This window comes from Talpa europaea, assembly GCF_964194135.1.
Source record: "Talpa europaea genome assembly, chromosome: 3".
Taxonomy (NCBI): domain Eukaryota; kingdom Metazoa; phylum Chordata; class Mammalia; order Eulipotyphla; family Talpidae; genus Talpa; species Talpa europaea.
In genome coordinates, this window is record NC_140069.1 from 40566061 (window position 1) to 40638149 (window position 72089).

Below are 72089 nucleotides of genomic sequence, written 5' to 3' on the forward strand. Positions count from 1 at the left end.
TGAATCCTCTCACTTGCACACCTCTGGCCTGTACCCCAGTTCTTGTATGCATAAATAAATAAATCTTGAAAAAAACTTTAAAAAAAGTTAAAATTTTAAAGGATAGGTGTGGATATCATAGGTATTTATCAGGAGTAAATAATCTAATTTTACTCTGGATTTATTCCATAAGCATTCACAATAGACCTGTTTGAATGTATGCATATTTTGTGAAAGAGAAAAATAAAGATTGGGAATAACAACTGACATAGGATAATATATATATATGCATGTTTTTATTATAATTTTATACTATGTATTTCTGATATTTATATTAGCTAAGAAAAAAACAATGTCAATTCCATCTGCTAAAATACAGACAACTGTGAGACACTTACAGAAAACATTACATAGATGACCCTCCTACTTTTGGAAAGTAAAAACCATTAATTCATGTTCCTTCTGGGAAGAAGACATCTGATAGCCTCACACAAAGATATGTTAATTTATTAGCACATAACAATGCAAAGATAATGACTTGTTTGATTTTAAAATGCCATTTAAATGTGCCTTTGCATCTGAAATTTCTGCTCAAAATTTATATATCAATGTTGAGTAATAAAGTGTTAAAGAATAACTTACATTTCATGATATAAGAAATAATGTCCCCCAAATGAAGTTTTGAAACATTTTAGTACATGGAAACTTTGGACAAAATATTTTCTTAGGGAAAAAATAAAATTAAAAAAATGGGCAATTAAAGGTTTAGAAGTCTCTTCATTGGGCCAACGTTTTTTTTAATATTGTATAAATTAGTCAGATAAATTACTTTCCTTTTCAAGTGTGGGATAATTAGGGGTTCTATATTTGGTAGACTGTGTTAATGTGTTTAAAATTAAGCATATCTATCAACATAACTGCTAGGACATAGTATGAAGTGAACCAAGTTTGTCTTTCTCTTTTTAATTTTTTATGTTTATTTTCCCCCCTTTTTGGAATGTTTGTTTCAGGAAAAGCTATAAGTATGTGTATGAAATCACTGTTACTTATAGAGGAATGACCTTTTTTACACTTAAGGAATAATAACTGAACCTGTGTAATCAGAGACATCATGGTATAGTACAAAGATCATGGGCTTTGAAAAGAGACAATGTAAATTTCTGCCTTAGTATGCAAACTTTTTTGTTGTTTTTTCTGTTTTTATTTTATTTTCTATATTTTTACATCATTTGTTATTTTTGCACAATGTATGCATTTTCATCTTGATTATAGTCCCTATATAATTCCCATCCCCCTTATTTTAGCCCTAATTCCTCCCCCCCCACTCCCTATAGTGTATCTCTGGTTTATAGTTGCTTGGTGATTTTGTTTTTCACTTTATTATAATTAGTCTTTCCCCTAGTCCCTTATTTAGGTTTTCTAAATTCCTGCTATGAGTGAGACCATCCAATCTTTTTCTTTTTCTTTCTGGCTTATTTCGCTGAACATGATCCCTTCCAGCTCCATCCATGTTGCTGAAAATTACATGAGTTTCTCTTTTTTGATTGCTGAGTAATAGTCCATTGTGTATATGTACCACATCTTCTTGATCCAATCATCTATTTTTGGGCATTTGGATTGTTTCCATAGCTTAGCTATTGTAAATAGTGCTGTAATAAACATAGGGGTACAAGTGCCCTTTTGAATTAATGATTCTGTGCCCTTTGGGTAAATACCTAGGAGTGGAATTGCTGGATCATATGGAAGCTCCATCTTTAGCAGGTTGAAGAATCTCCACACAGCTTTCCATAGTGGTTGGACCAGTTTGCACTCCTACCAGCAGTGCAGGAGAGTATCTCATCACCCAAAACAGTGATAGTGAAGGCAAAGATAAACAGCTGGGACTACATCAAATTAAAGAGCTTCTGTACAGCAAAAGAGACAGAAACCAAAACAAAGAGACACGCCACAGTCTGGGAGAAAATTTTTTGCACACAACACTAATGATAAAGTAACTCCTTTTGATAAAGGGCTGATCACAAAAATCTACAAAGAGCTGATGAGACTCAACAAAAACAAAGAAAATAATCCAGTCAAAAAATGGGCAGAAGAGCTAAAAAGAAACTTCTCCAAAGAGGAAATGCAAATGGCCAACAGGCATATGAAAAATGTTCAACATCACTTGTAATCAGGGAAATGCAAATCAAAACTACAATGAGATACCATCTTACACCAGTGAGAATGGCACATATTTAAAAAACTAGCTACAACAAATGTTGGCGAGGATGTGGAGAAATAGTATACAAAAAGCAAGATATTTAACTTCACTGAACCATAATTCCCTACTATGTAACAGGGATTATTATATCATTCTTTTAGCATCATAGAAAAGATTAATTGAGGAAAAAAGCACTTAGTATAGAACCAAGCACACAGTTGGTGACAGCGGCATAGCTAGTGATAAATGTACCATAAAGATGTGCATAGATATAGTAAGCAGTAAAAGGACTTACCTTCATTTTCTCTCTCCTCCTCGCTTCCCTATCCTTGCCCCACTTTCCTCATTTCTGCAACAGGTGAAGCAATATGATCCATACAGAGAAAGGCATTGTGTGTAAGTAACTTCTTTTCTGCCATAAATGATAGGAGAGCTGGGTTTTGAAGAGCCATGGCCTCAGAACTAACTTTACTCTCCAGGACGATAAACATATTTTCTGTTACTAACATCTGATCTTCCTCAGTGCTTCACTAAAATGGATTTGGGGGAAAACAAAAGAAAGAAATTGAGTTTGGGCAAGGATGGAATTAAGAAGTGGAATTCCAAATGACACCAGGATTCAGTTCCTTGGAATGCCATTCCCAAAGGGAATTCTAGAGTACTGTATAATGATTGATTGGGATATTTTGCAGTGAAAGATCTTAGAAGAAGACTTCTTTGAGGGATGCCATTAAAAAGCCTAGAATGCATATTGGTTCCATAGAACTGTTGCAGCTGACCATTTCATAAATCATTTAAGTGTGAACACTTGGTAGCCACACAGGGATATAACTGCCAACTCAATCCATGAATAGGAACATTTGCCTGACTTTATGCAAAGTATCTTCCATCATCAGCCCATTAGCCATACAACAAATATGAGACTCCTCATCTTAAATCATTCAGCCACACAATGAAGACATCTCCCAGCAACACTGCAATGCTCAAAATTTTTAAAAGCCCCAAATAAGTTGACAAAACTTCCAACTGAGTTCAGAGAAGAAACATCTGATTTTATATGTGGGCACAGGACAGGGGACACTAGGACACCCTAGAATGGACACTCATTTTAATACATAGTTTTAAATTGTTAACATCTATTCAGTTCTGCACTAATTACTTTATGTGTATTAATTTTTTTTTCTTTTCCATAGGATTCCAGCTTCCTTGCCATCTTTATGCATTGATTTCTCACAGCAAATATATGCAGCAGGCAATATCCTCTTTTCCATTTTACAGATGACAAGATAAAAGTTCAGTAAAACGCAAATGTCTCCATCTGTCCATAATGAGGGAGTCAAAACCCTATTCCAAGTATGTGTGACACCAAGGTCATGCTTTTAAAAATTATAAATGGAATAAAAAAGAATGCTACTGTAGAACGCCAAGAGTGGGGATGCAATTGAAGTATGCAGAGGTGGGAAAATGATACCTTCCTATCCCGAATTCAAGCCAGTTAGATCATTGCTGATGGGAAGTTAATGCTCGTATATTAAATGTGTATGTAAGTGCCTTGTCAAGAGTTAAGACTGGGCATATACACCTTTGCCGATAGTTGGTTTGAGTGTGTTACTGTCCTAAATGCACCCTTTTTATTTAGTTGTCTTTTAAAGATTTATTTATGCAGACAAGAACTGGGGTACAAGGCCAGACATATGGAGGATGAGAGGATTCACCAGACAGAGTGGGGAGCAGAACATGCAGATCTAATGAAATACACTGCTGAGGGGAGCAGCAGGTGAGACAGGAGAGGTGTGCTGTGCCATGTGGGTTGCTCCTTGACCAGCTGGGGATCTAACTCCTGCTGCAGTGGCTGCCAATAGCTTGATAGCAATGTCTTTAACCCCCGCACCACCAGGGAGGTACCTTTTTATTTAGTTGTTTGCCAGTAGCTCTGCCCCATCTCCTGTGTTCTTCAAACCACAGATACACATATCTGGATTTCCATGAGATTTTCATGCATTACTTTTTTTTTTAATTTTTTTTTTATTTTTTACATCATTTTTCATTTTTGCACAATGTATGCATTTCACCTTGGCTATAGTCCCCATACAATTCCCACCCTCCTTATTTTGACCTTGCATTACTTCTTAAGAGAGATGAAATGAGTATAAACAACCCATCATTCCAATGCTACCCCTACATACAAACACCTCCACATTAGGGAAGAGAAAAATCACAGAGCACACCAATTCTGAAGAAATCTATCTCTCATCGCCAAGTCTCTCAAGCTTTGAATGGGTGAGGGAAAAATGTTTCCAAAAAATAATGTTCTAAGTCATGTCTTGGTAATCTTTTTCACTCTGTTGTGTGTGGGGAAGTAAAGAGAATCTGTTTCCTTAGAGATTTGATCAAACCTGAGACCATAAGAATTTATGCTAGCCTTAGTTGCTCCACACCCCTCTTCGAGGAAAAGAAACTATGAACCCTTTCATTCAACAAAAAATGTATCTTCTTATCTTTACCCTCTTCGTAGACTTCACTTTTTCATTGCTGGTTATACAACAGTAGATCAGTGATGAGGGTAATGACTTTCATTGTAAAACTATGCAAATGAATTCCAAGTGTGCTGTCAGATGATGAAAGGAAAAATGATGACAATTTTATTCTACTTGTTCTAGAGTAAACATTGGTAAACTAATTATATGATACACCTCCACTGAATATCTATGAATGGAAGAAGTGTCTCTGATTACTGGTTTTGTCTTTATTTCTATTTGATAAATTACTTTTAATTACACCGTAATTAGATAACACCTTTAGCATTAAAAAAATAAGCATGTAATAAGGTATAATTTCTGAGAACACCATAAATTCTAATGATTATAAATAAAGAAACCACATGATAACTCTGTGAATTCATCAGAACAGTTTGGTTTATAATTTTTTAAAAGACTGCTTTGCATAATATGGAACTTTATTCAAAGTGTCAATTTTAGAATTCTTTATGAAAAAGCAATTGAAGAAATCAGTTTTACATGCAAATGCATTTTATAATAGATAAAATTTATGTACTAAATGAACTCTTAGAAATTTCAAAAATTACCTATCATAATTCTCGTCTAAGTGAAGTTACTACTAATTAAATAAAATGTTTAACTAGTTAATCATAATTAAACAGCAAATTTTAAAGCCTCTCCCAATTAACATTTAGCAAGGAATCGCCTAAGTCTTTTTCTTCAGCCCCTCACAGCACCTACCGCTTTCCTGTATTTCACATCCAAGTGAGCAGCATCAAAAGGGAAACTTCTTTCAGCAAAGTCCATTGATCCAAGGATACTTCAGTATGACTTTTGGGTCAAAATACTAAATCATAACAATCACTTCTATTCATAACTCACTTCAATATTTGCTACATGAAATGCCAACAAAAGAGCAGGCCTAGCTGGCACAGTGGTGACTACAAATCTTGCTATGCTACTAGATTAGAAGCAAAGAGAGAAAGGAAGAACATTTGGGCACCTTTCACCCAACTGCTTGTCTAGACTTTATCTACTGAAAAGTGAATAAAATATTTATTCATGCCATAGTACTATTTGGGAATCAGTGACACAAATTCCAGAATACATCAGAAACTACAATATCTTTAGCAAGTCGTGGGATGATAATTCTAACATCAAATAGAACAGTGTTCTATTTGTTATAAATTATTTTTTGCATTCCACCTCTAAAAGAAGCATCTATGCTATGAAAAAAGGATAAATCTTGTTATTTGTGACCATAGGGGTGGACCTCGAGGGGACTATGCTAAGAGAAATAAGTCAGAAGGAAAAAGACAAATACCAGAACATTTCACTCATATGTGAAATATGGAGAAACAAAGCAAAGGAACTGACAAAACTAAACTGAAACAAGCCCCAGAACCTGTGTGCAGAACTGGAGTTACAGAAGGGGAAGGGGAAGGTGGTGAGGAAAGTGGGGAGAGGGCCTAATGGACTATGGTGAGGGAGTTAGGACTATGGGTTCCTTTGTGTTGGGTGTGATAACACACATATGAAGAGGTATGAATCTATACCTCTGAAACATGTACAATTTTGTATACCTATGTCACCTCAATAAGATATACCTACATTGTTGTACACCTGTGTTACCTCAATAAAAATATTAAAACAAAAAATATAATTTTTCATACTTATTTTTAAAGTAATTATAACACAAGCATATTAATTTCAACAATTATATAAGCCAAACTAATTACATCCTGATTTTTTCCCTAATTTTTTAAATCATTTCTTTTCCTTCTGTTCTAGTCATACTTAAGCATTTCTGCTGTAAGAACTAGTTTATCTCAATATCTCTAGGATTTACATCTGGATTCATAAATATTTCAAGTCAAAATTGAAAATCTGGAATGGCCTCTATATAAAGGGGTTATTTGCTTTCCAATACAGATATGCTGTCAGCTTCTTGTGGGTTATATCCATGGATTATGTTAAAAGGAATATCCCATTTTGGCTACCAAAATGTTTTTTATGAAATAACTGAAATGATTATCATGATTTGATTAACTTAATAAAAATTTACTATTTTATTCTACCTTAGGACTAAAAATCTATCATTTCTTAAACTGTTCACGAAATTCTGTACAGATGATCTATTAGAGAAATGAGATTGGAAGAAGGAAGGAATAAGGGAATTTAACAACTTAATAGAAGTTTTACAACTTCTATTAGTTCTAATACTTTTATCTCATTCTAGATAAGTATTTCGAACTATGGTTAGCAATTTAAGGAAGAATTTATACAGCTGATTCTCTCCTATACATCTGATTCTATTGATTTCACATATCCTGGAAGTGGAATATATCTATAAGAAATGAACACGGTGAATTAATCACAACAAATCCCAGAAATGCATACTAAGATGTCAAACATCTATATTAAATCCTTAATGTTATTCTTGCCATTAAATATAACTATTTCCATCCACACAACTCTGTTTCTGGATGTCAAAAAGAAAAAGAAAATTGAACGTAATGGTTTTAAGAGATGTAACTTTGAAAGCAGCATCACTTTTTGAGCAATCTAGCTCTCAATTTGAAACAACGCTGATTTTTCTAAATGTGCTTATTTTATAACATGTTGAAACATTTCTAAAACCTGGTAACAATATTTATTACAGTATATTCTTGATTTTAGAAAGTGTTAGGCAGATGTTTTGATCTTGAACAAGGTCACATATTTTAAAAGCTGCTGTACAGAGAATAATTAAGAAGCATAACCACAGTTTCTTTGAATGTTAGTCATATTGATAAATAACTTAATGCTTCAATAATTTAAAATGCTTTTCTCTTACTACTATTTTTTGTCATATGTTACCACCAAAAAAACACATATAAGTTCTGAAAACTTCCCTTTCTACATGAAGATTATAAAGATACTTGGATGATTTTCCAAAAAGATAAACCCAGGTCTCAGTTTTTGAAGTCTATATTAACTGAGCAAGTGTCTGCTCTGAGAACTGGATTCACAACTCTGGTTTGTATAAAAAGAAAGTTTGGTTTGAATTAGAGAAAGCATATGGTATTATTTTCTGTTGACTTGATTAATCATCATCGCTGCATACCTCCACCTGACTCATCTAGCTTATACACTTTATCTCAATTAAGTTCTTCTGCTTTATTTCTATTAGTAAAGATTTCAGAGGAGCACAGTTATAATCCCAGACTGAAATCTGACATAATTCTCTTTTGTAAAAATGTTGGATTTGAATATATCTTTTGTGCTTTGTATCCAATCCTAAGAACTGACGTTTCACTAGGAAATCTCTTAATATGTAAAAAATTACATCCAATTACACAAACATAAAATGTTGGCCTTGTTAAATTTTGAATTACTTTTTTCTGATTAAAACCTAACCTATTCAGAAATAAAACTTTTTTATGACTTTTACTATAACTTCTCACATGGAAAATAAAAATCAGATCTCTAAAATTTCTGGTATTTAAAAGATGCTTGAAACTACTGATAAAACAATATATTTTTATTTACTAGAAATCTAATAGATAATATCAGTTGTTTCTCTTGGGTGTGTGTGTGTTTTTTTTTATAGAGGCATGTTTTTATTTATTTTATTTATTTGATTGTTTGTTTTGTTTATACATGCACTGGGTACAGTCAGAAGCGCGGGAGGGTGAGAGAATTCACCAGAGCCAGAGCAGGGAACAGAACAGGCAGAAGGACCAAAGTGCACTGCTGAGGGGAGCAGCGGGCGGCAGGAGAGGTCTGCGCGCCATGTGGGACCCTCCTCTGGTGGCCGGGGAGCAGCGGAGGATGGAACAGGTGCCCCAGTGGCTGCAGGCAGCTTTGCAACCCAGCGCTCAACCGCTGCGCCACCGGGGAGGCCCCTCTTGGGTGTGTCTTGAACTATCTTTGACCAAAACAAAATTCTCACTTTTTTCTTAAACCTCAATTTAAAAAATATGTGTGGGGACTCCCCTGGTGGTGTAGTGGTTGAGCGCTGGGCTGTGAGGCTGCCAGGGGCCTCTGCAGCGCTGGTTCCTTCCCCTGCTGCCAGCGAGGGTCCCACAAAAAAAAAAAAAAAAAAAAGTGTGTGCGTGTGTGTGTGTGTGTGTGTGTGTGAAGTAATTAAGTGGATGTGTTATCCTACCAAATGCATAGTGTAATACAAATCACATTTTAAAAATTATGTGATAACAAAAACAAAGTAAAGAATCCAGTCAAAAAATGGGCAGAAGAGCTAAAAAGAAACTTCTCCAAAGAGGAAATGCAAATGGCTAACAGGTATATGAAAAAATGTTCAAAATCACTTGTAATCAGGGAAATGCAAATCAAAACTACAATGAGATACCATCTTACACCAGTGAAAATGGCACATATTAAAAAAGCTAACAACAACAAATGTTGGCAAGGATGTGAAGAAAAAGGAACTCTCCTGCACTGCTGGTAGGAGGGCAAACTGGTCCAACCAGTATGGAAAGCTGTGTGGAGAATCCTCAACCTGCTAAAGATGGAGCTTCCATATGATCCAACAATTCCACTCCTAGATATTTACCCAAAGGACACAGAAACATTAATTCAAAAGAGCACCTGCACCTCTATGTTCATAGCAGCACTATTTATAATAGCTAATCTATGGAAACAACCCAAATGCCCCCAAATAGATGACTGGATCAAGAAGATGTGGTACAGGGCGTCCCCTGGTGGCACAGCCATTGAGCGCTGGGCTGCGAAGCTGCCCGCAGCCTCTGCAGTGCCAGTTTGATCCCTGGCCACTGGCGAGGGCCCCACATGGTGCGAAAGAACTCTCCTGCTGCGCCTGCTGCTCCCCTCTGCAGTGTATTTTGTCGGTCTGCCTATTCTGTTCCCCACTCTGGTCTGGTTTATTCTCTCACCCTCCTGCGCTTCGGACTGTACCCATTGCTTGTATAAATAAATGAATAAATCTTTAAAAAAAAAAAAGGGAGTGGTACACATACACAATGGAATATTACTCAGCAATCAAAAAGGATAAACTCATGCAATTTGGGGCAACAAGGATGGAACTGGAAGGGATCATGCTCAGAGAAATAAGCCAGAAAGAAAAAGAAAAAGATTGGATCGTCTCACTCATAGCAGGAATTTAGAAAACCTAAATAAGGGACCAGGAGAAAGACTAATTATAATAAAGTAAAAATCAAAATCAACAAGCAACTATAAACCAGAGACATATTACAGGGGTGCAAGGGAAGGAGGAAGTAGGATCAAAACAAGGGAGGGTGGGAATTGTATAGGGACTATAACCAAGATGAAAATGCATACATTGTGGAAAAATAAAAAATAATGTAAAAAATATACAAAATTAAAAAAAAATAAAAAAGCAACATACCAAATAATGTTTATCTGTAAAAAAAAAAAAAGACAGAGCTCACTGAAAAAAAAAAAATTATGTGATACCAGTAAATGAATAGTATAAAAAGCATATTAAAAAACCAAAGAACTTTCCCATCTCTGTAACCTTTGCATGTAAGAATGTAAGGCTTCATGATGAAAATAATAATGATGAAGAATGGGAGTAAAAAGAGAGAGAAAAGAAATAACATCAATTAAGTTTGTATTTATGAGATGAACATTCTGTTGAACATTTTACATTTCTCATTATATTCCATTTTCTAGCATTATACATAACAGAAAACAAATAATTTTTAAAGATTTATTTATCTATTTATACAAGCACTGGGTACAGTCAGAAGCACGGGAGGGTGAGAAAATTCACCAGAGCCAGAGCAGGGAGCAGAACAGGCAGACTGATGAAGTACACTGCTGAGGGGAGTAGCGGGCGGCAGGAGAGGTCTGCGTGCCATGTGGGACCCTCACCAGTGGCCTGGGACCGAACTGGTGCTGCAGAGGCTGCAGACAGCTTTGTAGCCCAGCGCTCAACCTCTGCGCCACCGGGGAGGCCCAGAAAACAAATATTAATGTAGCAATATGAAATAAGTTTTAAGTCATTTATAAAGAATTGGAGTTTGACCCCAAATTTCAAAAATGTGGACCCTCTCTCAACATCATTTCCATCATTGGTGACATACTTTGATATTGCTTTTAGAATCATGTAATGTAAGTCATCTTTTTTTCTTTTCCTTAGTAATACTGAATTGTACATATTTTAAATTAATTCTATTACAATTAATTTTGATTTGCAGCTTCTTTCAAACATTTAGAAAATTAATTAACTTGAAGACAATATCCAAAAACAGGATTATGTAAAAGGTCCATATCTAAAAACACATGAGAAATAAAATGCCATCTGTCATTTTAATTTATTGTACCTTATCACTTGACTATCAAATGAAATAGTTCTGACATTTAGAAGAAAGGCGATGCAGATAAAAATGTCATGGCTTTTTCCCCCCTCCAAATACAACTTTATTTTCAGAAAACATAACAACAATAATGCAGGTGTCATACAATTTGTTCTTCTTTTCACACTATAAGCTTTGCCTAGAAACATGCATCAGCCAAACTGGATATCTGTTGCCTAGCAACTATCTGACAATTGTATGACTTAGATGACCTGGATATATTTCTGACTGTTAACCCTTGGACAACTGAGTTAAACAGTTAGAAATTCTTAGTGTTCCTACATAATAAAACATGGAAGTGGAATTTAATTTGAACAATTTAATTAGGTATTTTTTCTATTAAAAGAATTAGGAATGAAATAAACATGGTAAAGTGTTTTTAAAATTATAGTATTTTAAAAACAGAATGACTTTATTTTTTTCAAATAGTAGGCTTAAGAATAAAGTAGACTGAGTCATTCTTGCAATTAAAGCTTCAGTTTCTTCCTTTATCAGCTAATTTCATAATTTCAATGTCACAAAAAAATGTGAAAAAAATAAGACCATTAACATTAGCTCAGTTTTGTCAATGACAGACTTCTCCAGTGCTTGAAACAAAAACGGTAAAACTAAGCAGAAATGTTAATCTGCCAAGCATACCGACAAATATATTAATCACCAGTGTAAATATGGAGCAATAAAATTGAGGATTACATCTGTTAAAAATGGTAATGCTTCCCAAAAATACACTTCCTGGATATATTATGCAAGCATTCACGAATGAAGGATAAAGAGACAAAGAAGAGTGAGGATGAGAATCTTTACAAAAGAGTGACATTTAAATAAGTAGTTTTCCAAATTTTGGAGATTAAAAAAAATCAAATACTTTGCTGAACTCTCTTACAACACTGCGTCCTTAAAACTGTTAATTTCCACTTGTAGAAACCAAGCTGTCAATCAATGTTCTTCAAAAAATTTAAATTGATAGAATAGCTTTCTTCAACACATTATTCAAACTACTATTAAATTTTATATAGGTTGAAGTAGGTAAAATACAAAAAGTATCTGTGTCTGTATATGTATAATAATTAAGAAGAAGGGCTTATTCTAAGCAAAGTGTGCCAGAAAGAGAAAGCTAAATACTGGAGGGTTTCACTTACATGAGGAATCTAGAGAAACCAAAAGAAGGATCAGACAGAGACAAACTGTAAGACTGACCCTTAAAAGCAGCCCTTAAATCTGAGATGGTCCAGAGAGCAAGAAGGCCAGGGAGAAGAGGAAAGTTGAGGGGGGTGGGAAGAGGAGGGCAAGGTGGATTGTGGTAGATGGGGGGAAGGCACTTTGGTGATAGAAAATGGAAAAACTGTAGAGATTTTCACCTTAGAGGAGAAATCTTACATTGTGAAAAAAATTAAAAATAAAGTCTATTTTTAAAAATTGCATGCCTGGGCCTCCTCGGTGGCGCAGCAGTTGAGCGCTCGTTTGCGAAGCTGCTCACAGTCTGCAGTGCTGGTTCAATCCCTGGCCACCCGGTATGGGTCCCACATGGCGCGCAGACCTCTCCTGCTGCCCGCTGCTCCCCTCAGCAGTGTATTTCATCAGTCTGTCTATTCTGCTCCCTGCTCTGGCTCTGGCAAATTCTCTCACCCTCCAGCGCTTCTGACTGTACCCAGTGCTTGTATAAATAAATTAATTAAAAAAATAAAATAAAAATTGCATACCTACTATGGAATGAATATGCTATAAAAATATCACCACAAAAATGCTCAAGTGAATCATAAGACTCTTTTCCCTGGCTTACAGTAATATGTATACACATAGAAAAATAGGTGATATAGTTGTCCCCCAAAGTAATGTAAGCACTCATACCAAATTCTTTATACTTCTCCCCTGGAATTAATCTCCTTGTGGAGAAGAAAAAATGTCTTATTCATCTAATTCCCCCAAAAGTCTAGTTTAACACCTAGCAAATAGTAGATATTTAAAAAATATTTATTAAATTTTTAAAAGGTACCTAAATTAAATACTTACATATTTACAAATTTTTAATTATTAACATTTATCATTGAGGATAGTTTCCTATTATAATTAAATAAATTTATAATAAAATCAATTTTTCAAACCTTGAGTAAGAAAGCAGATGCAAATAGGTTAAGTGTATGCAATATTGAAAGATGGTTGAAACTAATCACAGGGAAAAACTGATTCTCCAGGGATAGAATATAATACAGTTGATTGTAGATGTTTTATTGAGTATCTGAAGTATCAGTTTAAAAATAATAAAATCAATTTATATCCTTCTTTTAATTTATAAAGTTAAAATGTAATTGTAATGTAAATGTAATTCAGTGGTTGGCTTTTAACTCAATAAAATTTTATCTGAGCTCTAACAAAATTTAAACTGTAGAACTTGGAAGGTAATAACAGAAAAAGATAAGCATATGATCTAGAATTTTGCACCAAATGGGAAAAAAAAATGGTAACTAAAAGAAAAATCAGATTCAATTCAAGATATTTATTATTTTTGTCATAGAAGGATGAAAGAATATTCTCAAAAGTAGAGGAAAAATAGCAATAAAAACAGTGAGGGAAAAAACACTGTGGACAGAATGGGAGACTGTTTATTGCGGAAATAAATCAGAAGAAAAAGAGAAAGAAAAGGTTCCAAAATACAGGTGGAAGAACATCTATTAGGGAGTGACAGGTAATGTAATACTGAACATTGGGAAGGGAAAAGTACAAAGTGCAAAGAAAGTTTTATCTCTGCATTTCCCTTTAAGTGGACATAGTCAGCTTGGTTTGTTCTAACCTTTTCAAAGATCTAGGAAAGAAAAAACCATCTTTTGCATGTGTAGTGTGACCCAGGTCTGTTCAGGCAAGACCTCCTTTTGCATGTGGGTGGGAGAGGAGCTCATTATAGCAGGGAAGGAGCCAAGGGCAAATGATTTGGTGGTGAACCCTTTAAAACGTCTCTGCCAAATTTCCCTAAACATCAAACTCTCTGTGATGGTACAAATTCAGCGGAAACAGAACAATGGAGGATCCTCCAGATGAAGAAAGAAATTAATTTTTAAAGGACAAAGACTTTATCCAGATGTTTTAAAATTGAAAAAAAAAAAAAGCTATGGCCAATAAATTTTTCCAGTTCAGGCTTTACAACTAGAGTTATGCGAACAGAGGCAAGTTATTACATATTTAGGAAATGAGATTTTCTTTGTCAGTTGAGAAGAGCAAAACCTTATTAAATTAAATGAAATTACATATGTAAAATATTTGGGATAGTGTCTGGCACAAAGTACATATTTAAAAAACAAAGGCGAAAAGGATGTGACTGGGGACTGCAGCTGGAACAACTATTTTGCGCTTATAAACACATTCACTCATTCACTGATATTCTGATGCATGTAAATCAAAAGCACAAGAGACTTGTTTTGCATTAACTCTGTACTCAATTTGAGTATATTAACTCACTTATAGACTCAAAAAACTTTGTGAAATAAATATAAAACCGTCACTTACTATACTAAATGACAACCCTGTAACTAAAATGATTTCTGAAACTTATCAAAGTTGACTCATCTAGTAATTTTTAGAGCTTTTTTTTTGTGCCACCTTTCTACATGCTCAGTATAGAGTGTCAATAACTAAGAATGAAGGCAAGCTGTACCAGTCTACTAATCTGGATATTTTTTTTAAATTCAAAAAGCCTCTCTTTCTCTCATATATTACTTTCTAATTTGAAATAGCTAAATTGAATGCCCTTTTTCCCTAGTGGTGAGAAACAAAGAGAATTCTAACAAGGTAACCACAGCTTTAATCAGCATAAAATATCTAAACCACAGATAGAGTGGGTTTAGTGTATAAATCCCAAAGGAAAGTTAATGAAACCAGAATGTTGAATATTGTTACATATATATTCAACCATAATTGGCAAGGAGTAATTGTTGGCTTTATATAAGCATTCAAACTAAAATAATTTTACTGTTTTAATGTAAGTAAGGATTCAAGTTAAAGGTTAATAGAATAGCTCATTCACTTAATGAATATTTATTGAAAAATCCCTAAATGCCAAAGTGTATCCCTAACTTCTGGTCTAGGAACTGGAAAGTTAAGGATGATCAAAACAGTCTTATGTAGGATATAAGTAAGCAGCAATGAGTATAAAGAATGGTAGAAACTATGATGGGAATAAAAAGTTTGTTGTAGAAGCAAGTAAGAGAATAAGAATGCAATCTTTTAACATGTATTTTTATTAAGGTAACATTGGTTTATAACACTGTGTAAGATTCAGAAATATAGGATCCCACCTATTCGGGTAGATACCAATCACACCTACCACCACACCTTTCACCACAGTCCCTAGGGCTGCCTCCCTTCCTCTTCTTTACCATCTGTCTCCTAGTTAATTTTGACTAACCCTGTGTTTCATTTCTTTATATTCTATATAGAAGAAAAACCATATGATGTCTGCCTTTCTCCTTTTAACTTATTTTGGTTAGTATTATCTCTATCAATTCTATCTGTGAGTTCACATATAGCAAGAGTTCATATTTTTTAGTAAGAGTTCATTTTTTATTGCTGAATAGTATTCTACTGTACACATATCACATCTTCTTAATCCACTTATTTATCCTGGTCATTTAGGTTGTTTCTATAAGTTGGCAATCATAAGTAGAGCTACAATGAACATAGCAAGTCATAAATACCTTCAAATTAGTGTTTTTGCATTCTTCACATGCTAGACATGTAAGAGTAGAATTCTTGGATTGCATGGTAGATTCACTTTTTGTATTTTGAGAAATCTGTACTGTACACATAAGTGTAGGTTTATTTCTGGATTTTCAGAAGAACAGGATCTTATCAGGAGTTTGGAATGATAAATTTTTTCTTTTTTTTTTTAATTGAGGTAACCTTTATTCTACAGCACTGTACATGACTTTGGGGAATATGTTCATACCTCCTTAGATGTATGCCACCACATAGAACACACCACCAAAGCATCCACAGTCCTTTACCATAGACCAATGAGTTTCCTCCCACTTTGTGTTCACCCCCACTCTCCCTCACTCTTTGTAGCCTTAATTCCATAGCCATATTTCTAGGGTCTGTTTTGAATTAGTTTTGTCAGTTCCTTTATTTTATTTTTCTATATTCTACACATGATTGAAATCATTTGGTATTTTCTTTTCTCATTTGACTTATATTACTTAGCATAATCCCCTCAAGTTCCATCTATATTGTCACAAATGCAATAGTTAATTTTTAAAGCTGAGTAGTATTCCAGCATGTGCATATATATGTGTGTGTGTGTGTGTGTGTGTGTGTGTGTGTGTGTGTGTGTGTGTGCATATATAGGGTATATAATTTATATATCATAGTCTCTTACTCTACTCCTCTGTCATTGTATAATTAAGTTCTTTCTATAATTTGGCTATTGTAAATAGTAATGCAATGACCATAAGAGTCCATATTTTCCCAGAATGAAACTAGAAAGCAGTGTTCACTAATTTTCTGTGTCAATGTGAATAGGCCATGATGTACCAAGATATTTGGCTAAATATAAATATGAGCATGTCTGTGAGGGTAAACTGGTAGACTGAATAAAGCAAATTATTATCCTCAATGTTAGTGAGCCTTACCCAACCCAGTGAGGACCCGAATGGAACAAAAGGATGGAATACAGAAGTTTTACTCTCTCTGTATTGCTTTGAGCTAGACCCACTGGTTTTCTCAGATTCCAATTGGAAATTAGACCATCAGCTGGCTCTCTTTGTTTTATATATGTAGAAAGAGATAGAGATAGATAGATAGATAGACAGACAAATATAGGTAGTCCCTCCATATCTTATTGGTTCTGTTTCCCTAGAGAGTCCTAATTAAAACACAAAATAGAGAAAGTATCTCAGGTAATGAAAATGGGAAGGATAAATCTCTGAAATAGCACAGTAAATAAGTTATTCTAGCAATGAGAGGAGGTTTATTCAGCGGAGCTGTAACAGGGCATGCTGGCAAGGAAGAATAGAGAGATAAAGCTAGATCATTCACTTTGTTTCACCAAATCAACAAAAAGGAATATAAAAATCACCTCACCATTTCCATAGATGCTGAAAAAAGCATTCAACAAGATTCATACACTTTTATGACAAAAACTCTCAATAAAATGTGGGGAAATGGAATATATCTCAATAATAAAGTCCACATATGACACGCCCACAGCCAAAATCAGACTCAATGTTAAAAAGTAAAAGCATGTCCCCTAATATCAGGAAGAAAAACAGATTATCTACTTTCACCACCACTGTTTATCATAGAATGCAAAGTCCTAGCCAGAACAATTAGGCAAAAAAAAAAAAAGGCTTAAAAGAAATCAAAATTGAAGAGTGAAATATCACTATTTGCAGATGACATGATACTATACATAGAAAATCCAAAAGTACCACTACTAGAAATAGTAAATGAATACAGTAAAGTACCAGGATACAAAATCAGTTAAAACAATCAGTTGCATTTCTGTATGTAAACAATGAATTAGAAGAAAGAGAAAGTAAAACAAAATTCTATTTACAGTCACACCAAAAAGGATAAAATACCTTGGATTATTCATTCTACATAATGAAATGATGTTCACCTTAGCTTTTACTTGAAATGTTTTAATGCATTCTCAATTCATTTCCCATCAGTTAGTTCAAATGCCTATAGTTTTACTGGCTTTTAAAAAATCTCTCTTGACATTGTGCCTTTGACAGGATAACAGTGCACACACCCACATACACAAAAAAAATGTGAAAGAACATGACATGATAAAATCAAACAAAATTTAATTTCCTTTTGATAATCTTGAAATTTCAGACTCCATAAAATTTGCTGTACCTATGACAGATTAACCTCATGAACTACAGCATGTTCTTTGGTAATTATGAAAACTTTAAAATATAAACAAATGTGAGAAAATAGTATAATGAATATACATTTTCTATATTACTCTTAACAATTATCAACTTTTAACAATCTCAACATCCTTTAAAGTTATGTATACTTATAAAGGAAAACTCCAAACCAGAATGTAATAAACCCATTACTACATTTTACCTCTTGAATGGATCCTTAAACCCATGAGTTTAACATATTTTCTTTACATTATTAGGTTTATGAAATCCATTTTAAACCTAATCATATATGCATATGATATATAATAAATACCATATATTTTACATCTAAATATTTATATATTATCTATAAATATGTATGTGTACATATATACATAATTTAAGAATGAACTATAGAGTGGATGCTGACTTCTATTGGAAACATATGAAAGTCATTTAGGTTTTACATGTCCTAGCATCAGTTTTCTCCTTTTCAGAGATTTAAAAGTTAAAATCACCTCCAACTCTAAGATCTTGTTTCTAAGTAAAGACATTACTGTTGCACATATACCAAAATTATCCTTTAAGATCTTATTCTCTCTTTACCTCAACATTTTTATCTTTCTTTTGTTAAAAGATGTAAATTTAATAGCTGAAATACAGAATAGATGTGAAACTAAAGAAAAATGTAACTGATACCCCAGAAATATGTTATAACCCCTCTGAAATAAAAAAAAAGTATATCAAAAAGAGAATTCATCAAAAATGTGCTAGACTGACTGCAAAAATAATACATAAATGAGTGACATTGAATATATAAATGAGTAAAATGAAATGAAATACTGAATGAGAGTTCCCAAATACAAGGACAAGTAAAGAACATTTGTCCCAGATTAAAAGACGATGTTAATTTTGAATATACCATTACAGTTCAGAACTGGATAAGAATATGTGTTAGTTTTATATACTGCAGTAATGACAGATTTAATGACTTAAAAACAACACAAAATTATTATCTTACCGTTCTGTAGGTCAGAAGAGTGCCACAGATATTCCAGACGGGTGCTCTACAGTGATGCCTGATGAGGAATCCTAATGTTACTGCAAAATAAGAAATAAATACATTCATAAAACTAAATAAAATTTTAAAAACCAAGAATGATTTAGTTAGATATTGAAATTTTATTTAAATAAAAGTTTATATTAAATTCTAAAAATAAAACAAATACAATGATGTGAACCAACTTTACCTCAATTAAATAAAACACATCAGGATGAAAAAATGGTCACAATTGACTGATTCCTCATTTTAAAGAAAAGTTTCGTATTTATGTGTGAGTAATATTTCATTGTGTAATACCACAACTTAATCCACTGCTCTGGTGATAGGCATTTAGGTTGTTTCCATAGCTTGGCTATCATAAATAGTGCTGCAATGAATAGGAGTATATATAGCCTGTCAAATTAGTGATTTTTTTATTCTCTGGTTTGATATCTAGAGTGGAACTGATGGATCCTATCCTAGTCTATTTTTAATATTTTGAGGAACCTCCATTCTATTTTCCATAAAAGATGAACTTTTGCAATTGCGACAGCTTAAATGGAATGGGAGGAGATTATGCCAAATAAAATAAGTCAGAGGAGAAAGACAAATATTTGGATGATTTCACTCATATGTGGAATATAGAGATAACAAACAAATAAAATAAAACCAAAGAAAATGAAAAACTAAACCAAAATAAACCTTAGAAATGTGACTACAGAACTGGGCTATGAGAAAGGGAAGGAAGGTGAAGAAGGTACAAAGTTGGGAAGGAGCAGTCTGGTCTGTGGTAAAGGATTATGGTGTTTGGATGACTAGGGTGGAATATCAACATACAAGTGAAGAGATGGGGACCCATTCCCCTAAATCATATAAACCTCAATAAAGAAAAAAATTAAAAGTTAAGGAAAGTTTCTAATATATTATTAAGTTTGTCATAGGTTTGGGTGAAATCCCACTCACAGTCTACACCCATCATAAAGAATATTCAGACCACTGTAGCCATAAATCATGTTTTCCTCTTTGAGTGCCTTTGGTAAATATTTTCTGTCTCCTCAATGTAAAGATAATAATCTTTTGTATTCTAATATTGTTTAAACCTATAAAATTTTCAGAGAGCAAAGTAAATGCCCATAAGACTTGCCAGAGCTCGTTCACTTTTAAATATCTACACCTATCATTTAGCATGTAGCACCAGACATACATAAAACAAGATTTGAGAAGATATATTTTGAGTATCTTTTATGACTGATCTAATTTCTCTGATTATGCTAATTGTAGGTAGGAACTTTATTTATTTGTATTTCCACAAAGTTTCAACACAAATCCTCAAAAAATATTAATCAAATAATGTAATATAGTCCTCAAGGGCTTATATTATCACTACCACACCAGTTTTTTTAAGTTGTCTCATCACTTCTCCCGTGTCTCTATGAGACTTATGTTATTTTCAAAGGTGAGGGATTGTTAATAGTTCATTAGATTAATCAGGGAGTCTGGGATGAGAGACTCTGTTGGACTTATCAGTTAGTACTACTCCAAAGTTAACAGCAAAACAGTCTTGGTGTTAGGGGCCTGCATTATACCAGCCCTACTGGAAATAAAATAAGTCCTTGTTTTCCTTTAATTTTGACTATCTTATTCTAATGATGAACTGCTTCAGCTTCAATTTTGTGCAACCACACAACCAAAGCAATTTTAAGAAACTATTCTTGAGGTAATTTAGGCCTATACTTCTCATTTTGAAGGTGAACAAAGAGAAGACCAAATCATCCATTCAGTTCTTATAGTGAATTGATATTAGTATTATAGTCAAACCTTCCCAATTATGTTCTTTTGTCTGGGCAACTAAACAACAATGTATCTGCTAGCATTGCTGTCCCTTTCTCACACAAGACTTTTCACTTAATGAGCTAATTCAGGAGATTTGAACTGTTGCCACTTCTTGGGATGCTGAATTTAAAATATCCAGGCTTTATCAATAAGACTTATAGAGCTAGAGATTTTCAAGTCTGCCAGTATCACCATAAAAAATATGAATAACATCTTTAGATCAAATAGTACATAAAAGAAACCTTAGCAATAAAAATTAATAGTGTATCCATTTACTGCCTCATGGTCTGCTGCTTATTGAATTAGTCCAGTTACTGAGGATAAAATCTTAAAGCTTACTAAAGAAAAATAACATAAACATGAATTTGTTTATGATCTCTTAATGCCAAGAGAGGAGCAAATCTGTGATGTGAAAACGGTTTTCAAAAATATAACAGAATACAGAACACAAAGCAATTTACCTTTACTCAGTAGGGTATGTTAAGACAGCAGGAACAAAGCTAAGAAACTCTCCACTATGAACAGTTTTCAAGGTGAAAGAAAATCCTTGTCAAATCCCAGCAGTGAAAGAAAATGAGGAAGGATGATTAATAATGATGTTGGCAAGACAATATAAACCCTGAAATCTAAACAATCTTCCATCATACAGAAAGCACATGAATCTACATTATCTCTCTGTATTTTAATTGTTGCTTTGTTATTTTTAAAGTGCTATGGAACTTCAAAGGTACACAAATATTTTTCAGCATTAAAGCAGAATTATGAAAATTGCTAGTGAGCCAGATAAATATAAGGTAACTCTTACTGCTCTTAAGTACATATAAATCCTTTAGCTTCTCCAGTAGCTATTTAGCAATTCCTTAATCAACACTGGTCACACACTGTGTCTTACACAGTTATAAATGTGAGTAAAGTTCCCAGTTATACAAACTAAATATCACTGATATTTGAAATGGACTGTTATGTAGCATTACTTGGATTACTATGTGTATCATTAAACAAAAGTCCAAAACTCAATCACAATTATTCTTCCCTGATTAACAAACTTTTTAAAATTATTTTTCTTTCTTACTTTGATTTATAAATCTTGTGCTTGATAAAAATCTGTCCTCTCTGAAAAAGATACTTCTGATACTTCTGGGATTGTTCAAATTTAAATATTAATTTTTCCTAATGCAAGAGTTATAGTAATATTAGGAGAGACCATTCACTTTACCTAATTCCACAAATTAGAATAACACTAGCTATTGTTAATATATGTATCCCCAAATATTCCAAGCACATAGATTATTTGTTATACACACTTGTTCAGATGAGTGTGTTGGCAGGACAACTCTCATCCATGCAATTTAATTCAGGGACCAGACTCATCGCAGCTCTGCAATATTTAAGGTCATCATTGATGGTCTATCTCAGAGAACATGAAAGGGAATGAAAACAAGGTCTTTAAATAAGAGGTCTTAAGGAACCAGGACTGGAAGTGACATGCAATATCTCTTTAGTGTTATGCTGACCAGAATTCAGTCACAGAATCAAAAATATCTGCAGAGAGAATGAGAAATTAAGCCTTGCTTTATATTCCAAAAGTAGGGATATATTTTGATAAACAACTAGTTGTTTTGCTCATAGTTATGTAACTTAAACCCTCGATATCTTTTTTAATTTGATGAGTTATTTATGAGTGTTAAATTCCACAAAAGTCTACCCAACTAGTCATTTCTAAATTAGGCATAAATTCAGAATTCTGTACCTGATGTAAAAGATTTCGTATTGCAGTATGTCCATTTTTAGGTAAGAAAATTTAGGCTCAAAGGAATTGTGCAACTTAATGTAAAGTCACAAGTTTATCTCATCTTTACCTAGCTTTTCTTCCAGAAGTTTTCACTGTCTTGAGTGAAATATCAAGAATATTAACAAAGCAGTACCTATTCTACATCAACCCTACCAATTGATCTTTCTGCCCATCTTCATGTTAACCTAAGCTGAATCTTGCAGAAGAGATAATATGTTATAGAAATTGAGAAAATGTATGGAAAAAGTCTTTCAGACTTTTTCAGACTTTCAGATATATATTAGATACTCAATTACATCCTTAAACATTATTCTGACATATTAACAAAGACAAATCCATGGGTAGAAGAAATAATAATTACACATAGTAGCTTCCACATAGTTAAGGTGATAAGATAGAAATATTTCCACCTAACTGTGAGGTCAACATTACATCAATACAAGAAGTAAAGACATTACAAGAAAAGACAACTAAAAACCAGTATCCCTCATTGAACACAGACTCAAAAGTTATGAACACAATATAACAAATATAATACAGCAATATACAAAAAAGTGTCCATGTTAGAACCAAGCGCGTGTATTCTGGAAATACAAAGCTAGTTCAACAATCAAAAACTGATAATATAATTCATCATATAAGCAGACTAAAGAAAAAGGACAAGATATTTTCAAAAGATGCAAAAGAAGACACTTCATAAAATTCCAAATCAATTTATAGTACCAAAAAATCTATCTGCAAACTAGAAATATACAGAAATATCCTGATAATTAGCATTTTAAAAATTTAGAGCAAACCTCCTATTTAATGGTAAAAGACTGGATCTCCACACCAAATGTGATTAAAGAAAAGACATACCTATGCCATTTCTATTCAAAATATACTAATAGGAAAATAAAAGGATAGGTAGACATATTAGAAGGGAAGAAATAGAACTACCACTACCCCAAAACTACATGATTATCTACTTAAAAAATCATTATGGAAGCTAAAAAAAGAATGAAAGAAAAATAGAGGAGTTACTCCTAGAACTCAAAGTCATGTTCTCAAAAGTCATGGCTTTAGAGTCAAAACACAAAATTTGATTGTTTTTCTGTATACTAGTGAAAAGCAATTGAAAATGAAAATTTTAAGATGAAATAATTTATAATAGTGATAATAAAATATATAGCTAGAAAACTTAAAAAAATATGCAAGATATATATGTTGAAAACACAATATACTAATGAAGGAAATCAAAGAAAAACTAAAAATTATAAGCTATATTATATTAAAAGTTTATATTTTAAATATATCAATTCAATCCCAATAGATATACAGATTTCATGTAACCCCAACTAAAAGCCCAGCAGGAACATTTTTTGTTCTAAGAAAGCTAATTCTAAAATTTACATGAATGACAAAGTAATTGGAAATGGCATAACAATTTTTAAAAGAAATGGCACAAAGTTGGAACAAAGTTTGAAAATTCATAATATTTGATTTTGAATCTTAAAATAAAGCTAACTAATCAAATAGTGTGTTGCTGGGGAGAAAGAATGACATGTAGAACAATGGAAGAGAATAAAATCTAAAGTAGATGTGTACATACGTTTAATTTATACTTACTTAAGACACAAGACCAATTCAATAGCAAAATGATAGTCTTTCAACAAATGGTTCTGAAACAATTGAATGTCTACCTACACTTCAACTTATATCTCATATCTTTTACAAAAATTAATTTAAAACCGATTATAGGGCCTCCCCGGGGGCGCAGTAGTTGAGCGCTGGGTTGCAAAGCTGCCCACAGCCTCTGCAGCGCCAGTTCGATCCCCGGTCAACGGGCGAGGGTCCCACATGGCGCGCAGACCTCTCCTGCCACCCGCTGCTCCTCTCAGCAGTGTACTTCGGTCCTTCTGCCTGTTCTGTTCCCTGCTCTGGCTCTGGTGAATTCTCTCACCCTCCCGCGATTCTGATTGTACCCAGTGCTTGTATAAATAAACAAACAAACAAACAAATAAATAAATAAATCTTTAAAAAAAATATTGACCATTAAAACTGATTGTAGACCTATATGCAAAACATTAAATAATAAAGTTTCTAGTAGAAAACATGAGAGAAAATTTGCATTACAAATTTTTAGATAAAAGGATTTTAGATCCAACACCAACATCAAATTTAAGACATTTTCTCTGTCAAAGATCTTTTAAGAGATCACTTCTCAGCCTTTTGGCTAAGATCAAGTGTAAAGATCTTTTAAGAGAAAGAAGAGACAAACCATACACTGAGATTAAACACTTGCAAATCACATAACTAACAGATTTACATCCAAAACATAGAAACAATTCTTAAAACCTCATAATAATAAATAAAACAACCCAAGTATTAATAAATGAGCGAAATATTTAAACATAAATATCTTCACCAAAGAAGATATAAGGATGGCAAGTAAGTAGATGAAAAGATACTCAAATCATTAGTCATTAGGCAATTATAACTCCAATGAGATATACAACATGTTTATTAAAAAGGCCCAAATAAGAAATGCTGACATTAATTGCTATGAAGGAGTGGGAAATTTGAATTCTCATGCATAGCTAGAGAGAATACAAAATAATAGATGATATTGGAAAATAAGCCATTTTCTTATAGCATTACATATACACTCATCATATGATCTGATCATACAACCAATCCTCATTATTCAAAGATCTATATTCCTGAATTTGCCTATTTGTTGAAGTTTGTAACCCTCAAAATAATACTTACATGACTTTTGCACTCTCTGGCATGTTCAAAGCAGTGAAAAATTTGAGATTTCCCCCAATATACACATTCCCAGCTGGAACTGAACAAGATGATAACCCTGGCTTATTTTATGTGTCCTTACTAAAGTCTAGTTTGTGATGAGTTGATCATTTTTGTACTTTTCATTGGTTATTTTGATGTTTAAAATTACACCCAAGTATGTAGTGCTGAAGTACTGTCTAGTGTTCCCAGATACAAGAAGACAGTGATGTACTTTATGGAGAAAAAGACATTAGATGTTTCATTCAGCCACAAATTATAGCTGATAGTGAGTTCCATGAGCATGAATCAACAGTATATATTAAATAAGGTAGCTTCCAAAATAAAACTAGGTTATATATTAATCAACTGACAAAAACATTCTTACCAGAAGCTCACAGGAACTTAACCCAGTTTTTTCCCTAGGAATAATATCTCAGAGCTTGCTATTCAGTGTGGAAGGTGACTACAGAACTCAACTACCATAAATAAGGAGAATTGATTATGGCACTCCTAGGTATTTACCCAAGATACATAAAAATTTATCTTTAAACAAAATCACCTACATTTATGTTTCAAGGGGTTTATTTTTCATAATTGTCTCAAACTAGAAACTACCTATATTACTTTTCTGTTATTATATAAATTATGACAAACATAACCACTTTAAACAATACAAATGTATTATGTTAAAGTTACCATAGGTCAGAAATCAAGCCAACTCACTTACTTTCTGTTTAAAAATCTCACAAGGCCAAAATCAAAGTACTGATAGGGCTAAGTCTCTTCCTGGAATTCTAGAGGAGAACCTGTTTCCTTGCACATTTAAATTATTGGAAGAATTCAGTTCATTGCAGATGGAGGATTAAAATTCCTGTTCTCTTATTGCTTATTATCTAAGGACATTTATCACTTATCAGCTTCTCCAACTATATCCCTGCCCACTTATCTGGAGAGCAATTAAGAAAAAAATACTGACTTTCCTACCCTTTTTGCTCCAAATCTCCAGAAATTCTGTATGAATTTATCTCCACTTAGATAATTCCATTTAACCCACTCTCAAGAAAAGGAAAACAAGCATAATAGAGTTGTATATTTTCTTCTCTTGGTATATCCTTTTTTCATTAGGTAAGCTCAAGGAGCTCAGAAAGAAGTATTCAATGAAAAGTCAGGGATGGGCATAAATTTCACCTCCTAAATGGGATAAAAGTTCACATCATACCTGAAGTTGTATCACACTTGTCCAGGGATACAAAGGATACCAAATAAAACATAGAAAATTAGGGTGCATGGTTTATCGTTGATGCCCAAAATAATTTGATTATTCATATATATACATTTACGTGTGTATGAAATACTAAACCTTAATCATGTCACTAAATTCCCAGATACTTACAGTCAATAAATTATGTAATTCTTGAATATAGGATGTTTTATTCAAAATTCACTTGTTTATATCAATCTCAACAATGGGCAAACATAGAAGGAAAACTTCAATTCTCTTGCCTGTGTCTCTCTCCATCAACTGAATGATCCCTTAGCCATTATGTAAGTTGCTCACTCCTCTGAAGAGGCCCAAATACCAAATGGTACCTTCAACTCAAAGTCTAAACCATCACTCTCATGTATTCTTAAAATCAAAGCCTTCTGCACTTGTTACTTTTAGAAGTTCCACTATTGCTCATTAAATAACAAAAAATAAAATTCTTGAATCACTAATTTCTCTCTTTCTTTAGCCTATTCCACCTACAAACACTCATTTAGCTAGCTTTTTAAAAATGATTTCTAATAAATTCCCTCATTTTTGTTCCCATTGCCACAAACTCTGTCTAGGTCCTTTATAAAACTACTGAGTTACCTACAAGTCAGTATCCCTATCTTCAGTTTTATTTCACTTTCCCACCAATTATTTCAATTTATCACAGGCAGATTGGACTTCCTGATATAAATGAAAGTGATTTCATTTTTTACACTACCGGAAAACTTCTGGTGATTCACAATAGAAAATATTCAGCATTTATTTGTGAAATAAAAGAATAAATGTAAATCAGAATGTCTACTGTAGCACTCTGTATATGAGAGTCACTTAACAATTGGAATAAATTTTCTAACTGATGTTAATTTTTAACATATTTTGAAAAAACATGTTTGAGTGAACAAATTTATTTCCCTCATAAAGAAAGTAACCAGAATCAGCTCCTAAATAATCTGCCAGCAATGCTCCCACATATTTAAAATGATTCTTTTAGTAACTTAAATTCTATCATTTTCAATGAGTTCATGGTTTGCTTAATTTCATCTAAGGTTTACATGAAGTGAAATTTCTCATATAGTCAAGTGTTTTCTCCAAACTCATGATTTTTTCTGTAATATTTCAGGCATGTCACAGTCATAACTTTTGTTAATATAAATATATATGCATTTAACAAATGAATTAATAAAATAATAGAAATATAATTGATAAAAGTAAAATTTATGGTCTTTTCTTAAGCATTCTTTAAAATTCAAAGGTACAGTAGTTTTCCTTATTTTCAGAGTAAATTAGAATTGAAATCCCACCTTAGAATTCTAAATACCTAAAAGTCAAAACATACAAAAACAACACTAAACAGTTAGTCTACTTGGCAGTTTAATAATTCCCAAAGGAAATTAGAAAGCCAATTACTTGGGTAACATAAATCTCAAAAAAGCTAGTTTCAAGCATAAAAATAGAGGGAACAATAACCCTACACAGCAAGAATAGAAAGTTATTTTTTTAAGTCCTTTTTCTCCAATTTTCATGGTTCAGGTTATGCCAGTCATATATGATAGTTATATAATTTTATCTCTCTAACCGGCAATGACCATTTTTGCAACAGAGAATGACTTCTGTACAAGGTCAAAAACAGTGTGAATGGTTCTATAAGGAAAAGTTCTTTGAACAAAGTTCATTTAAGACCATTTACTACCACAGAGGCAGAAAACTGTTTCTATTATCCACATGAACCAGCATTACTGCTGTAAGTCCAAAGCACAGTTGCCAAGAGAGATGTGAGTCATTAAGCTGCAAGCAGATGGAAAGACTCAGAAGGTCCACAGTGCTGCACGTCGTTCCAGTATACTGCAGCCCATAATGTCTAAGCAATCAAAGGTCAAATGAAGAGAGCACAAGTCTACTATTATTTCACACACACTCTCAATTTTTACTGCCTTCCCTGGTGGTCAACAGCATTAACCTGAAATGCCAATAAATTTTATATAGAACTTGCCATAGGAAGTATGATCCTTTAGATAACACTGGAGAGTGAATTGCATATAATATGAATAACTCTCTATTACATGCCAATTTACTTTTTTTTGGATGACCACTGATGCTCTGTTTTAGTGGAAAGTGACTAATAATTTCACAGGTCACAATCATCCTATCACCACACTCTGTTCTCTGCACAATCAATATAAACATAGAGAATGTATAGGGAGGAGAAGCACAGACTTCATAAAGCCTCTTCACTCATACAGCTAAAAGAAATGGGACACAAAGGGGAGAATCATCGCAAATACATGGTAAATATGAATTAGAGAAATATTTATTACAGTGGCTTTTAAAAAGATATTTTAAAAATTTAAAAAGCAATGACACATATATAAAGCAGCAAACATATTAAAATCAATCAGATAATTTAATGGTATTCCAGTGTCACTATCTCTCCCTCTATAACTTATTCCTTTCTGGCTTCAAACAATTAATTACTAATTTATTAAAGAATGATTTTCAACTCACTACCAGTAGTACTAACTACTATCCTCTTTATTTCTAACACTCAAACTCTGCCTTCTTAGATGCCTCATCCCTCACGATTCTTAGAATTCTATGCTCTAGTTGTACTAGACTAGAGACAATTTCCCAGTGAGACCAACTTTTTCCTTCATGACTTTTGCAAATGCTGCTCTCCATTTGAAAAGTTTTCCATGCTCACCTTCATCTCCTAATTTATAACCTAATTACTTCCTCTTCCAGATCACTTAGGACTGTCCGATTAGGTTCAACTTCCCCATATTTCTGTTATTTTTCATCACTTATCCTGCTGTATGCTACTTGTAATATTATTTGACCCAACCCTATATTCTTGAGCTGTCTCAGCTTTAATTGGAATTTAATATTTTTTTAAGTCAGCAAAACTTTATTAATAGTCATTGAGATTTGAATAGTATATAATTTCCCATGATAAGATATCATTCCTGATTTTTTTTCTTTTTTTTAATTAATAAATTTTATTTTTATATTCCCCATACAATTGCAATCCCCCCCATTCTGACCCCAATCCCTCCCCTCCCGCTCCCCACCCCCCAAAAAGTGTCTCTGGTTCATAGTTTTTGTTGATTTTGATTTTCACTTTCTTATAGTTATTCATTTTCCTGGTCCCTTATTTAAGTTTTCTAGATCCCTGCTATGAGTGAGACCATCTGGTATTTTTCTTTTTCTTTTTGGCTTATTTCACTGAGCATGATCCCTTCCAGCGTCATCCATGTTGCTGCAAATTGCATGTGTTTATCTTTTTTGAATGCTGAGTAATATTCCATGGTACATATGTACCACATCTTCTTGATCCAGTCATCTATTTTTGGGCATTTGGGCTGTTTCCAAAGCTTAGCTATTGTAAACAGTGCTGCTATAAACATAGGGGTGCAGGAGTTCTTTGGAATTGATGTTTCTGTGTTCTTTGGGTAAATACCTAGGAGTGGAATTGCTGGATCCTGTGGAAGCTCTATGTTTAGTAGGTCCAGAAATCTCCACACAGCTCTCCATAGTGGTTGGACCAGTTTGCACTCCCACCAACAGTGCAGAAGAATTCCTTTTTCTCCACAACCTCGCCAACATTTGTTGTTGCTAGTTTTTTTAATATGTACCATTCTCACTGGTGTAAGATGGTATCTCATGGTAGTTTTGATTTGCATTTCCCTGATTGCAAGTGATGTTGAACATTTTTTCATATGCCTGTTGGCCATTCGCATTTCCTCTTCAGAGAAGTTTCTTTTTAGTTCCTCAGTCCATTTTTTGACTGGATTATTTTCTTTGTTGTTGTTGAGTCTCATCAGCTCTTTGCAGATTTTTGTGATCAGTCCTTTATCATTAGTGTTGTGTGCAAAAATGTTCTCCCAGTTGGTGGGGTTTCTCTTTGTTTTTGTTATTGTCTCTTTTGCTGTGCAGAAGCTCTTTAATTTGATGTAGTCCCATCTGATTATCTTTGTCTTCACTATCACTGCTTTGGGTGATGTGTCTGTAAAGATGTCTTTGATATGCAAATCACGTAGTGTTTCGCCTATATTTCCTTCTATGTATTTTATGGTTTCAGGTCTTATGTCTAGTTCTTTAATCATTTTGAGTTGATTTTTGTGTATGGTGTGAGGTGGTGGTCAAGCTTCATTCTTTTGCATGTAGCGACCCAGTTTTCCCAGCACCATTTATTGAACAAACTTTCTTTGCTCCAATGCATAGTCTTTGTTCCTTTGTCAAAGATTAGTTGACCATAAATCTGTGGGTTTATTTCTGGATTTTCTATTCGATTCCATTGGTCTGTATGTCTGTTCTTGTTCCAATACCATGCAGTTTTGATGATTATGGCTTTGTAGTAGAGTTTGAAGTCTGGGAGTGTGATGCCTCCATTCCCTTCTTTTTTTTTTTCAGGAGAGCTTTGGCTATCGGGGTTTTTTGTGATTCCATATGAATTTCATCAGTAATTGTTCTATTTCTTTGAAGAATGACATAGAAATTTTGATTGGAATAGCATTGAATCTGTATATTGCTTTTGGTAGGATGGTCATTTTAATAATGTTTATTCTCCCAATCCATGAGCAGGGGATGTCTTTCCATTTCTTTGTGTCTTCTTCTATTTCTTTTAACAGTGTTTTAGAGTTTTCTTTGTATAGGTCCTTTACCTCTTTTGTTAGATTTATTCCCAAATATTTGATTTTTTTTTGTTTCAATAATAAAAGGGATGGTTTTTTTGATTTCTTCTTCTTCAGATTTATTGTTTGTATATAGGAAGGCTACTGACTTTTGCGTGTTGATTTTGTATCCTGCCACTTTACTGAACTGATTGATGAGTTGAATTAGTTTTTCTGTGGAGTTTTTGGGGTTCTCTATGTATATTATCATATCATCTGCAAAGAGTGATAGTTTGACTTCTTCTTTTCCTATTTGGATTCCTTGGATGTCTTTCTCTTGTCTTATTGCTCTGGCTAGGACTTCCAGTATTATATTGAAAAGCAGTGGTGAGAGTGGACATCCTTGTCTTGTTCCAGATCTTAATGGAATTGCTTTCAGCTTTTCACCATTGAGAATGATACTGGCTGTTGGCTTGTCATATATGGCCTTTATGATGTTGAGGTACGTTCCTTGTATCCCAAGAATTTCAAGGGCTTTTATCATGAATGGGTGTTGCACTTTGTCGAAAGCTTTCTCGGCATCTATTGATATTATCATATGGTTTTTATATTTCTTTTTGTTGATGTGTTGGATAACGTTGATTGATTTTCGGATGTTAAACCATCCTTGTGTCCCTGGAATGAATCCTACTTGGTCGTGGTGAATTACCTTATGGATACACTGTTGGATTCTGATAGCTAAAATTTTATTGAGGATTTTTGCATCAGTGTTCATTAGGGAGATTGGCCTATAGTTTTCTTTTTTTGTGTTGTCCTTGTTCGGTTTTGGTATTAGTGTAATGTTGGCTTCATAGAACGTGTTAGGTATTATACCTTCCTTCTCAATTTTTTGGAAGAGTTTGTGAAGGATAGGTACCAATTGGTCTCTGAATGTTTGGTAGAATTCATTTGTAAATCCATCAGTTCCTGGGCTTTTGTTTTTGGGGAGGTTTTTGATTACCATTTCAATTTCGCTAATTGTAATTGGTCTGTTTAGGTGTTCTATTTCTTCTTTATCTAGCTTTGGGTGATTGTAGAGTTGTAGGAATTTGTCCATCTCCTCTAGATTGTTAAACTTGTTTCCATATAACTGTTCATAGTAGTTATTAATAATTCTTTTGATTTCTGCTGTGTCTGTTGTGATTTCTCCTCTTTCATTTATATCCTATTTATTTGTGCTTTCTCCCTTTTTGCCCTTGTGAGCCTGGCAAGGGGTTTATCTATTTTATTTATTTTTTCGAAGAACCAGCTCTTGGTTTCATTGATCTTTTGGATTGTTTTTTTAGTTTCGATTTCATTTATTTCTGCTTTGGTTTTTATTATTTCTTTTCTTCTACTGGTTTTGGGGCTTTTTTGTTGTTCTTTTTCTAGATCTTTGAGTTTCGAGATTAGGTTGTTTCTTTGAGTTCTTTCTTGTTTCTTGATGTGAGCATCTATTGCTATATATTTTCCTCTTATTACTGCTTTTGCTGCATCCCATACATTTAGGAAATTGGTGTCCTCCTTGTCATTCAATTCAAAGAATTTTTTATTTTCTTCTTTTATCTCCTCGTTAGTCCAGTGGACTTCCAGTAGTGTGGGTTTCAATCTCCACGAGGTAGGAGAATACCTTGCCTTCTCTTTATGGTTTATTTCTAGTTTGATGCCTTCATGGTCAGAAAAGATGGTTGGTATGATTTCAATCTTGGTGTATCTGTTGATGTTTGTCTTGTGCCCCAGTATATGATCGATCCTAGAGAATGATCCGTGTGCACTTGAGAAAAATGTATACTCAGATTTTTTTGGGTTTAGTGTTCTATATATGTCTGTTAAGCCTAAGCACTCTAGATCCTTTTTTAGAGCTTTAGTGTCTTTACTTATTTTTTGTCTTGTTGATCTATCCATTGTTGATAGTGGTGTGTTGAAGTCTCCCACTACGTATGTGTTTTCTCTGATGTCTGTTTTCAGAGATGCCAGTAGTTGTCTGATATATTTTGGTGCTCCTTCGTTTGGTGAATATATGTTAATGAGTGTTATTTCTTCTTGAAGTATTATACCCTTGATCATAATGTAATGACCACTGGGGTCTCTTTTTATCTTTTTAAGTTTGAAATCTGTTTTATCTGATATGAGTATAGCTGTTCCTGCCATCTTTTTTGGTCCATTTGCTTGTAGAATTGTTTTCCATCCTTTAACTTTGAGTCTATTTTTATCTTTTGCAGCTAAATGTGTTTCCTGGAGACAGCAAAAGGTTGGGTTTTGTTTCTTAATCCAGCCTGCAACTCTGTGTCTTTTTATTGGAGAGTTTAGTCCATTTACATTTAGAGTTAGTATTGATATGTTAGCATCTGTATTTGCCATTGTGTTTGTCTTTCCTTTGATTTTATTTATTTATTCTTTTAATAACTTTCTTTGGCCTTCTTTTGTTGTTATTCGTCCCTCTGAGGTTCTGGCTTTAGGACTCCTTGTAGTATTTTTTGGAGTGGGGGTTTAGTCGCAATGAAATTCCGGAGTTTCTGTTTGTCTGGGAAGGTCCATATTCTTTCTTCAAAGAGGAAGGAGAGCTTTGCGGGATAGAGTATTCTTGGTTGGCATCTGTTTTCTTGGAGTCTGTTGACTATGTCCCTCCACTCTCTCCTTGCCCGTAGTGTTTCTTCAGAGAAGTCTGATGTCAGTCTGATTGGTTTCCCTTTGAATGTTATCTGTTTCTTCCCTCTTGTTAGTTTCATTATTTTTTCTTTGTCTTGGATTCTTGGGAGCTTTACTATTATGTGTCTTGCTGTATTTTTCCTTTCGTCATGGAAGTTTGGTGTTCTTCTTGCTTCTTGTATATCAATTTTCAGATCCTTCTTAGCGTTTGGGAAGTTCTCTTCAATTATATCCATGAATATTTTCTCTGTTCCTACATCTCTCTCCTCTCCTTCTGGGATTCCTATAACTCTTATATTTCCTTTCCTCATGGAGTCAGATAGTTCCCGAAGTCTTTCTTCGGTCTTTTTCCTTTGTACTTCTCCTTCCTTTTCTGTTTTAGTTCTTTTTATTTCTGTGTCTTCAAGAGTACTTATTCATTCTTCCATTTCATCTATTCTGCTTTCACTGCTTTTCCCAGAGTTCTTTAGCGTCTCCATTAATTCTTTGATATCCTGCATTTCTTTTACTTCCCTCTTTAGGGACTCAATTTCATTCTTCTGGTCATTAATTATTTTCCCCTTATCATTGTTTTCCTTTATGACTTCTGTCAGTTTTTTAATCACAGCAATTTTAAATTCTCTATCTGGAAGGCTCAGAAGTTCTTCCAAGTTACTGTCGTTGCAATCTGGTAGATGGTTTTCTTTTTGTGGTGTGCTATTTTGCTGAGGAGTTGCTGGGTTGCATGTTGTTTTTCTACTCCCTACTGCCTGTTTTCTAATTTGCCGTATTCCTTGTGACACTGTGTTGCTGGTACTGGCCGGCATCTTGGGCGACCTTCCCAGCTCACCACTGGCTCCTCTGGGGAACTTCTGCTGGGTTCACAAGTCTCCAGCAAAGACAGGTCCCTGCTCTGTCTCCTGGGTGAGCCTTCTGCTGGGTTCACACAGTCTCCAGCAAGAAGGGTCCCTGCTGCAAAATGCCGGTGCCGGCGACGCCAGATCGGAATTTAATATTTTTAAGTTGAAAGAGAAACAAGACTGCTTTGCAAAATGTTATCTGTGGGCTAATGTCAATCATTTAGATCTAAAAAACAACTGACAATTTTTATTCATACTGTAAACTAAATAAAAATGTATTTGTTACATAATAAACTTGTATATAGTTTGTTATTTTGCCTATAGCTAATCTATTTTTCCTACTGCATCCCACATTGTTTGTGTTTATTCAATCTAATCTAAAAGTTAGCCTGATATAAAAATAAATAAATAAAATAACCCTTCAGGATATGTTTAGTTTGTTAGGTAAAAATGCTCAGTCTCACTTCCCTCTAGCTTCGTTTCTCCTTAAATTCAAGCAGCTTTACTATTCAAATGCTCTGAACTGGAGGCACAGGGTAACCATTTAGGATTTTTGAAAATAGATTCTTAACCAAACTGTTCGGATTGCTCTTGATTCCAATAAGGAACTTAATCCCTAGGAAATTTTGGCATATTCTTTTCTGAATGGATCCATGTTTCATCTTAGGATTCAGGTCCATAAGATCTCAATGGATCTCCTGCGTGTATTAAAGATTGTGCTCAGTTTGATCATACTACTTTCTGGCACAGGTAGTTCATTCTATGGCCACTGCTAAGGACACGGTTTGCCCAATACTTTCTGTCAGGTTCTCCCCAAGCACACTTTCATTGACTTGATGTGGGTCAGTCTCCAAAGAACAAATGCAGCTTCCATCTAGAGTCACAAACAAGGGCACCCATCCCCTCTGTACTTCATGATATCTGTGTTTATCTGACTCTAGGTTGAGTTCTGAGGAACAGAAATTGAGCCCCTTCCATTTCACCACTTTACATGTTACTTTGTCTCTTTTATCTTTCTCCTACCTATGATCTATTAAAACTGAAAAAGGAAGTTTACCCCATTTCTTCTTCCTCTTCTATCAATGTTACCCATACTGAAAATTCAGTGATCTAGCCTGCTAAACAATATTTCTCCAATGCTTAAAAAGATACATTTTAAACAATTTATCAAACATTAACCTGGTTTGCAAAAATCCTTGCTTTGAGTTTCAGAATCTGAATTTCTCCCAGAATTCATCGATGCCTAGATGAACAGGAACAAAGATAGGCTCAAAGTCCAAAAAAAATTAAATAATTAAGCTACTAATAATTTTCTAAACAAACAAAACATTGGTATATATCCTATGTCAATTCTCTGTTGCCCTCTGCAAACAAATTGAGTATCTCTTACCAGAAAAAGTTAATTTATAGAAATGACACCAGCACTTGCCTCTTCTCTGCTTTCCTACTTCTGGCTTCAAGGCATGTTGGGATGGATGTAGTCCACAGCTAAAGCAAAGATCATTCTTCCTAAACCATAGTTCAGCTTCCAACACTCTCAATTCCAGGGGGTGGGGATTCATTGAAAATGTGATGAGTCACAGGACATCACCTTGAACTTAAATCAAGAGATCAATTAACACTATGTGATCTAGCCTCAATGTCCAAAGTTATACAGTTCTGTCCCAAAGTCTGTCCATCAGAGTGGAACTTGATTTTATAGTTGTCTTTCTCCCAAGGTTCTTACAGCAGAATTATTTCCTTCTGAGACTCTGGATGAAGTGGCTAGGATTATCTTTTAACTCAACTACTTTATCTTACTTAGAAAGACAAGTTTAATAAATCAGAACATTCTTCTATCTGATTCCTGTCTAGCAATAGTATGCTATCTTTAATTCATGAGTGCGTGTACCATCTGAACTCTGAACAGTGGCATGGCCTTCACTCTTTTTTTATTTTTTTTTAATCTCTAGAGGAAAATTCACACTCACAAATTAAAATCTTGTTTTACCTTTTCTATCCCAATTCTTAAGTTGATACCTACAAATCCAAAATCTTAAGAAATGCAGAAGGAAAAAAAAAAAGGTAAAAGGTGGGAAGCAGAGGGAAAGAGTAAAACCAGATGTTTTGTAAAACCAGTAAAACCAGATGTTCTGTGAATGATGCCATTTGATAACACAGTGAGAATAAAATAATGATTTATAGGTATTGGGGTTGGAAGATGTATCTATATATACTTAATAAAGAATGAGGAAAAGAAAAACTTATTCCTGGGAAAAGTATACTGAAGGACACTTTCAGATGCTTATGTCTTTGTTCATGTGAGCTGTTATAACAAAATACCAGATTTGGTGGATTATAAATCATATAAATTTATTTCTCCCCAGCTGGTGGCTGGCAAGTTCAAGTCAAGACACCAACAGATTTGGTGTCTGGTGGGAATCTTCTTCCTCTTAGAGAGTGATCTTGCTGTAACCTCAGGGAAATAATACCTTCATGAGGCTTGGATCCTCATGACCTAATAATCTCCTAATGCCACACATTGAGAGTTAGGTTTCAAACCTAACCCCGTGTTTTTTAAGATACATTCAATTTACAGCAGAATATTGAGAAAAAAAGAAGGATGTAATTTGCTAGAATGAGGTTTGCAAATTGGTGATCAAACCAAGAGGGTTTGCTCCATAGTAATAGAGTTGTTTTAATATGAGGCAAGTTGTCTGGCTTCTATTGAAATTCACTCAAAGCATTTAAGCTTCTCACCAATTTTCTTCCTAAGTCCTTGGGAGAATTAACTCTCACAAAGTATCACTTCATAAAACTTCTGAAAATACAAAATACTTCAAGGACTGTTTATGCACTAATCTTTCCTCCAAATAGCTCTCAATTCATTGAAGGCAAGTAAAGAAATTTGATTACCTCTAGACAACACCAGGTGTGACACTTTGCTACAACAGGACCTGAAGAGAGAAAGGAGGAAGAGGAAGGGAAAGAAAACAGAAAGGATAAATGAAGGGAGAAAGAGAAGGAAGGAGAAAGAAACAAACAAAAGAGGAGAGAAGGTTGAAAATGTATATATTAGACAGACATAGCTATGTTTACTTCTTGACTTACATGAAACAGTAAAGCATATCAACCACTGATAGAGAACGTCTCAGGAACTAAAGAAAAAGTAAAAAAAAAAAAAAAAGTGAAAGAGATCTGTTTTAAGTCAGCAGTATTCTGAATATGTGAGTATTCTGAATATGTGGAAATGGTCAGATCTAGGCCAGAAAATTTCTTGGATAGCAGATGACCCAAATCTCTTTGTACCAAGTAGTTACAAGGGTCTTCAATGTCTCATGTAATTGGAGAATTCTTGCTGAGAATTGTCCAAATATATGACATGTGCCACAAACACTGGTAATCTTATTAACTAAAAGTTACTGCTACAAAATAAAGATGTTATTTTAAGCCACTAAGTATTGAGATGTTTACTATGCAACAATAAAACTCCGATTTTTTTCCTACTTAAACTTGATTTTATTTGATGATTGTTTTTTTCTACTTAGCCATGTTTCAGAGAATTCTATTACATATGAAGATATTTGGCTACCTACAGGTCAAATATGCCACCCCACCAAGGGAGAGGGATGGCTATATCTAAATTTGGATTGAAGTAGCTTTTTTTTTCTCTTTTGTTTTCTATGGTTGGTATCTTTGCATCATTTTATCTTGAGATCATTTTATTGTCATTTTGTTAGTGATCCAAAAGAAATATACAGATTATTTATTAGACGTCAATAGTATCAAAGTCCTTGGAAATCATTTCCAAATCATTTCTTCCCTTGAAAATACAAGATATCAGGTATAACTTTTGACTAATGGTGATTAATTTGTTGACTTACAGAACTCTTCAAATAAGTGAGAAAAATATACAAAGAAATATTTTTACATACAATTTCAGCAGTTTTATAGATCGTCTGAAGCAAAATCATAAATTCATTAAAGAAAATATGTAGTGATTTTCAAACAATATTTTAATAACTTCAACAAGTAATCTGTTCTCATATAAAAAAGATACTGGGAAATGAGACAAAAAAAAAAAAAAGCTACGAAAGTTGAAAAAGATGGTGTCTGAATCCAGTGCTCCATTTACCAACCCCACACTATATCACTCCACAGAGATGATGCTCCCCACTCTCTGTGGTGAATCCTCTCACCCCCAGCACCACTGCTTTACACCCCAGTTCTTGCATGCATATATAAATAAATCTTAAAAGACCTCGGTTCTAGTCAAGTTTGCACTAAGGGACTCATCAGTATTAAGATCTCCTTATTTTTCTTAAGATCAGTATGTTAAATCTAAAGCAGTGCTGACAGCAACCCCAGAGAAGTCTCCAGCGTGATAAAACATAAATCTCAAAAGAAAAATAAAAAGTATCAGACTGAGTGTTTGTTAACTTGATAAAATTCTCAAAAATTATTTTTTCTCAAAGTTTTTCTCATAGCAGCCACAGTATACAACAGTTACAATAGCTTTACCTTAGATAGGATGAAAAATGAATTATGCTTCACATTCTCCTTTCCTCCACACAAATGACGCAGAAGTTCTAAAGTCTTAAAACCTATCACCATTTTAAGTTCCATCCTATAGGATTAGAACTTCACACTTTGGTTCTTTTTCCAATTAATGGTCCATTTATGGGATGCATATGTAGTTATTTCAGGTCTATATGGCTCATTAGAGAACCTTCTCGGTGATGGTTTTCATTCCCCTTGGTCTGATATAAATGTATTCATTAAGGACATACTATAAAATAACTAATAAAGTAAATTTTGAACATTTAAAAAGAAGTAATAAAGCACAACTTACCTTCCTTAAAAAATAATTTAATCTGTTGTGGCTGTTTTAAAGGTTTGAAAACGGGAAGAAATTCTTTATGTCGTTTTTATTATAACTTGAAACCTTATTCCTCATTCAAATGTGCATATTAATGTTTAATGCATATCAGAGTAAGTCTTGTGGGAAGGATAAATGTGTTAGGCTGTGCAAGTATAAAGAAGTAAGAATAAATATGAAAAACAGCAGAGGGTCAGATGGGAGGAAACTCCATTCTATTTATCCTTCCTTCAGTAATTTCCCAGTTTGCAAGGAACCATTGTCCCATTTAAACAGTAGAGCTGATTGTGATTTAGTCTGACTTGTAGATAAAATGCTATGCAAATGTGCTATTCTTGCTATTCGATTCTTTTTTACTTTTACTTTTGTATAGGTTTAAGTTTTAAGCTGGAACCAGATTGCACCTTCTTGATAAAGAAGGCATTTCTTCAGCAGATTTCTTCCCCTGCTTCTAGACACATTGATAGTTTTATACTGAGAAACAAAATCCTTGATTTTTCTCTGTTTTTAAAGATTTATTTATACATGCAAGAACTGGGGTACAGGCCAGAGGTGCAGGGGGTGAGAGGATTCACCAGAGGCAGAGTGGGGAACAGAACAGCAGACTGACTGAAATACACTAATACACTGCTGAGGCGAGCAGCGGGCAAGACAGGAGAGGTCTGCTGTGCCATGTGGGTAGCTCCCTGGCTGGCTGGGGATGGAACTTGGCTGGGAATGGAACTTGTGTTGCAGAGGCTGTGGATTGCTTCACAGTGCTTAACCCCTTGTGCCACCAGGGGGGCTCCCCTAGATTTTTTTCATTGGCAATCAAAATCAGATTTTTTTCTCCTCTACTGTCTTAAAAGGAAATTAACTATAATTAACAAGAAAATATTGAATAAAAAGTAACTATCCAGTAAGACCTCTATATATTAATTGTATATGACATATTAAAAAGCAAGACTAAAAAGTGACAAATTGTGAGATTACCCATTTGACCCCTAGCACTATCACTTAGGCGTAAACAATTCAACTGTGTACTAAGAATTAGAGACCCCTAAACTTCTTTAGACCATAAAATGGTCTAAAGTGTCATTTTAGAAAAGTTGTCCTTTATAAGGCAAGTTACCTCACATTTACATGATGCTGTCAGACCAAACTCCATTCCATCTAGTCTCAAGGCTACCTTTAACATTCAGGTTCAAACCATACAGGCTATAGTAAACAAACCAATGTTTTTGTTAAGTCTTGTTATCTTTAATATGCAATGCTAGCAAACTTTTGAAGAAACTATCATTTTCAACTAATGTCTTACAAACTTATTATTACTGAACCTAGATGGATGTTTATTTAAATGACAATTTTAGTATTGATGATAAGTGATAGCATGTCTCTTGTCATATATTTAGTGAGTGCTCCATGAAATAAAAATTAAAACAATAGGGAATGTTTCAATTTTTGAGAATACAAACTTTTTTCCTTGGATTATATAGATTGAAATAGGTCTGTGGTGGTGGTGTTTGTAATAAGCTACCAATGTTAAATTCAGATTTCTATTGTTAATAAGTAAAAACATATTTCTCTCTACATATGTATATTTTATCCCCTTAGCTATCTTTGTTTCATTTATAACAAAGTGAACCACACTTAGAACAATCAGTACAGTATGATTATGGAAACTAAAAATGTCTTTGAGTTCTCCGAATGAATGAATAATAATAGTAGTGACAATCAAGGATTTTAAAATCTCCAAAGAGGAAGTGATATTCAGGAGATGGAGGGAAGATAAAGGGGGAGAGTAGAGTCCAGGTAATGGGGGCAGAGCGCAGTGGAATGTGGTGAAGGACTGTGGGAACTTTGGTGGTGACCACACCTAATGGGAAAAATTCTTTCCTGTGAAAAAATAAACAAGGATGTTTAAAAAATAAAAATATAAATAAATAAAAGAGGGAATGAAACTTAGGAGACTGAAGCATGGACTGAAAGTCTCCTTCCAACTTGTGCTAAGCCGACTTTTATCATACACCTTGCTCCAAGAAATGACAAGGTTTTAGAAAAATATTTATCTCTCTTTGATACCTTGCCTCTTAGTTTCTTTTTTTCAAAGATTTATTTATTTATGCATACAAGAATGGGGTACAGGCCTCAGGTATGGAGGGTGAGAGGATTCACTAGAGACAAAGTGGGGAGCCGAACAAGCAGACTGACTGAAATACACTGCCGAGGGGAGCAGCGGGAGAGGGAGAAGAGGTCTGCTGCACCATGTTGGTAGCTCCCTGGCCAGCCAAGCTCTTGAATGCGTGGTGCAGTGGCTGCAGATAGCTTCATAGATTGTGTGTTAACCCCTTAACACACAGGGAGGGAGGCCCAGTTGCCTCTTAGTTTCTAAAACTATTTGTATATCTTCCATAGGGAAGATAGGTGACTTACTTGATCCTTACTTTATATGTTTTTTAGATAGCCAAGGTTTTTTCTATGTCCTTTGACCTTCACAGTCCTGAAGCTCAAATGAGCTAATGTCTCTGTGTCTTTAAAGCTTCTGAAGCCAATTTACTAGTACATTCCATTTTTGCTCCTCAACATCATCTCAGATGAAATTTCCTACATTTAAAGCTACTTTATCTCACAAAGTCGTACAATTTTCCTGTTCTACCTAATCCATTCCCTTTGAATCTCAATGATCCACTAGAAAAAACTGGACTGGAAAAAAGTCCTGACCAAAACTGGTCTTTGAAAATTATGGTCTATTGAAAGTAGTACTACACTCTCCCTCCCCTATACAATGTCTACTACTTTCCATTAACTTCCTGTCTAACTTGGTTCTCATTTTTTTATAGCATAAGAGCTAGAGCTGACATAAATGTCTTAATAAAGAAGATATGAAAGAAACTGTCATTTTTTGGTTTATATTTGTATAGTCAGTCTTCAAGAGCTTTAGTCATCTCTCTCTCAAAATATTTCCCCAAGATCTGAAGTCAAGTAGTCTGAGTACCTTGGACACCTGAACAAATATTTGTTCCCCAGCCAGGGAGCTACCCACATGGTACAGCAGACCTTTCCTGCCTTGCCCACTGCTCCCCTCAGCAGTGTATTTTGGTCATCTGCCTGTTCCGTTCCCCACTCTGTCTCTGGTGAACCCTCTCACCCCCCCCAGCACCTCACTTATCCTAACTTGGCAACAAACTCTCCCTTAAGTTTTAATATAGATACCTTAGCTTCAGGACCTCTGTGTCTTTAAGTCCTCTTGCTAGATCTTGAGTACTACACAAATATATCTTGTGAGCTTACCCTATGTTCTATGGTGCTACATTCTAAGTGGCGAGTGATAATTACATAAAATAACAAAAATGATTATAGATAATGACAGGTATTAGAAAGAAAACTAAGAAGACTATTTAAATAAACTTAGATCAAGGATAATGGATTAAACAGAGCAGGGTGAAAATACTTTAGTCTGGGGACAGTGAGGGAAGGTCTCTCTTTGGTCTCAGCTGACATTTAAGCTGGGGCCTAAATGTGAAGAACATAACCATGCACAAATATATAAGAACAGCTGCTAAGGAAGAAGGAAGACCTTAAGGAGAAAATGAATTTACCTTTCTCTAGTATAGCTGAAGCATAGTAAATGACAAGGAAAGTAGTAGACATTGGGTGACAGGAGGCAGGAAGATCAATTAAGAGACAACTAAAATGTTCCATGAGAAATGATGATGTCTGGGACTATGTTGCAGTTGTGGAGGTAACAGGGAGTAACCTGATTCAGAGTCCCTTCTAAAAGCAAAACTGACAGCATTTTCCAGTGGATTAACTTTGGGTGGTGAGAGAAGGAACAGAATCTTTAGTGAACAATACTATATTGTATATTTGAAAGTTACTAAGAAAGTATGTGGATCTTAAAATTTCTCATCACATGAATAAAAATCTGTAATTATGTGTGGTGATTCATGTTAACTAGACTTATTGTGATCATTTCACAAAATGTACAAATATCAATCACTAGGTTGTATGTCTGAAACTAATTTAGTGCTATATAATTATATCTCAATAAGAACATCTTTGAAATTAATTTTCTTACATCAGTGTTAATTTCTGGACAGTATTTGATTTTCCCCTCACTTGTAGTTCCCCATAGTTCTCCCACTCTCATAGCATCTGTGATCCATCATCACAGTGCCGTCTGCTCTTCCCTTCCATTTTGACCACTTTCTCTCACGCTCTCCTTGTATGACTCAGATCTATAAAAATATTTTAAATTAAAGGCTTTTTAAAAAAACTATGCCCAGATTTTAGCCAAACAGGTGGATGGATGATAATGTCACTGCAGAGATGAGAAAAACCATGTTTTGGGAATGAGGAAGAAATCAGTCATTCTGTTTTACTTTTTTTTATTTATTTTTTTTTTTTGCAGTTGCAAAATTAATTTTATTTATTTTATTTTTTTTTTTTTATAAATTTTATTGTTATATTCCCCATACAATTGCAGCCCCCCATTCTGACCCCAATCCCTCCCCTTCCACCCCCGCCCCCCTAAAAGTGTCTCTGGTTCATAGTTTTTTGTTGATTTTGATTTTCACTTTCTTATAGTTATTCATTTTCCTGGTCCCTTATTTAAGTTTTCTAGATTCCTGCTATGAGTGAGACCATCCGGTATTTTTCTTTTTCTTTTTGGCTTATTTCGCTGAGCATGATCCCTTCCAGCGCCATCCATGTTGCAGCAAATTGCATGTGTTTATCTTTTTTGAATGCTGAGTAATATTCCATGGTATATATGTACCACATCTTCTTGATCCAGTCATCTATTTTTGGGCATTTGGGTTGTTTCCAAAGCTTAGCTATTGTAAACAGTGCTGCTATAAACATAGGGGTGCAGGTGTTCTTTGGAATTGATGTTTCTGTGTCCTTTGGGTAAATACCTAGGAGTGGAATTGCTGGGTCATATGGAAGCTCTATGTTTAGTAGGTCCAGAAATCTCCACACAGCTTTCCACAGTGGTTGGACCAGTTTGCACTCCCACCAACAGTGCAGAAGAGTTCCTTTTTCTCCACACCCTCGCCAACATTTGTTGTTGCTAGTTTTTTTAATATGTGCCATTCTCACTGGTGTAAGATGGTATCTCATGGTAGTTTTGATTTGCATTTCCCTGATGACAAGTGATGTTGAACATTTTTTCATATGCCTGTTGGCCATTTGCATTTCCTCTTCAGAGAAGTTTCTTTTAAGCTCTTCTGCCCATTTTTTGACTGGATTATTTTCTTTGTTGTTGTTGAGTCTCATCAGCTCTTTGCAGATTTTTGTGATCAGTCCTTTATCATTAGTGTTGGGTGCAAAAATGTTCTCCCAGTTGGTGGGGTTTCTCTTTGTTTTTGTTATTGTCTCTTTTGCTGTGCAAAAGCTCTTTAATTTGATATAGTCCCAGCTGTTTATCTTTGCCTTCACTATCACTGCTTTGGGTGATGTGTCTGTAAAGATGTCTTTGATGTGCAAATCACGTAGTGTTTTGCCTATATTTCCTTCTATATATTTTATGGTTTCAGGTCTTATGTCTAGTTCTTTAATCCATTTTGAGTTGATTTTTGTGTATGGTGTGAGGTGGTGGTCAAGCTTCATTCTTTTGCATGTAGCGACCCAGTTTTCCCAGCACCATTTATTGAACAAACTTTCTTTGCTCCAATGCATAGTCTTTGCTCCTTTGTCAAAGATTAGTTGACCATAAATCTGTGGGTTTATTTCTGGATTTTCTATTCGATTCCATTGGTCTGTATGTCTGTTCTTGTTCCAATACCATGCAGTTTTGATGATTATGGCTTTGTAGTATAGTTTGAAGTCTGGGAGTCTGATGCCTCCATTCCCTTCTTTTTTTTTCAGGAGAGCTTTGGCTATTCGGGGTTTTTTGTGATTCCATATGAATTTCATCAATAATTGTTCTATTTCTTTGAAGAATGACATTGAAAATTTGATTGGAATAGCATTGAATCGGTATATTGCTTTTGGTAGGATGGCCATTTTAATAATGTTTATTCTTCCAATCCATGAGCAGGGGATGTCTCTCCATTTCTTTGTGTCTTCTTCTATTTCTTTTAACAGTGTTTTATAGTTTTCTTTGTATAGGTCCTTTACCTCTTTTGTTAGATTTATTCCCAAATATTTGATTTTTTTTGTTTCAATAACAAAAGGGATGGTCTTTTTGATTTCTTCTTCTTCAGATTTATTGTTTGTGTATAGGAAGGCTACTGACTTTTGCGTGTTGATTTTGTATCCTGCCACTTTACTGAACTGATTGATGAGTTGAATTAGCTTTTCTGTGGAGTTTTTGGGGTTCTCTATGTATAATATCATATCGTCTGCAAATAGTGATAGTTTGACTTCTTCTTTTCCTATTTGGATTCCTTGGATGTCTTTCTCTTGTCTTATTGCCCTGGCTAGGACTTCCAGTATTATATTGAAAAGCAATGGTGAGAGTGGACATCCTTGTCTTGTTCCAGATCTTAATGGAATTGCTTTCAGCTTTTCACCATTGAGAATGATACTGGCTGTTGGCTTGTCATAGATGGCCTTTATGATGTTGAGGTATGTTCCTTGTATCCCAAGAATTTCAAGGGCTTTTATCATGAATGGGTGTTGCACTTTGTCGAAAGCTTTCTCAGCATCTATTGATATTATCATATGGTTTTTATATTTCTTTTTGTTGATGTGTTGGATAACGTTGATTGATTTTCGGATGTTAAACCATCCTTGTGCCCCTGGAATGAATCCAACTTGGTCGTGGTGAATTATCTTATGGATACATTGTTGGATTCTGATAGCTAAAATTTTATTGAGGATTTTTGCATCAGTGTTCATTAGGGAGATTGGCCTGTAGTTTTCCTTTTTTGTGTTGTCCTTGTTCGGTTTTGGTATTAGTGTAATGTTGGCTTCATAGAACGTGTTTGGTATTGTCCCTTCCTTCTCAATTTTTTGGAAGAGTTTGTGAAGGATAGGCACTAATTCGTCCCTGAATGTTTGGTAGAATTCATTTGTAAATCCATCAGGTCCTGGGCTTTTGTTTTTGGGGAGGTTTTTGATTACCATTTCAATTTCGCTAATTGTAATTGGTCTGTTTAGGTGTTCTATTTCTTCTTTATCTAGCTTTGGGTGATTGTAGAGTTGTAGGAATTTGTCCATCTCCTCTAGATTGTTAAACTTGTTTCCATATAACTGTTCATAGTAGTTACTGATTATTCTTTTGATTTCTGCTGTGTCCGTTGTGATTTCTCCTCTTTCATTGATGATCCTGTTTATTTGTGCTTTCTCCCTTTTTTCCTTTGTGAGCCTGGCTAGGGGTTTGTCTATTTTATTGATTTTTTCAAAGAACCAGCTCTTGGTTTCATTGATCTTTTGGATTGTTTTTTTAGTTTCAATTTCATTTATTTCTGCTTTGGTTTTTATTATTTCTTTTCTTCTACTGGTTTTGGGGTTTTTTTGTTGTTCTTTTTCTAGATCTTTGAGCTTCGAGATTAGGTTGTTTCTTTGCGTTCTTTCTTGTTTCTTGATGTGAGCTTCTATTGCTATATATTTTCCTCTTATTACTGCTTTTGCTGCATCCCATACATTTAGGATATTGGTGTCCTCCTTGTCGTTCAATTCAAAAAATTTTTTAATTTCTTCTTTGATCTCCTCATTAGTCCAATGGTCTTCCAGTAGTGTGGTTTTTAATCTCCATGAGGTAGGAAAGTTCCTTGCCTTCTTTTTATGGTTTATTTCTAGTTTGATGCCTTCATGGTCAGAAAAGATGGTTGATATGATTTCAATCTTGGTGTATCTGTTGATGTTTGTCTTGTGCCCCAGTATGTGATCGATCCTGGAGAATGATCCGTGTGCGCTTGAGAAAAATGTGTACTCCGTTTTTTTGGGGTTTAGTGTTCTATAGATGTCTGTTAAGCCCAATTGCTCTAGGTCTTTATTTAGAGCTTTGGTTTCTTTACTTATTTTTTGTCTTGTTGATCTATCCATTGTTGATAGTGGTGTGTTGAAGTCTCCCACTACGTATGTGTTTTCTCTGATGTCTGTTTTCAGAGAGGACAACAGTTGTCTGATATATTTTGGTGCTCCTTCGTTTGGTGAGTATATGTTAATGAGTGTTATTTCTTCTTGAAGTATTGTCCCCTTGATCATAATGTAGTGACCATTGGGGTCTCTTTTTATCTTTTTGAGTTTGAAATCTGTTTTATCTGATATAAGTATAGCTGTTCCTGCTTTCTTTTTTGGTCCATTTGCTTGTAGGATTGTTTTCCATCCTTTAACTTTGAGCCTATTTTTATCTTTTGTAGCTAAATGTGTTTCCTGGAGACAGCAAAAGGTTGGGTTTTGTTTCTTAATCCAGGCTGCAACTCTGTGTCTTTTTATTGAAGAGTTTAGTCCATTTACATTTAGAGTTAATATTGATATGTTAACATCTGTATTTGCCATTGTGTTTGTCTTTCCTTTGATTTTATTTATTTATTCTTTTAATAACTTTTTTTTTTTTTTTGGCCTTCTTTCATTGTTATTCGTCGCTCTGAGGTTCTGGCTTTAGGACTCCTTGTAGTATTTTTTGGAGTGGGGGTTTAGTTGCAATGAAATTCCGGAGTTTCTGTTTGTCTGGGAAGGTCCATATTCTTTCTTCAAAGAGGAAGGAGAGCTTTGCGGGATAGAGTATTCTTGGTTGGCATCTGTTTTCTTGGAGTCTGTTGACTATGTCCCTCCACTCTCTCCTTGCCCGTAGTGTTTCTTCGGAGAAGACTGATGTCAGCCTGATTGGTTTTCCTTTGAATGTTATCTGTTTCTTCCCTCTTGCCAGCTTCATTATTTTTTCCTTGTCCTGGATTCTTGGGAGCTTTACTATTATGTGTCTTGCTGTATTTTTCCTTTCGTCGTGGAAGTTTGGTGTTCTTCTTGCTTCTTGTATATCAATTTTCAGCTCCTTCTTCACATTTGGGAAGTTCTCTTCAATTATCTCTTTGAATATTTTCTCTGTTCCTACATCTCTCTCCTCTCCTTCTGGTATTCCTATAACTCTTATATTTCCTTTCCTCATGGAGTCAGATAGTTCCCGAAGTCTTTCTTCGTTCTTTTTCCTTCGTACTTCTCTTTCCTTTTCTGTTTTGGTTCTTTTTATTTCTGTGTCTTCAAGATTACTTATTCGTTCTTCCATTTCATCTATTCTGCTTTCATTCCTTTTCCCAGAGTTCTTTAGTTCTTCCATTAATTCTTTGATCTCCTGCATTTCTTTTACTTCCCTCTTTAGGGACTCAATTTCTTTCTTCTGACCATTGTTTTCCCTCTCTAGGGACTCAATTGCATTCTTCTGATCGTTGATTATTTTTCCCTTATCATTGTTTTCCTTTATGACTTCTGTCAGTTTTTTAATCACGGCAATTTTAAATTCTCTTTCTGGAAGGCTCAGAAATTCTTCCAAGTTATTGTCGTTGCAATCTGGGGGCTGGCTTTCTTTTTGTGGTGTGCTTTTTCTCTGGAGAGTTGCTAGGTTGCATGTGGTTCTTCTCCTCCCTACTGTCTGTTTTCTAATTTGCCGTATGCGTTGGGACACTGTGTTGTTGGGACTTGCCGGCATCTTGGGTGGGCTTCTCTGTTCCCCTCTGGTTCTTCCAGGAGTCATCTGTCAGTTTCAAGCAGCCTTTACTGGAGAAAGGTCTCTGTTCTAAAATGCCGATGTGGGGACACACTCCCCTGTGCGCCTGGTCTGCCCCGGCGGTGGGTTCCTGCTCCCCTCTGGGCTTGGACTGCAGGCCAGAGGGGGTCTGGCGTGGGCGAACTTCCCCCGCTCACCTCTGGCTCCTGAGAAAGCCTTCTGCAGGTAGTCTTTACTGAAGAAATGTCCCTGTTCTAAAATGGTGATGTGGGACACACTCCCTGCGCTTCTGGTCTCAGGCACACTATTCTGCGCGCCTGGTCTGCCCCGGCTGTGGGTGCTTGCTCTCCCTGTGGGCTCAGACTACTTGTTCAGAAGGGGCCCGGTGTGGGCTAACTCCCCAGCTGGCCACTAGCTCCTTCAGTAGCCTGTGCTGGGGTCAAGTCGCTAGGTGGCACCAGAGATCTCTCCTAGAGCCCTTGGGGAGCTGATTTTCCACCCCGTGGGACAGGGAGCAGAGCGGGGATGGTAGGGTACACCTCAACGGCTTTGGGGTACTGTGTCTGCCTTGTGCCCCACCGTCGTGGGGAACCCACGCCCCTAATTTCGTGCCCCGGGTCTCAGTTCCAAAGCCCTCAGTTCCAGGACGCGGGCTGTAGCCCAGATCAGTGGCGCGGGAATGGCGCCTTTTGAATCCCGCTCCCCTGCCTGGGCGCCTTGTTCCTGCTCACTCAGGGAGGGCCTCCGCCAGGGTCTCAGTTCCAAAGCCCTCAGTTCCAGGACGCGGGCTGTAGCCCAGATCAGTGGCGCGGGAATGGCGCCTTTTGAATCCCGCTCCCCTGCCTGGGCACCTTGTTCCTGCTCACTCAGGGAGGGCCTCCGCCGTCTCCCCGCAAGCCTAGGTCGCAGGCGCAGGGCCCTGGGCAGCTGCAATCCGAGCGCTGCTTTCGCGCAAGCTTACCGGGCAGCCGGGGCTGTGTGCTGGTGCTGGTCTCCTCCTGGTGGGCGGGGCTCTCTTTAATGGCGCCTGGAGCTCACCTCTGCGGCGAATCCTGCAGGGTTCGCCTCAGCTCCCATTCACGGGGTGTGGTGGCTGAAATAGTTCCTTTCCACTCACAGTCCCACTTGCTGCATCCGTTTTTCTTGTTGGGCGTTTTGGTTTGTTGTTTCCCTCGTCTCTGCTGGTCGGAGAGTGCCGCCTCTGTGGGCGGGGGAGGGGAGCAGGGTTCTGCGCTTCCCTCCCTTCTCGTCCTCTTTTATGGCAACTTTCTTCTTCGGGCAGTTTGCTGGATTCGTCCGTTTATCTTCCGTGTCCCAGTTCTCACTGGGACCTGCCGCTTTTCCTCCCTATTAACTTTTTTTAATGGGAGATCTTACTCGCAGCGTCTCCTCGCCGCCATGTTGCAGTCATTCTGTTTTAAACATGAATATTTGCAATTTCTAAATGGAGGCTACTGGGAAAAGAAATTATAGCTAAGAAGAAAGCTAAGTATTAAGATGAGATAGTTATTTACCTGTACTACCTACTCTATTTTTCTTGTTCCATAACATTAAAATTATTTATCATTTAGAACATTTTTTTTCCTCTTGCAAGAAAATTTCTCTACCATTTTATCTGCCATTTTGGTTGCAAAGTAGAAGAGTTAAGGCCAACTGAAAGAATTAATTTAAAGTGTCTTAAGTGATACACCTTACCCACAAGGAAAACATAATTTTATATGTCTATGAATTCCAGAATTTCCAATATTTGTTCACAGGAAAATCAAAAGAATGCAAAATCTAGGAGGAGGTAATATTTGGCATATTAAGTATCCTTCAAATTCCCCATAGGAGGCTACTATAATCATCATTAATATGATATAAAATTTAGAAGCTATATAAATATATAATACATGCCCTAAATATAAAATATAAATAATGAGCAACCAAAACAGAATAACAAGTTTAGGCTAAGTTTGGGGACCCAGTGATTGAAAGAACTCTGAAATATGATTTTATTAGTTTTTTTCCCATTAATTTATACACAAACACACACATGCATAATCATATTGAAAAAGGAAAAGTCCTTGCATCATACTTATTTTTCATTATTAATATTCTATACCCAAAAGGATTAAGCTCAGATAACTGTAAGGTAGTATTATGATATATTCAAGTTTTCAAAAATTATCACCAGTCCTCTTCTCTTCTGAGAAGAGATTGAGTAGAGAGTTTGGCAAATTGTGAGTTACTACAAGTAGGGTAGAAATATAGGTGTTGCTCAACATTAGTAGTGCAAAATAGCATCTTTTAATAGTATCATGTGCATTCCTAGGAGTAATATTTTTTCCTAGTAAGCAAACATTTTTTCAATTAATCCTATTTTGGATCATACCTCTGACAATATTTGTAATGAAGGTGAGCAGTTTGTTTTTGGCCCCAGGACATGCTATTAGAAATAAAATGCACAACTTTCATTGTGCCTTGGGGAAGCATTGAGACATCTGTGTATTTTACATAGTCTTTTCTACATTGCCATAGAGAGTATCATCTTGTCTTTTTCTTTGACAGCTCTGGGTAATATACAAAGCTGGCTTTGACTCATGGAATGCCAATTGGAGACACCCTCAAAGTGTTCTCAAATATAATTCATTTCCTTTGAAAATAGGGATCATTGGTTCTTCCAAAATATGATTTAATTGTGCACTTATACAAAATGTCATCATCTTTATGCACTTGACATTTTTCATACATATTCGATTTTCGTCATCTGTTTCAATGACAAGTGACAGAATAAAGGCCTAGTTAAAAATTATATCATCTGAGTCATTTTGTATAACAAAGGCAATTATCATTTATAAAACATTTAAATGAATTTAGTTTTTCTTTTCAAGTACAGTACTTTCACAAAAAAGTTAAAACAAATACTGAATATTCAAGCACATACTAGTCAATCTATCCATCAAGTAGCATGCTAAGGAAAACAGGCACTAGAGTGAATCATGGCACCATCAGTACCTAATAGTTGGCCTGTGACCTTGGATAAGCACTGCATCCTCCCCACAATTGTTTATCCATCATCAAGACTTGAGGGCTAAGTCAAAAGCCTTCTAAGATTCTTTGAAGCAACAATTTCACAGTCTGTTAACATTTACTGAATTTCCATATGTCCAAAAAGACATTTAGAGCACAATAAAAGGCAATGGTAAGCAATAGGTATTTATTAGAATGTGTAGTAGCTAAACACTAATGTGGAAACTCAGAAAAGGTAGAGATAAGTAATGAAAACCTCTGCCTCTAAGTTTAAAAGAAAATCCAGACTCTCTTCAAGTAAACTACAGCAGGTTTTCGTTAGAAAACCTACCACCAGATGAAATTATATATATTTCAATATATATTTTTAGGTATTTACTGTATAACTAACAAATTATTTCAACACATTACTTTCCATTCCTATTTCATCACTGTCAGTTCTACTAAACTTTGAATTCCCAGGATATGTGATATTGATTGTCAGTGCATGTTGTCTTGATGAACGATGTCACTCAATGTTACCCACCAACAGAATCATGGAGAAATAGTTAATGCAGGTTTCCTGGCTATTAATTTAATTGTCTCCTATGTCTAGTGCCTCTAGTACAACAATCTCTTGGTAAGCTCCCTCTCAGCAGTGCTTCCCACAAACACTGCCACATTAAGCTTCCTCCAATCACTCCTGTTCTACAGATTTGGTCAGACCATACCAAACAACCAAGGCAGGAAGAAACCTTAGAAATCATATCCCCTTATTTCTTTGTACCACCCACAGACAGACTTTATAGCAGCTGCAGAACAGCAAGGTCCAGTGCTAAGTGATTATTTCATTATAGACAGTGGTAGGATTTCATCCTAATTGGGATTTTTCCCACAACAAATCAACATAAATTTCCTCATTTGTAAAATCAAAATTCAATTCCTACCTTAAGGGCTATCTGGAAATAAAGTCTGTGCTTGATATATAACAAATGCTTAATACTGAGACAAAGAAAAATTCTGAAAGGCGATAAAGGAAGGGAAGGTGAACTGGTTTGGCACCTCAGGAAAAATAATACAAATGGGGGAGGGAGGGCTTACATGCACTCTTTTCCCAGGCCAGCAATAGCAGACAGCCTAGGATGCTCCCTCCAGCACACAACTGAATCAAAGGCCTCTGATTGGGTGAGGCCAGCACCACCATTAGGGAACACAACAAACATAAAGCTAGGGAATAAACATAAAGCTATATAGATAGGGAACACAACAAACATAAAGCTACAAAGAAAAGTGCTTTCCTTCCATGCGAGATGAGACACTCAACCTTCGCCAAGAGATAGGGAAAAGCTGGGGTGACAATGGAAAGACAAATACAAAATCCCACCCAATTATGGAAGCCTCAAACACAGTCCCTGAAGACTGAGGATCCTCCTCTACAGCCAGAGACGCTAGATCCTCAGTCTCAGGAAAATACTCCTTCCCCTTGGGAAACACCACCAAGGGTCAATAATAGTGATATCAATGCCCAGTAAATCAAGTAAATCAAAATAACACTGCAAATGCTCTGAAAATTAAACTGCTGGAAGACTGCCTGAAACAATAAGGCAGGCAATCAGAAGGAAGATAGCATCAGAGGAGGTTTCCTGTTTCACTAAGAGGACAATCTCAAAATAGTCCAGAAGGTCATTGAACCCAAAGGATCCCATGACTTGAATGAAAATAGAGTACTTCTTGGACATCAGAGACCAGTGTGGACCATGTCATAAGGGACACTGAGGAAATTTAACTCCATACAAAAAAGGTCAGTGGAAAGAGGAGGTAGCGTGAGAAGCATCTCTCAAGTCAATGCCTGAAAGGTCAACAGGAGACATCTCTTTGGAAAGTTTCCGGGTCTTCTTTAAGTGAATTTCTTAGTTAGTACATAGCCTACATATGGAGTACTAAGAAGGCTTTTTAAATTTTAGAAAATCTATCCAATGATTTTTACTATATATAGTAATCATGAGGGAGAAACTTAATTTTATTTATATAAATTAGTCAGAATAGCAAATTCCTATTTGGCATCTCATGGTTTTATAGATGAAGGCTCAGTGATATAATAAAATCTTAAGCCTATTCTTACCATGCATTGCCTCTAAAAATTAACAGTCACACTGAAAATGTATACAATATTTGGTTTTCTGGGTATATATCAAGTATAATCTTCAGATTTCCATATAAGATTAAAAACCTCATTAACAGGGGGCCTCCCTGGTGGCGCAGCGGTTGAGCGCTGGGTTGCGAAGCTGCCCACGGCCTCTGCAGCGCCAGTTCGATCCCTGGCTGCTCCCCGGCCACTGCAGGAGGGTCCCACATGGCACGCAGACCTCTCCTGCCGCCCGCTGCTCCCCTCAGCAGTGTACTTCGGTCCTTCTGCCTGTTCTGCTCCCGGCTCTGGCTCTGGTGAATTCTCTCACCCTCCTGCGCTTCTGACTGTACCCAGTGCATGTATAAACAAACAAACAAACAAATAAATAAAACATGCCTCTATTAAAAAAAAAAAAAACCTCATTAACAGATTGCAAATGCTCAGTATTTAAATGGTAGGAAACCACGATGAAAGAGAAAAATAAGATTGCTGATTATAACTTCTTTAAATGTTACTGCCATTATTTGACATTGGCCTTTCATTTTATTTAAAATATGCTTATTTTATATATGCAAAAATTCTTTTGAAATGATTATTAGGAAATTAATAAGTCTTTTGAAAACTAAATTCAGTCTGTTAAGTGTGTATGGTATTACAGCTTCAGTTCTGATGGTATATATCCTCAATGAAATGTAACTTGAAAATGGATTTTCTTATCATCCATGAAAAAGTATAAACTGAATCTAGTTTCAATTTCTTTATCTCAATGCCTTTTTAATTGACACTTTGCCTCACCTAATGAAAAAGCACCCTCTCTACAATCACAACTATTAGAATCTTATTTTGGCCTTGTCAAGACTAACTGACAGCAAGTTGAAGCTTAAACACTGATAGTTGAAAATCTTCTAATCCAAAAGCCAGTAAGAATAAATCTTCAGTATACTGACTGAATATATATCTATTATTCTTTATACCTAACTTCAAGAGGATTTAGAATGACAGATAACAAGATTCAAGAAAGCCTTAATGCACTTTAATTCTAGCTTTAAAAGTATTAGGTACTGTGATTTGATTTTTTTTCTCCTCTAAATTATATTTAAATATAGAAAAGGAGCTAAAGGTAAGCTATACAGAGTTCTTAAAACATACCATTTACAGCCTTTAAAAGAATAATCTAATTTGTCCGCCACCCATTTAAAAAATGAGCCCAAAGCTATGACTTAGCATATTAAAATTCTAGACCCAAAAGAGTATATATTCAAAATATAGAGTATATCCACATGGATACAAGTGATCATCACTCTACACTGGCAGTGAAAAGCAAAGTGAATCCACAAAAAAGTGAGTTCACAGTTGCTGAAATGCCCAATTCTCCTTTGTTAAATAGCATAAAACTTTGATATTAGTAGTGAAATCAAAGTTCTACTGGTGATCGGAGAACATACTAAATAATATATAGTTCATATGTATGATGTAATATCACATAGCTATTAAAGATATAAAAGCAGGAAAATACTATGCATTACCAGGGAAATACACAATGATATTGTATTTCTAGCAGCATCCAGGTTATTTTGTATAACTCTTACTCTCCATTTATTACTTTGCCTTCTCACATGATTCAAATGTAAACAAGCAAATGATGATAGTAAGCCACAGCTGAGTTTTCTTCAGTTTACTCCACTGACAAGTTCTCTCAAATTCTATTCACCTCTAGGAGTAATAATTTGTCGTTAAACAATTCAAGTAACAGAAGGAGCTTATAAATGACATCACCAGGGCCTCCCTGGTGGCTCAGGGGTTAAGTCTCACTGCTGTCAAGCTATAGCCAGCCACAGCTAATCCACTTGGTAGAAGAGACCTCTCCTGTCCCACCCTCTGCTCCCCTCAGCAGTATATTTCATTCAATTTGCCTGTTCTGCTCCCAACTCTGTCTCTGGTGAATCCTCTCACCCCCTGCACCTCTGGACTATACCCCAGTTCTTGTATACATAAATAAAATAAATCTTTAAAAAAAATGACATCACCAAAATGGAGTAGGACACCCCAGCCTCTGTCCCCTCACAAAGTTCAACAATTAGACAGTTATCTACTGTATGAACAAAAAACAGCTCGGTGCATGTCCTGGAGTCCACTGAAGGAATTTTAGCAGCTGGGTGGGACAAAAAATCTGTGCAAATCAATGCCTGAAGTTCCACAGGAAGCATTTATCACTTTGTGGGGTCTCCTGGTCTTCTCTAAGTGAATTTCTTATTAAGACATAGCCTACATATTAAGTCTTAAGATGTTTTTATTTTGCTTTCATGATTCCCTGAGCCAGAACTGCTCAGCATCAAGAACTCCCTACCTAGAAAGAGTCCATGTGCTGGGAAAGGAAGTACAGAGTGAGTGGCCAGTCTCCCTTCAGGCACCACAGGAAGGTCCCTCTATCAATTTCACCCTACCCAAAGGTAAGCAAAGCTACAACTAACAGAGATGCCTAGAATAAACACAAAAGCAGGCAACTACTGATAAGGACAAGGCAGAGGAACCAATCCTGGTTTCCAGTGACCTGCTCAGTGGACAAACCTAGAAGCTTTTACCACTAAGAAAGCAATGGCCATGAACACTTGCAGACTGTACCACTTTTTGCCACACGAGTATTCACATTCACTTAGGACAGTCCCCCACATCTCCTTCCACCCCTTCTCCACCCTTGCCAGAGCCAGTGCAGAAACTGCACTACCCTCAGGCTTCTGCGGCAGTTCAAGTGCAAAACTCCAGCCTAGATCCCCATGACTGGTCCCACCGCTGAGGGCATGTCTGGGGCAAGCAAACCCCTCAAGCTGTGCACTGGCCTGAAGTGTCCCCAAGTGCATCCACAGCCATGTGCCCACAGCAAGTCCAGCAGTCAGATAGCCACATGAGCAGCCAGGGGCCCCAGAGTGGCCAGTGCACCATATGCTAAGTCCCTGACCCAGAGAGTAGAAAGGCAGGGAACTGCTAATTTAAGGATCCATGCTCCTTGTAAGAATGCTGATTAAAGCTCTATATGTATTTAAATTAATTAAGTTTATGACTTTTGAATAAATGTCCTAAACATTTTCCAGTAGTCAGTATAACATAATCAAATACTTTTTTCCCAAAAAGTAGTATTTACCATTTTATCTCTACTGAATGTCAAATCATCGAGTATTTTTGTATTTAACTTTTGATTTGACAAAGAAACGAATGATATAAATAGCAGTCTCCTTAAAAAAAGATACTTGAGAATCTGGCATCAGTGTTCAGAAAAACAAGATAAAAATGTTACATTAAAGTCATCACCTAAATTAATTTTATGTTCTCTGTGATAATGTGGAGAAGCTCCAAATTCAGTATATACAATTCAGTCTTTGTGGTCCCTAATTGAGTACCTCTAGGAAAAAAGAACAATTAGGTTTGTATGCATTGATTTTTTTTTTCCATTAGACTCTCATGTACTTTATTGTTAGTGATTTAATTATCCATAGTTCTATAACTTTAATAAAGCCTAACTCAATTAAGGAAGTTCAAATTTATTCCAAATCTGTTTATAACCTGTACAAAAAAATAAGAAGTTAGCAGAAAAATAGTAATAAGGGCAAAAGTTATCCTGTGAGAAAATCTGTTGGTTGGTAATTTTTTTTTTAAATTAAAGGTCACCTGTAAAATAGATTGTAATGCTTGTGAGAATGATTAGGTATTATAACTAGTTAATGAAATATTTTTTTTAAGATTTATTTTTATTTATTTATTTTATTTATTTATACAAGCACTGGGTACAGTCAGAAGCGCGGGAGGGTGAGAGAATTCACCAGAGCCAGAGCAGGGAGCAGAGCAGGCAGAAGGACCGAGGTCACTGCTGAGGGGATCAGCGGGTGTCAGGAGAGGTCTGCTCACCATGTGGGACCCTCCTCCAGTGGCCAGGGAGCAGCCGGGGATCGAACCGGCACTGCAGAGGCTGCGGGCAGCTTCGCAACCCAGCTCTCAACCGCTGCGCCACCGGGGAGGCCCAATGAAATATTTTAATGGAAAGAATGGATTAAGTCCATATTCTATACTCTAACTCCATGCTCAAAGAGAGGCCCTACTAGTTATATATTTGAAAGTATTACCATCTACTTAGTTAATGGACTGTCAACCTGAGTCAGATGCAGAATTGGGATTACTAAGGGGAGGGGGAGAGTAGGGAACAAAGAAAGGAGGGGGCATAATAGACCATGATAAAGAACTATTGTGCTTTGGTGGTGGATATGGTGTGGTAACATGTCTGAAGAGGTGTAAATTTATTCCCCTAAATTATGTACAGAGTTGGTAAACTAATGTTATCTCAATGAAGAAGCTATAGAAAAAATTAAAATTAAAAACTCAAGCCAGAGTTCTCTAAAGAACACTGACTAGACTATAAACTAAGATGGTAACATAAAGAAGATCCTGAATCTCCCTCCTCCCATGTACACACCAAAAATACAGCTACACATGGAGTAATTCACTCAGAAAAATCCACAAACTAGTTGGCGGACTTCTGTGTAGACAGCGAAAGAGAAATTATGCATATTAAAATAAGCAAGAATGACCGAAACTACCTCTTATCGCAAAATCCACCCCTGGCATAGCCCCATGTAATCAGAATGGAATGCCCATCTTCCAGTTATACCTTAAGGAGAGAAGAGTTATACTTCATATTTAGTGACCCAGCATTAGGCTCCCATCCAAGTGGTGGCTCCCCAAAATATGAGACTCTGAAATTTGATGAGGCTGGGTTCACAAGTCCCACAGGACCACAGCAGAGAAGCAGTTCCTTTTTTGTTTGTTTAAATGTTTGTTTTTGTTGAGGTAACATCAGTTTACAACACTGTGAATGATTCAGAAGCATATAACCATACCTCCTGAAATGCATTTCACCACACCACATCCACCATCGAGGCACCTGCAGTCCTCCACCACCATCCACTGTGCCCTCTCCCCACCCTGCTCTCCCTAATCCTCTTCCCCTCTCATAACCCCATTTCTACAGTCATATGTCTAGGGTTTGTTATTGTGTGGATTTATCACACCCATTGTTTTTTCTCTCAATATCCCACATATAAAAGAAACCATCTGTATTTGTATTTCTCCTTCTGACTTAGTACACTTAGCATTATCCCCTCTAGTAATTCTTTTTTTTAATTAATTTATTTATTTATACAAGCACTGGGTACAGTCAGAAGCGCAGGAGGGTGAAAGAATTCACCAGAGCCAGAGCAGGGAACAGAATAGACAGAACGACAAAATACACTGTTGAGGGGAGCAGCAGGTGCGGCAGGAGAGGTCTGTCGCGCCATGTGGAACCCTCGCCAGTGGCCGGGGATCGAACCAGTGATGCAGAGGCTGTGGGCAGCTTGGCAGCCCAGCGTTCAACCGCTGCACCACCAGGGGAGGCCCTCTAGTAATTTTTAATGGACCTTCAGGTACTCTCTGCAGCTATCCCACAGGCTCTGGACAGAGTTTTGAAGGTTATAAGTTCAGGATCAAGATTTTGGCAGGTTTGGTTTTGTTCTAAATCCTCTCTCTTTGCCTTGTACCTAGCCATATCCTTCCAATGTCTTCACAAGTTTTTCTTTCTGTGTGTACATATTCTAATCTCCTTATAAATATCTGGGTCATATCAGTATAGGTCCCATCCCAACAACCTCATTTAACCTTAATTTAAACACCCCATCTCCAAATAAAATTCCATTCCAAGATACTAGGGCTTAAGATTTCAACATGTGAATTTGGAAAAGTATATACTTCAGACAATACATTCTGAACACCTCTTCCATAATCCTATAAAGACAAGTCTTCATTGAGATGTTTACCCCAGAATTTCAATTCCAAGGCTAACTACCTCCACTGTATCTTCTACCCAGTCCTCATTCTTGTTTTATCTCTACCAGGATTTTAAAACAGAGTTAAATTAGAGCTCTTAGAATATATTGCCCAAAGGTCAGCTCCTGTCTGGAAAATAAACAAGTTGATAAAGCATGCTTTGAAAGCTTTCAAAGTCCTACTTGCCAAAACAAAACAAAATAATTAGTACTAGGTGTTAGCTCAGGAAAATACAATAAATTTACCTTCATTAAATGCTAGTTGACACACAAGAAACTTTTCATATGCACCTAAAGACCATACCTAGATCCCTCAAGTGCCTATGTTAATGCTTTGCATTCAATAGACATTTCATTTCCTACCTAGTAAATCTGTAAAAATTTAAACAAATTGTATTGCTTGCTAGAGTTAAGAATGCAGCTCTTCTATTTTTCATACTGCTGTATCCCATGGCTCAGAATCTATATAAAATTATTGAACATGCTTATAAAATCTTGATAAGAGTAGTGATGAGATAGCCCTTTGGAACGTAATTTTCTCATATAATTTCAGATCTTTAAAAATGTTTATTAAATCAACAATTCAAACTTATAGACAGGATTCTAACTTATGGACATTATACTAAATATGCAAATGGTTTGCACAGATACTTATTGAACACAAAGCATAACCTAGTGAAGAGAAAGTTTACTTGTGTTTGTAAGCTAGTAAAATCCTGAATAAAATAACAATAAAAATGATGGCTTAATCCTGGACCACTGACATCAAAAAGAACAGAAAGAACGTATGTTGGCAAAGTGTGGAGAAAAAAAGGAATCTTCATAGACTGCTGGTGAGAATATAGGCTGGTCAAGTCCCTATGAAAAGCATTGTAGAGATTTCTCAAAATATTAAAATACATCTACCACATGATCCAGCAATTCTATTCCTAGATAGTCGCCTGAAAAATGCAAAAACACTAGTTTGAATGGATATATGCAGCTCTATTTACAATTACCAACCTGGGTGCCCAATGACAGATAAGTAGACTTAGAAGATGAGGTTTATCTACACAGAGGCATATTATTCAACTATAGAAAAAGAGAAGATGAAGTAAAGAGGAAAAACAAAGGAACAGACAAATCTAAACCAAAAAAACTGCTATAAATCTGACTGTAAAACTGCCCTACCAGAGGAGAGAGTGGAAGGTGAGGAGTAAAAGGGAAAGAAGGCTCAATGGACTATGATGGGAGATTATGGGTGCTCTGTTGGTGGACATAACTTGGTAACACACATCTGAAGAAATGTGAACTTAAACCTCTAAATCATCTATAGTGAGTAAAATAATATTGCTTACCTCACTAAAAGAAAAAAGTTCAATTAAAATGAAAGCCAATTGGTTACCTTTCCAAGGTGATGGAACCAATCAATTCATTATCTTGTAGAAAAATATATGAAAAAACACTAAGCATTTATTTTTCCCCTTTCTGTATTTCTATTGTTATAGGACAAGGAGAGGGGCAGCCCAAGCCCCGCAAACCTGCCCATTCTAAATGGGTTCTGCCATCCGCCGCATCAACACAAAACATATGAGACTTTAATGGGAAGGAACTTTAATAAAACTAGGAAACAATACAGGTAAGGCAAAGAGTCTAGTTTCTAAATGAAGCACCCAAAGTTACCCGTCCCCTCGTGGGTAAAAGTCCATCCATATGGGATTGGCCCAGAGCAAGGCCCCAAGGCCTGCCACAAGTCTAAAGCATCTTCCAGTGGGGACCCACAGAAAAGGATCACAAACAACCAAACAAGCCCGGAAGGAAAAGAGCAAAATCAACATCAAGATAAAAGCTGCCATGGTCACCTCTCCACGGGTCTCACCCACATCTGTGTCACCCAGTCCACGACCAAAAGACAAGCGCAGTTTCTTCACGTGTCTCTAGGCTCCATGCGCCTCCTCCAGGTCTCCTGGCTCCATCCTGCTTCCTTCCTCAGTCTCTTCTTCAGCTTCTCCTCTTTCTGCTCAGCTCCACCCTTCCTTGGGAGGGGCAGGGAACCTCCCCCTTTCCTGGGGACCACCCTGTTACAATCCCCCCTTTTAATTTTTTATTCCACCATATCTATGGTGGCACAAATGTTAGGGTGTAGTCTTAGGAGACAGTCTTTTTTTAAGGTTACAATGTGTGTAAGAGAAGCAACAATTAGTCAGTAGCATTGTCCATGAATGTCCAGTATGACAGTTTTTCCTTACTTGAAAATAGTCCATTATCCAAGCCAAAAGAAAAAAAAAATGGAGCATTAGCTAAAACAAGACAGCAAATATGTAAAAATTACAGGAAAAAAAAAATCTTAAAATGGTTCAACTGATAGAGGAAAGCCCAGGTGGAGTCTGATGAGACCAACTTTATACCTGAAGCATACATCGACTGGATGCCACCGGTTCGCTCTGATCCTGTATGGAATATTTCAACAAAGCCAGCTAAAAATTGCTGTTAGTTATTTCTACCCTGTGATTTTATGCAAAGATAGCAAAAATGGTTTAAAACTAGATTTAGTTTGCAAACTTTTGCTTTGTTGTTAAACGTTTGGGATCAAGGTTGAGAAAATTTGTGGTTTTTTTTAACATCAGTTGAACCATTTTAAGATTTTTTTTCCTGTAATTTTTACATATCTGCTGTCTTGTTTTGGCTAACGTCTCCAGATTTTTTTTTTTTTGGCTTAAACTGATGAACTATTTTTCCTGGAGTGGAGGACTTTTTGCTTTCCACAATGGACAAATACCTGGAGAGACTGGTTTTCTTTCACACTGTAACCTGACAAAATGTTCATCTGATACTGCATCCCAACCTCCATATATTCGATCTTCATCACCATGGAAATGGTGGCAACAAGTGAAAGGGGGGAATTGTTAGGGGAAAAAGGATGTCCCAAAGCAAATTCCATATAGGCTTTGCGGACTCCACCCCCACCCCAGGTCAAAGCCAAAGACACCAGGAACTCCAAATCCCATCACCACCAAAGGGAAGGTGGCTGGGGCCTGAGGGTGGGGTTAAGCAGCCAGGTGGATACAAAAGGCAGACAAGTGGGCTTTGGGGGGGGCCTCCATTTTTGGCTCTCGGCCAGCTCGCAGCGTCCGGCCAGCTCTGAGAGTGACTTTGGGTTTCCAGGTCGTCGGATCGGGTAGGACGCATTAAAGACTTTATTTCCCTATTTTCTCCCTGAGTTGTACATTTTCCTTATTTCCTTTTCTCTTGTAAATAAACCTTTTATTAACCCTTTGGCGTGTGTCTGTAGTAGAGTATTCATAAGTCCCTTTAAAGCGCGCGGGTGAGGACCCACAGCCAGGAACCCATTTAATATCGGGGTTGCTCTATAACACTATGACTCTGGCTAGATAAATAAAGGATTGTTCCTCTTTTTAAGGAAAAAAATAATAATAATGAGTCACTGACCATGTGTCATTATAGTGACAAGAAGGGCACAGTGCAGGATCTCTATGACTGGAGCAGACGGGTAAAGGAGAAGTCCTGGAGCCCTCAGTGGCTTTTCAGGCTTTTACTGGGATTTTACTGGGTACACAACAGGCAGGGGTGCCAGCACGGGTGCAAGTCTTCACTCTCTCTGGGCTCTCCAACACTCTCTCCTCGCCTTTGCTTCTCTGCTCCTTTCACTCTGCTGTTCCGCTCTTTTGCTCTGCTGTGTCTCTATGATGCTGCCCTTATAAGCCGTCTTAGCCCAGGTGTACCCACCTATATACACCCACACCCTACTCCAGGTGTCCGCCATCAGGCATGCATTCAGGACCGCAGGGATCCATCATCAATCCTAATGGCGTAGGACAGAAAAGCCTGATGCTTTACTTACCCTACAGTCATACATTAAGCTAAATGTTTCACAAAATAATCATATCCAATCATTGCAATACCACCATTAATTCAATATTATTATCCAGATTTTACAAAATCTTTTAGAGAGAAGAATTAACTGTTCCAAATGTAAGACACTATTAAGTGATGGAACCAATTTTCAAACTGCAAAATGTAACTTACATTGGGATTTCTGACTTACACATTGTTCTCATTCCTTCTCTCCCACTTAGGACTCAAGATTTTAATCAGTTCAGCCTATTGTGAGGAGTAAAGGATATTCTTTCCAATTCTTTGGGTTCTTGTTTTTTGTTTGCTTGTTTGTTTGTTTTACATTTTAAAAGGGCAGGTTTATTAGGAAAAGGAGGCGCCTGCGTAATCATAGGTGGGCAGGAGAGCTTTGCAAAGAGAAAATATCCCTAAAAAGAACACCTGCACAGTCACAGGCAGGCTGGAGAGCCACCCTTTCCAAGTCTTTGAATGTAAAAGGAAACAGCTAAAAGCAGCAGTAATTGACAATAGCTTTGGTTCTTAAGTGTGTGCTAAGAAATAATGGAGTCCCTGAGATATTTTTATGAGTCTTATGAGGTCAAGATTTTTTTCATAACAAATCTAAGACATTAATTGCTTTTGTTCCACTCATTCTTTTATAATTGTGTACTGGCATTTCCCAGAAACTACATGATAGGTGCTATCTCAATAGCCTGAATCTAGAAACAGATGTAAGAATCCAGCAGTCTTTTATTAAACCAGCCATTAAAAAAAAAAGGAGTGTCCCAATTAAAAGACTCAGGCAACCAAAAATTAAAAACAAAACCTCATTTTCATGAAAAATAGGGAGAGAAAATGAATATACATTTTTCCAATGAAGACATACAACTGGTCAATAGGTACATGAAAAGTTTCTAAACAGCACTAATCATCAAGGAAATGCAAATCAAAACTACAAAAACATATCACCACCTGTTAAAATGGCTATGATAAGAAAAGATAATAAGTTCTGGTGAGGCTGTGGATCAAAGGGAACCCTGTGAATGAAAACTGGTACAGCCCTTACAGAAAACAGACTGAAGTTTCATCAAAAAATGAAAAATAGAATTGTCATATGATCCACCAATCCCAAAGAAATAAAATCAGGATCTTGAAGAGGTATGTACATGCCTGTGATCACTGTAACATTATTTACCAGAGACAAGATAGGGAAGCAGCATGTCTACCAATAAATAAATGACTGAGGATAAATCAATATATATATGCTCTTGTGTGTGTTTATTATTCTCCTGGAATACTGGCTATAGTTCTTCATATTTTTGTATAGTTCTTTTTATTTTTGTATAGTGGTTACAATGGATATTATAACGCGCATCTATAACTTGTTCTGCTTCATATAAAATATGTAAAATGCACAAATGCATAAAATATAGGGATATAATTCATTTAATGTCTTTTTTGTGGCATTATTTTCATGTATTTTACTGTTGCATATATATTAAATCTCATAATACAATGCTAAAAAAAGATTTGCAAATATGCTGAAGATATGTCACTTTTCTCACTAATTTTTCACTATTTTTTTTTAGTTTCAGAAAATATAGAACTTTCTGATGACAATATTTTTATGTTAACATTTAAAGGTCTACTAATAATATTTTTAAATATCTTTCAAATATTTTTATATATCTACTGCAATGTCTATAGCTGTAACTCATAAACAAGAACACTCTGGGGGTCCCCAGTCATTTTTAAAAGTACAAAAGTGTCCTGAGACAAAATAGTTTGAGAATCACTGACCTATATCAATTTTCAGTAATCGTAAAGTCCTATTTTGTGACTCCAAGAAAGCAAAAAATAAACAAAAAAACCCCACAAAAACGATTTTGGAGAATGTAACATTTCTAGCATTTTCAATCTGTTCCACAGACATGGACACCCACTGAAACTAGTTTGCTTTCAAGTTCTCATCATTCTTTCAAGATCTTTAAAGGAAGCAAACTGTGTAGCCCATTAAAATTGTATCCAACACCAACATTCAGGAGCTAACTATCCATTTGTCTTTAAATCTAATAAACATTTGTTAGGCACCTACATGAATCAAGTCTTTAAAAACAATCAGCATTTGGCAGTATTGATAATTTTTTATTCAGTCAATGGCTCTTTTCCCTACATTGTCACTAAATGTTTTAAAGCAAGCACTTTGAGTAGACCCAAGAAGAAACACCATCACCACTGTGACAACATTCTCCCCCCACCCCACCCCCACATTTTCAATCAAGAGAAATTAAAAATGAGCTGACAAAATGAGACCCACATTTCCTGAAAGAACAAGAGAAATCGCTATTTTGACCTTTGCTCTTTTGTGGTAACATAGTTCCTTGATTACAACAATGACAGGAAATGTTCTTGCATGATTTTACTGATAATGGCATTATTGTGTTACTGAGCTGTTGCCTTGCACCACTTACTATTCTAGAGGCTCTTCATTCAGTGTCAATCACCTGTGCCATAAGTGTTGTTATCTCCCTTTTACAAATGAGGGACTAATGCTTGGAAAAAGTAAATAACTTACCTCACTTCACAAAGCTATTAGATTATGGAGCTGGGATATATACCTAAATTTTTCCATGTGCAATACCCTCAGATTCTTAACCAACACTCTATAATCTTTATTTATTTATAATTCTTATTATTAATAACTCATTTTCTGGCACATGGAATGGAATTATTACTTGGTTACATGATTTGAGAGCTCACAGTAAAGAAGGTGCTGGATATGGTGCACAAACATGGGGAAAATCAAATTTTATTTCTGTTATCTACTGGCTGACTTTTCCTTTATGATAGTTTTAGGTCTTACTATGTTATAGTGCCTCCAAAGTTTAGGTCATGAAGTAAATTAGTAGTAGTATTTATTCTCTCAGCTATTCTGAGTTCTGTAAAAAAAAATAGCATAATAAATTGACTCTCTTTTTTTAATGTTAACTGAGACACTAGGGACCTCAAGCAATCTAGAGAATATGGAAAGAAATATGAACAGTGGCAAGTACAGTTAATTGAACATTTTATAGAACATTGAGAGTTCAGGGAAAGTACATATCCCATTTTTTATCTTCCCATGTTTAATGAAAATCCACCTATTATGACTGCATAGAAAAAGAAGAAATAAAAGAGAATTATCATTTTTATTTTCAGTTACTAGCTTATCCAATCATTTGAGTTTACTGGGTCTGGAGGAATTAACGTGGAGAGCTGGTTGAAAGAGACAGGAACGAGCAAAGAAAACTGCTTTCTATCTCCCTCTCCCAAGTGAAAACCTTCCTTTCTCTGGCTGCACAATTTAGCCTTTAGAGTAAAGGCTAATTTTGAAGTAACCAAAGATTTTCTTCAATTCCCAGGACTTCTGTTTTGTGCTTTATTTCTTCTATCTTTCCAGTGGGGTGTTCGACTCCTTTCTCCCACAGCTATCTATTGCCCAAATACACTCAAAAAATGTGCTTTTGTTAGGGGGAAAAGGATGTCCCAAAGCAAATTCCACATAGGCTTTGTGGACTCCACCCCCACCCCAGTTCAAAGCCAAAGACACTGGGAACTCCAAATCCCATCACCACCAAAGGGAAGGTGGCTGGGACCTGAGGGTGGGGTTAAGCAGCCAGGTGGATACAAAAGGCAGACACTTGGGCTTTGGGGTCTCTCCATTTTTGGGCTCTGAGCCAGCTCCCAGCGTCCGGTCAGCTCTGAGAGTGACTTTGGGTTTCCAGGTCGTCGGATCGGGTAGGACGCATTAAAGACTTTATTTTCCTATTTTTTCTGGGTGAGGACCCACAGCCAGGAACCCATTTAATATTGGGGTTGCTCTATAACACTTTGATCAGCTCTAGTGGGATATAATGTCTGATATTACTTATATTTCATTGATGAAAAAAATTTTTAAAAGTCAGTAGATTAAAGATTTAAGGATAGGGCCTCCCCAGTGGCGCAGCGGTTGAGCGCTGGGTTGCGAAGCTGCCCGCGGCCTCTGCAGGGCCGGTTCGATCCCCGCCTGCTCCCCGGCCACCAGAGGAGGGTCCCACATGGCGCGCAGACCTCTCCTGCCGCCCGCTGCTCCCCTCAGCAGTGTACATCGGTCTTTCTACCTGCTCTGCTCCCCGCTCTGGCTCTGGTGAATTCTCTCATCCTCCTGCGCTTCTGACTGTGCCCAGTGCTTGTATAAATAAATAAAAATAAAAAATCTTAAAAAAAAAAAACAAAAACAAAACAAAAAAAAAGATGTAAGGATAAAATTTGGGGGAAATATTTTCATTAGCAGCTCCATTTTTGATAAGCAAGTACAGCCATAGTGGAGCTTTGTAATGTAACCATTCCACTTTTAAGCCAAATTTTCACTAGTAAATTATGCATAAATCCTATCACCAATTTAATTTTCTGCACATCTTTGTAACAATTATATAGTTCTTCCATCACACATTTTAGAGGGCATTTTATTTAAATTTGCTTAGAGTTTATGCATATGATTCAAAATTCAAGGGAGAAAGGAAGGAAGGAATGGAGGCGAGGGAGGAATGGAGGTAGGGAGGAAGGGAGGGAGAGTGAAGATTGGAAGGACATTGACACTCAATTCTGGAATCTCCATTTCATCTCCAGTCCAGAATTCTTTTTCACAGCTCCACTAGATTCACTCTGTTTCATGACTTGGACTTCAACCTATTCATTTGCTATTTGTATTTTCTAGAGAAATTTGGGAAGCCACACATCCCCATATTCCCTTTCTACAGGCATCTGCACATCTGTGATGTTTGTTTTCCAAGCACAACTAAAAATGTCAACACCACATGTTCTAATCATTCTTCTGCTTATACTTAGAGCTATCCCCTGCAGTGCTATTGCTTTGTTTTATATATTGGGGACATTAACCCAATAATGACACAGCCACACCTGATTTCCACCTAGGTTTGACTAACAGAAAGAATGGAAAAGAGGGGGGGCCTCCCCGGTGGCACAGTGTGTTGAGCGCAGCGCTGTGAAGCTGTCTGCAGCCTCTGCAGCACCGGTTCGATTCCCAGCTGGCCTGGAGATTCCCACCTGGTGCTGCAGACCTCTCCTGTCTCGCCCACTGCTCCCCTCAGCAGTGCCTTCAGTCTGTCTACCTGTTCTGCTCCCTGCTTTGTCTCTGGTGAATCCTCTCATCCTCCCACGCCTCTGGCCTGTACCCCAGCTATAGTATAAATAAAAATAAATAAATAAATAAATCTTAAAAAAAAAAAAAAAAAGAGGGCCTCCTCCCCGGTGGTGCAGCAGTTGAGCGCTGGGTTGCGAAGCTGCCCGCAGCCTCTGCGGTGCCGGTTTGATCCCCGGCTGCTCCGGGGCCACCAGAGGAGGGTCCCACATGGCGCGCAGACCTCTCCTGCCGCCCGCTGCTCCCCTCAGCAGTGTACTTCGGTCCTTCTGCCTGCTCTGCTCCCCGCTCTGGCTCTGGTGAATTCTCTCACCCTCCCGCACTTCTGACTGTACCCAGTGCATGTATAAACAAACAACCAAACAACCAAACAAACAAATAAATAAATAACATGTCTCTATAAAAAAAAAAAAATTAAAAAAAAAAAAAAGAAAGGAAAGGGGACCTAGGGGGTAAGAGGAGGGGAGAAAAATGTTTGCACTGATGCTTTTCTTCCCAATGCCTACAATGGCAGTTTTAACTACCGCTCCCCACAGCTACAGTCCACTCAGAATAGTTCATCCCTTCTCAGACTAGACTTCCACAGGACAGTCATTGGCATGGCTCTAGCTCCTGCCTAGATCCACAGGTTCAGAAGTTTTGGTAACATCTCCTCCTGTGGTCCCCCAAGCACAGTTGGTAATGACTTCCTCTTATGGCAAAAGCATTCCAGACTTTGACTTTGAAGTTCTTCATCATTTGTGTGACCATTCTTTAGTATAAAAATTTCTGTGATGTTAACATAAAGTTAACAGTTAATATAAACTAACTAGACAAACATTAGGGTTATGTCCTCCTGCGGTGCCTTTGCTTCATGAATTTTCCTTTAAAACAAGAGGTTTACTAATTGGGAAAAAATCTTTGCACTCCATTCAACTGATAAGGGACTGATCACAAAGATTTACAAAGAACTCACACGGGCTCAACAAAAACAAAGTAAACAATCCAGTCAGAAGAACTTAAAAGACATTTCTCCAAAGAGGAAATGCAAATGGCCAACAGGCATATGAAAAAATGTTCAACATCCCTTATAATCAGGGAAATGCAAATCAAAGAGATACCATCTTACACCAGTAAGAATGGCACATATCAAAAAAACTAGCAATGACAAATGTTGGCAAGGATGTGGTGAAATAGAAACTCTCCTACATTGCTGGTGGGAGTGCAAACTGGTCCAACCACTATGGAAAGCTGTCTGGAGGTTCCTCAGCCTACTAAAAATAAAGCTACCATACAACCCAGCAATTCCACTACTAGAGATCTACCCAAAGGACACAAAAACATCGATTCAAAGAACATGTGTATACCTATGTTTAGTGCAGCACTATTTACAATAGGTAAAACCTGGAAACAACCCAAATGCCCAAAATTAGATGACTGGATCAAGAAGATGTGGTATTTATACACAATGGAATATTATTCAGCAATCAAAAAAGATAAACTCATGCCACTTGCAGCAACATGGATGGAGCTAGAAGGAATTATGCTCAGTGAAATAAGCCAGAAGGATAAAGAAAAATATCGGATGGTTTCACTTATAATGGGAATATAAGGGAGCCAAATAAGACATCAGTGTAAAAAAATAATAACAGTACAAAACACAACAAAGCAAAAACAGACAATTATAAATCAGAGACATACTGCAGGGGAGGAGGAGGGAGAGGGATCAGAAGGAGGGAGGGAGGAGCACAGAGGACTGAGGTGAAGGTGCACGGGTGCCTTGGGGAAGGAATTCTATGGGGACTCAACCTGAGGGGCTGAGGGGAAGCAAATATTGTTTAAAAAAAAAAATCTAGAACAGTCAATATGTCCTAAAATCTGGAGAGCAAGGCAAGAACCTACAGACTAAATTTAGAGTACCCTTTAGAAAGGTGTTTTCCTTAGCATCAAAGAGGAAGTCATGGAAAGCTACACCTGAAAGTATTTGCCTTTTCATTATAATAAATATTTGGAAACGCTCATTTTACCTTTCAAAGTTTAATGACCTTGTAAAATATTTTCAAATAGAAGAATGTAACTTTAGAAACAAAATTACAGGACAACATTGGAACTTAGATATATTCATGATAATGAGAGAAATATATTCTTTCTATGATTTTATACCAATAGCACTATCAAATGAACTTAATAAGCAACAGATGATAGTCCTAACGCAACCACAATTCATAAATTGATAACAAGTAAATTTAAGTCCAGTAACAGAATTTTACATGCTTAATTATAGCACTATTTCATTATTGAGGGAAGTCAAGAAGCCTAAACTTTGTTGTATCTTTTAGGTAAAAATCTTGCACCTTAATTGCAGGGAGCTGTCTTACAACACCTATAACCCAATATCAAAGAAATTCTGAAATCAGATGACCTGAGTGTTTTGCCAAGAAGAAAGAGAGAAGTAGCCTCGGGAAACAATGGAAATGAAAATCAAGTCAACTAAAGTATTTTAAGTTTCCCTCAATATCAGCTTAAAAATTATCTTGAAAAGTAGATCTCACAGAGTAGGAGAGAATGGATGAATCACATGTTCCAGACACATTAATATGTTTAGTACACATATTAAAATGATTTGTTAGCAATGATGCAGAATAATAAAATTATGTAGATCCAGGTACACTATTTCTAATGATGATGTCTATAAACAACATGTAGAATTTTAAAGCGATTAATGGCAAAATAATTGTTAAGCAAGTTTTCAACAATTATTTCAAACACCATCTATCTGATGATTTTTACAAGAAGGAATGCTATTAACTGAGAGCACCAGCCTGCATATGGATGGAAGCAAATTTATAATAGTCATAAGCACAGGAAAGTTTGCATCAAATTCATCAGGCATCTGGCAGCTGTGGTGTCATATACCAAGAACTACAAACAATCATAGGCTGTTTTTGATCATCTCAGTGTATCCAAAAAGGTGGTAGAGATGGTAAATTTGCGAGCAAAGAACTGATTTAAATA